Genomic DNA, 72,089 nt, shown 5'->3' with positions numbered 1-72,089 from the left:
AGAAAATGACCTAACCAGATTGGCCAATGGCAAGCCTGTGATGCATTTTCTTTATCGATGATTGATGTGGGAGGACTCATCCCACTGTAGGTGATGCCACTCTTGAGCAGTTGGTCCTGAGATGCTATAGGAAAGAAGGTTGAGCAAGACATTGAGAGCAAGCCAATAAGCAGCACTTCTCCATGGCCTCTGCATCAGTTCTTGCCTCCAGGCTCCTGCCTTGAGTTCTTACCCTGACTTCTCTGGATAATAGACTATGAACTGTAAGATGAAACACACCACTCCTAAGTTGCTTTTGGTCATGGTGTTTTATCACAGCAACAGAAATCAAAATGAGACAACACATATGAAAAGAATTTAAAAGGAGTTTCAATATAATCAGGGTAACATACCCCAAACTAAACATCTTAATCTACCAAGTAAAACCCCAAGCATCAGGAATGGGTTATACTTCATTCAGTTGTTGGTAAAAAAAGAAGTCCAATAGACTCCCCCCCCAAGGCTATTGCCAATGGTGATCATTACCCTCCACAACCTCACTGTAAGGCCCTATTACTGAAAAAAAAAACTAAAATATCAAATCTAGTAACTTCATTTCTACTGACTACCATGCCTAGTGCTATAAGGTACTCTGCAGACTATCAGATGAGAGAAGTAATCATCAGTCTCATCCAGCTACAAACCCTGTGACCCACAAGAACCACTGCAAGGCATACTGATGCAACAGTGCCACAAATTTTTATGTTATTCCATCTCTTTGGAGTTCCATTAAAGACGTGTGTGTGTGTGTGTGTGTGTGTGTGTGTGTGTGTGTGTGTGTATGGAGGGAGAGAGAGAAATGGATGGACAGATACATGGATAGATGGAGATAGATAAATAGATAGATGATAGATAGATAGATAGATAGATAGATAGATAGATAGATAGATAGATAGATAGATAGGAGAACATGATGCTTTGGGAGGTAAAGGGGGAGTATTAATGGGGGAAAAGACATGAAGTAACTTTCTGAAGATACTGGATGTTTTCTGTTTATACAGAAGTATGTCTTTTTCAAAATTCAGTGAAATAGTAGATTTAGCTATAGACAAACATTGCAGAGGAATGAAAAAAATCTATTAGGAAATTCTTATCAATGTTATCTATGCATTCTAAGGTATCTTAATTAGGGTTTATATTGCCATGATAAAACATCATGAGCAAAACAACTTGGGGAGGAAAGGTTTTATTTCAGCTTACAGTTCTACATTACAGTTCATTACTGAAGAAAGACACGGCAGGAACTCAAACAGGGCAGGAACCTAGAGGCAGGAGCTAATGCAAAGGTCATGGAAGAGTGTTGCTAACTGGCCTGCTCCTCATGCTTGCTGAGTCTGCTTTCTTATAGCACTCATAACCAACTGCCCAGAGATGGCCCCACCCAAAGTGAGCTGGACCCTCTCACATCAATCATTAATCCAGAAAATACACCACAAGCTTGCCCACAGGTCAATATGGTGAGGACATTTTTCTTAGGTGAGGGTCCTTCTTCTGAATAGACTCTAGCATGTGTCAAGTAGACATAAAACTGGCCTAAGAGGTGTTTAGGGAAATGTATAGTGCACTGTAATTGATGTGTAGATCAGATAATATCCCAGTATAGATGTTTGATAATACAAGTAGAAGGTGGTCCTGGACAGATGTATTGCAGACACAAATAGACCACAGATGCCAGCCCAGACTACTATAACCAGTAAAATTCCCAATCACCATAGATGGAAAAAACAAGATATTCCATGACAAAACCAGATTTAAACAATACCTATCCACAAATCCAGTCCTACAGAAAGTATTAAAAGAAAAAACTCCAACCAAAGGAAGTTAGCTGCACCCATAAAAACACAGGTAATAGATAATGTCACACCACCAAATCCCAAAGAAGGGAAACATACAAACACATCACCACCACCAACAACAACAATAAAACCAAAAAATAACAAGGACTAACAATCACTGATCATTAAGATCATTAATGTCTCTTAATATTAATGGTCTCACTTCACCTATAAAAACCAGGCTAACAGAACGGATATGGAAACAGGATCCAACTTTCTGCATATAAGAAACATAGCTCAACTTCAAAGACAGACATTACCTCAAAGTAAAGGTTGGGAAAAGATTTTCCAATCAAATGAACCTAAGAAACAAGCTGGTGTAGCTATCCTATACACTTCAAACTAAAATTAATCAAAAGAGATGGAGAAGGACATTTCATATTCATCACAGGAAAAATCCAATAAGATGAAGCCTCAATTCTGAACATTTATGCCCCAAATACAAGGGCACCCACATTTGCAAAAGAAACTAAAGCTAAAATCACACATCAAACCCCATACACTAATAATGGGAGACTTCAATACCCCACTCTCACCAACAGACAGGTCAGACAGACAGAAACTTCACAGAGAAGTAAGGGAACTAACAGATGTTATGACTCAAACAGACTTAACAGACATCTATAGGACAGACATTCCATCCAAACACAAAAGAACAAACCTTCTTCTTAGCAGCTCATGGAGCTTTCTCTAAAACTGACCACATTCTCAGTCACAAAGCAAATCTTAACAGATACAAAAAAAATGGTATAACCCCCTGTATCTTATCAGATCACTATGGTTTAAGATAGGATTCAACAACAAAAATTACAGAAAGCCTACAAACTCATGAAAACTGAACAATGCTCAACTGAATCACCATTGGGTGAAGGAATAAATAAAGAAAGAAATTAAAGACTTCCTAGAATTCAGTGAAAATGAAGGTACAACATACCCAAACTTATTGGACACTATGAAAGCAGTGCTAAGAGGAAAGTTCATAGCACTAAGTGCCCACATAAAGAATTTGGAGAAATGTCACACTAGTGACTTAACAGCACACCTGAAAGCTCTAGAACCTCTACCCCCAGGAGGGGTAGACAGTAAATAATCAAACTGAGGGCTGAAATCAATGAAATAGGAACAAAGAGAACAATACAAAGAATCAATGAAACGAAGAGTTGGTTCTTTGAGAAAATCAACAAGACAAACCCTTATCCAAACTAACTAAAAGGCAGAGAGATAGCATCCAAATTAACAAAATCAGAAATGAAAAGGGGGATGTAATAACAGACACTGAGGAAATCCAGAGGATCATTAGGTCATACTTCAAAAACCTTTACTCCACAAAATTGGAAAATCTAAAAGAAATGAACAATTTTCTGGATAGGTATCATATACCAAAAGTAGATCAAGACCAGATAAACAATTTAAATGGACCTATCACCCCTAAGGAAATAAAAGCAGTCATTAAATAATCTCCCAAACAACAACAAAAGCCTGGGGCCAGATGATTTCAGCACAGAATTCTACCGGAATTTCAAAGAAGAGCTAGTATTGATACTTCTCAACTTGTTCCACACAATAGAAACAGAAGGAACATTGCCAAGCTCTTTTTATGAGGCTACAGTTACCCTGATACCCAAACCACACAAAGATACAACAAAGAAAGAGAATTACAGACCAATCTCCCTCATGAATATTTGCTGTGGATAATGCTCTTGTACACTGTAAAGATTTGTCACTCAAGTTGGTTTAATAAAATGCTGATTGGCCAGCAGCCAGGCAGGAAATGTAGGTGGGATGACCAGACTAGGAGAACTCCAGGAAGAGGAAGGGTAGAGTCAGGAGTCACCAGTCAGACAAAGAAGAAACAAGATGAAAATGACACACTGAGAGAAGGTACCAAGCCACGTGGCTAAAGATAGATAAGAATTATAGGTTAATTTAAGTGTAAGAGGTTGTCAGTAAGAAGCCTGAGCTACCAGCAAGTATTTATAAATAATATTAAGCCTCTGAGTCAATTATTTGGGAAGTGGCTGCTGGGTATTTGGGAACAGGCAGGTGGGAGAGAAACTTCCACCTACAAACACTGTTGCAAAAATACTGGCAAACCAAATTTAAGAACATTTCAAATTAAATCATCCACCACGATCAAGTAGGCTTCATAGCAGATATACAGGGATGGTTCAACATATGAAAATCTGTCAATGTAATCCACCATATAAACAAAATGAAAGAAAAGAACCACATGATCATCTCATTAGAGGCTGAAAAAGCCTTTGACAAAATCCAACACCCCTTCATGATAAAGGTCTTGGAGAGATCAGGAATACAAAGAACGTACCTAAACATAAAAGCAATATACAGCAAGCTGACAGACAACATCAAATTAAATGGAGAGAAACTCAAAGCAATTCCACTAAAATCAGGAACAACACAAGGCTGTTCACTCTTTCCATATCTATTCAACATAGTACTCAAAGTTGTGGCTAGAGCAATAACACAGCAAAAGGAAGTCAAGTGAATAAAAATTGGAAAGGAAAAAATCAAATGTCCACTATTTATAGATGATATGATAGTATACATAAGAGACCCCCAAAACTCTATGAGGGAACTCTTACAGCTGATAAACACCTTCAGTAATGAGGCAGGATACAAGATTAACTCAAAAAATCAGTAGACCTCTAATATACAAATGATAAATGTGCAGAGAAAGAAAGCAGAGAAAAAAACACCCTTTACTATAGCCACAAATAATATAAAATATCTTGGGGTAGTGCTAACTAAGCAAGTGAAAGGCCTGTATGACAAGAACTTCAAGTCTTTGAAAAAAGAAATTGGAGAAGACAGAAAATGGAAAAATCTCCCATGCTCAAGGATAGGTAGGATTAACATTGTAAAAATGGCAATCTTACCAAAAGCAATCTGCAGATTCAATGCAATCCCCATCAAATTCACAGATCTCAAAAGAAAAATACTCAATTTTATATGGAAAAATAAAAAACTCAGGATAGCTAAAACAATCCTATACAATAAAGGAAATTCTAGAGGCATCACCAACCCTGACTTCAAGCTCTACTGTGGAGATGTAGTAATAAAAACAGCTTGATGTTAGCATAAAAACAGATATGTGGATAAGTGGAATTGAATCAAAGACCCTGACATAAATCTACACACCTATGAACACTTGAATTTTGACAAAGAAGCCAAAATTATACAATGAAAAAAAGGAAGAATCTTCAACAAATGGTGCTGTTCTAACTGGATGTCAGAATGTGGAACAACACAAATAGATCCATGTCAATCACCCTGCACAAAACTCAAGTCCAAGTGGATCAATGATGACCTCAACATAAAACTTGATACACTGAACCTGATAGAAGAGAAAGTGGAGAACAGCTTTGAATGTATTGGCAACTTCCTGAATATAACACCCATGGTACAGACACTGAGATCAACAATTAATAAATGGGACTCCTGAAACTGAAAAGATGTTGTAAGGCAAAGGACATGGTCAATAAGACAAAATGGCAGCCTACAGAATGGGAAAAGATCTTTACCAACCCCACATCTGACAGTGGGATGATTTCCCAAATATATAAAAACTCAAGAAACCAGACATAAAAATATCAAATAATCCAGTTTAAAAATGGGATACAGATATAAACAGAGAATTCTCAGTAGAAGAATCTCAAATGACTGAAAGACATTTAAGGAATTTCTCAACATCCTTAGTGTGGTGGTACTGTGTTCCACAAAATATTGTGCACCCTAATAAACTTATCTGGGGTCAAAGAACAGAACAGCCACTAGATACAGAGGCTAGAAAATGGTGGCACTCACCTTTAATCCTAGCATTCTGAGGCAGAAATCCATCTGGATCTCTGTGAGTTCAAGGCCACATTGGAAACAGCCAGGCATGGTGACACACTCTTTTAATCCCAGGAAGTGAGGGCAGAAAGCAGAAAGGTATATAAAGCATGAAAACCAGGAACTAGGCTGGTTAAGCATTCAGGCTTTTGAGAAGCAGTTCAGCTGAGATTCATTTGGATAAGGACTCAGAGGCTTCCAGTCTGAGGAAACAGGATCAGCTGAGGAACTGGTGAGGTGAGGTTGCTGTGGCTTGTTCTGCTTCTCTGATCTTCCAGCATTCACCCGAATGGCCTCAGGTTTGATTTTATTAATAAGTACCTTTAAGATTCATGCTACACCTTAGTCATCAGGGAAATGCAAATCAAAATGACTCTGAGATACCATCTTACACCTGACAGAATGGCTAAGATCAAAAACACTGATAACAGCTTATGTTGGAGAGGATGTGGCACAATGAGAACACTCCTCCACTGTTGGTGGGAATGCAAACTTGGACAGCCACTTTGGAAATCAGTATGGTGGCTTCTCATAAAATTGGGAATCAATCTTTCTCAAGACCCAGCAATACCACTCTTGGGCATATACACAAAGGATGCTCAATTGTAGCTAGAGTTTTCCTGCCTGGCCCACGGTCAGGGCAAATCTCTCTCACCCGCCAGTCCCACAGCCACTCAGACCCGATCAAGTAAACACAGAGACTTATATTAGTTACAAACTGTATGGCCGTGGCAGGCTTCTTGCTAACTGTTCTTATATCTTAAATTAATCCATTTCCATTAATCTATACCTTGCCACATGGCTCGTGGCTTACCGGGATCTTCCCATGCGGCTTGTCATGGTGGCGGCTGGCAGTGTCTCTATCTCAGCCTTCCACTTCCCAGAATTCTTCTCCTTGTCCCGCCTATACTTCCTGCCTAGCCAATGGCCAATCAGTGATTTATTTACTGACCAATCAGCAACACACTTGACATACAGACCATCCCACAGCACTTCCCCTTTTCTTTTCTTAAAAAGGAAGGTTTTAACCTTTACATATCTCCAAAGTCAGCTTGGTATATTTGGGAATTTGGGCGTAGTTTCTCTTACTACTTCCTGCTGGAGGGGGGCGCTGTATCTTATGGGGATACAAAGAAAATTTTAGAATTATGGAATAGTCCATGAGGGTATGTCATCTGAGCCAGTTGCCTTGAAACCATTCTGGATGTTGGATCATCAGGGCCATGGTGTCATCGGAGATCTTTCAGGGGGTCTTGGCTGGTCAAACCTGATGTATCTTAATCTTGAACAAATCCATAGCCTCTGGCTTTCTGTGGAAACAAAATCAGAGCCTCCTTTCCAAAGCAACATATCCTTACATCCAAATTTTGAAGTCAAGGTACCTTTAAAATATACATTTTGGCATAACTCAACAGCTTTTGTAATCAAATGTTTTTCTTCAATTACGAATATCAAAGAGAACATAATCCAGATTCTCTGTGTGGTAGCCATCTTTACGTGGCTTATTTTTTTATATTATCTTGAGCCTATTGCTTTAAACTGCAGCCTTTTAAGCCTGAAATGGCGCTGGCGCTATGGCTGCTGGCTCCGCCCACTTCAGCTTCCCAACATGGTGGCGGTACGTTTTCCACCAGTTCTGGGAGCCATCAACTCTCAGAAATAGTGGGTCTATGCTTCTATCAAAGCAGCGTGTAGCCCAGAAATCTCTCTCTCTTTTTTTTTGTACTAGCAAAGGCTAAATCCACCACACAGCTTAATGTGCCACTTGCAGAGGCCTCATTCCCGCCATACTGCAGGTCGAGCATGCACGCCAGGAACCCGTCATAGTAGCTCAAACACGCAGGCTGCCGCTAGCTTGAAAGAGACAACTAGGAGCTGTTTTTAGCTCCGTTTTAGAATCTTTTTACTCAGGTTTTAGGTGGAAACTCTTGCCAACACGTTGGACGCCATTTGTAGCTAGAGTTTTCCTGCCTGGCCCACGGTCAGGGCAAATCTCTCTCACCCGCCAGTCCCACAGCCACTCAGACCCGATCAAGTAAACACAGAGACTTATATTAGTTACAAACTGTATGGCCGTGGCAGGCTTCTTGCTAACTGTTCTTATATCTTAAATTAATCCATTTCCATTAATCTATACCTTGCCACATGGCTCGTGGCTTACCGGGATCTTCCCATGCAGCTTGTCATGGTGGCGGCTGGCAGTGTCTCTATCTCAGCCTTCCACTTCCCAGAATTCTTCTCCTTGTCCCGCCTATACTTCCTGCCTAGCCAATGGCCAATCAGTGATTTATTTACTGACCAATCAGCAACACACTTGACATACAGACCATCCCACAGCTCTCAATCATACCACAAAGACACTTGTTCAATCAACTATGTTCATAGCAGTGTTATTCATAATAGCCAGAACCTGGAAACAACCTAGATGCCCCTCAACCAAAGAATGGATAAAGAAAATATGGTTCATTTACACAACGGAGTACCACTCAGGGGTTTAAAAAATGACATCACAAAATTTGCAGGCAAATGGATGGAACTAGAAAAAAAAATCATCTTAACTGAGGTAACACAGACCCAGAAAGACAAAGATGACATGTATTCACTCATAAGTGGATACTAAATGAAAAGCAAAGGATAAACAGGCTACAATCCACAGCTTTAGAGAAACTACATAAGAAGGAGGACCCTAAGAGGGACACATTGATCACCCTGGGAAGAGGAAATAGATGAGATCTCCTGGGTAAATAGGGAGTGTGGAAGGGGGAGTAGAGGGGAGCGGATGAGATATGGAATCATGAGGGATCGGGATGATCAAGTTGGGGAGGGACAGAGAGAGAGAGAGAGAGCAACAAAAGAGACATCTTGATGGAGAGAGCTATTATGGGTTTAGTGAGAAACCCTGTTGCCAGGGAAAATCCCAGGAATCCACAAGGGTGAACTCAGCTAAGACTCCCAGCAATAGTGGAGAGGGTGCCTGAACTGACCTTCTCCTGTAATCAGGTTGTTGCCTACCCTATTTGTCATTGTAGAACCTTCATCCAGTAACTGATGGAAGCAGATACAGAGATCCACAGTCAAGCATTGGGTCTAGCTCCTGGAGTACTGTTGAAGAGAGGGAGGAGGAATTGTACAAGCCAGGAGTATCAAGATCATGACGGGGAAACCCACAGAGACAGCTGACCCAAGCTTGTGGAAGCTCACGGACTCTAGACAGACAGCTAGGAAGCCTGCATGTGACCAACATAGACCCTCTGCATGTGGGTGACAGTTGTGTAGCTTGGTCTGTTTGTGGGGTTCCTAGCAGTGGGACAGGCTGGCTTGTGGTCCTAGGGCATCTTCTTGACCCACAACAGTTAATGTTGTTATCTTGCTCTCACAACAGCCAAAGTAATCCTGCCTCTTACAATCACAATTCAAATTCAGTTCTGGTTCTTTATTCAGTGTTGCTTCAGTTGTTGGGTAGCAGACTTATTCTACAATTACTACTCCTATAGTACTTCCAATCTCATTTTACCCTTGTTAATCATAAGATTTTACCTCCCATAATTAATTAGGATATACTACAGTTTAGTCAAATAGAAGCAGCTCATAATATTGTTTTTAGTATTAATTTCGGTTATAGGGGTATAATTTCTGTAACTAAATGAAATGTACATTTTGTCAGTATCTCTCCACTCCAAAAATAACAGACACATGATTGGTAACAATGCACATCACCTCTTTCACAATCCTCCAGTGATCAGTCACTGTTCATGCTACTCTTACTTCTCACAAAGAAATAATCATAGTGTACTAAATATCAAACTTGCTCTTATTCATTTGTAACAGGTAGTAAATTTTAATATGTTGACATAAAATTTAGATGATAGAGAAAAATAACTCACTCCATTTATTAAGAGTGTTTTGTTATACTTCCAATTTATTAGCATTTTATGCACCTACACTAACATGAAAAGGGTCCATGGCTAATAATCTGCTATTTTATTAACAATCCTTTTGTTAAATTTCCTTGCTTAAGATTTCTGATGCACTTTTCCTGTACTTACTAGATACTTATAATCAAGAGGATATTAGAATGTTCATTGTTAGGCTAGAGAGAGAGTTCATCTGGCACAGTGCTTACCTGGCATGCACAGGGTTTGCATTTCATCCACAGCACCACAAAAAGGAGAATGTTCACTGGAAAATTCTTCCATCTTTTCTATAAATTTGAAAATTTTTAAAGTAAATCATAGAAAAAATCAAATAGCCATTATTATGTTTAACTTCCATAAAACTCAGAAGAAAAAATTAGTTTCTTCAATTAAAATTATAAAATAGTAACAGAGAGGAGGCTGAATTTTTTTTCTTTTTGAGACAGGATATAGCTCTGTAACCCAAGCTATCAGAATGAACTAGAGCTCATTATATGGTCCAGGCTGCCACCTACTTCATGGAAACACTCCTTCAACCTCCCAAATATTAGGATTACAGGTGTAAACCCCTAAACCCAGCTAAGGCTGACAATTTTGCCAACAGTAAACTAAGAGAAGGATATAAATAACCCCATGCCAACAAGTTCCAAAAATTATGGCCAATGGGATAAAAAAGGATCCTACTATTCTAGAGATGACTTTGAAAGGAGTTTGACCCTCTGTAACCATACAGAACTGGTACTAAGGGAAAGTACATTAACAGAAGCCTGAACATTCTTTCCATTTCCCATTATCTGGTAAAATCAGACAGAGATGATAAGAAAATAGCCCAGAGAAAAGTCAAGACAGAAGTCTTGAGAGTGGAACCATTAACTACAGCTTTCAAGAATTCTTCAGTCATAAGGATAAACAGGAAAAGGAAATTACAAAAAAAATACATACATATGTACGTACAAAAACACAAACACAAATATATATATGTATAAAACTGACCACAGATTTCTCCATGATTCAACAAGAATTGATCCTCATAATAGAGAACATTTATATAAACAACTTGAAGAAATCTAGCCAGACAAAACATGAAAAGAGAAGTCATAGTAAAAAAAAGAAAATGTAACAATATAGGAAGACAGAGCTATGTGTGCAAATCCAGGGGATGGGAGGGTAGAATCATGACATACAGTTTCATAGACATTACCCAAGTTGTTCTTTTGTTTGTTTGTTTTTTGGGGGTTTTTTTATTTTTTTATTGATTTTACATACCAATCACAGATCCCCCTCTTCCCTCCTCCCACCTCTCCAGGCTTCCCCCCGGGAGAAACCACCCCACATGCAGAGATCTACAGCTAAACACCAGTACAAGCTCCAGGAGTCCAGTCAAAGAGAGAGAAGAGGGATTCAATGAGCAAGGGGCATCAAGATCATGATGGGGAAACCTACAGAGACAACAAAACCAAACTAGTGGGAACTCATGAAATTTAGACCAACACCTGTGGAGCCTCCACGGGACTGGAGTAGGTCCTCTGCATAAGAGAGACAGTTGTGTAGCTTGATCTACTTAAGGGGCCCCCTGGCAGTAGGATCAGGATCCATCCCTGTTGTATGAGCTGGCTTTTGGAGCCTACTACCAGTGGTGGGACACCTTGCACAGCCTTGAGGCAGAGGAAGGTGCTTGGAACTGCCTTTACTTAATTTACCCAAGTTGTTCTTTACATGTAAAGGAAAATGTCTTCTTCATATACGTACACATTCAAGGAACTCTTAAGTCTCCCTGAAAATTTTACTTAGCAATATCACTAGCTAACTAGGAAAATAATCAAAATATTGAACTTGGAGATGAAGTTTTGACCAACTAACTTGTGACAAGCGTGTATGCTTTTCGAGAATTTAAACCAAGCAATTATGGGGACCAGGTTATGCAAAGTCAATTTAAATATTAATAGTTTTGATAAAATCAAAGTAATTAACAAGAACTATCTAAAGTTCCCTATGGTGCTGAAAACAAAGAAAATGATAATTTCCCAAGAGAGGTATAGCTAGATCATCTGGTAGGTCTATTTATAGCTTTCTGGAGAACCTCCACACTGATGTTCATGTGGCCTTACTAGTTTGCATTCCCACTATCAACAAATAAGTGGTAACATTCCTCATATCAACAGCATTTGTTGCCATTTCTTCTTAATTGTAGCCAATTTGACTGGGGTAAGATACTACAGAGACACTTACTTGCTCATCCACCTTCATTGCTATTCACAATATTCAGGAAGCGGAAACATCCTAGATGTCTGTCAATAGATGAATGGATAAGAAGTATGGTACATTAATGCAATGAAATATTACTCAACTATTATGAAAATTGAAGATTCACAGGTAAATGGATGGATCTGGAAATATCTGAATGAGGTAACAGACAAAAGAAAAGGCAAATGCCATGTTTTCTCTCATTTATAGATGCCAGCTTTGACACTTTAGATACGTGTATTTAATTTGAAATACCCACAGAGGTCAAGAAATTAGTAAGAGGCCATGTGATGGGGTGCTTTAAAGGGAAGAAAGAATATAGTAGTATAATGGAAACAGAGAATAATGAAACAATAGGAAGTGTTAAATAAGGTGGGCGATGGGAGGGCAGGGTATAGGAGGAGATATAGGGGAATATCTAACACTAAAGGCCTTCTGAAAAAGTCCTAAGCAACACAACTACTGCAGAAGCATTTTAAAATATAAGAATATAATATATAAAAAGATAAAATTGAGTTGTCATATAATGGGGCAAACATTCCCCCACTAGATACTGCAGGCAAACAAAAAGCCCAGTCTCAGGAATGGATAATTTCTTTTGGAGTTATTGTCCAATGGGGTCCCATAGACTACCAAATAGTACAGCCCATTGCCACTGTTCTTGGGTTAGCCCTCCAGAACTTGATGGATAAACCCTATTGCTGAAGACTCCACATAAACCACATACAGAACACAGAAAAATCAAGCTGGCTCTGACCTTCAAGCTTCGTCCTTAGTGGCTAACTTTCATAATGCTTGAAGGAACAAAGCATACTACCAAAAGAGAAAAATCATTCATCAAACTGATTTAGCTATAAATCCTGTAAGGTACAATAATGACCAGCCTGGCAAGATATATCCACTGGAGCAATAGTGTATAGTACAATTGTCATGGGAGTAACCAACAACTTTGTTTGGATTTCAATTTCACTCCACAAGATAGAACCCATACCCAGAATCATTGCTAGGATCAAGAACTTGTGGCTAGACAGATCAAAGTCCCTAACGAATAACTTAATTCTACTATTCTGCTAAAGGAACATAGCACTGAGCCAACTCCCAGTGGCTTGTTTTAATCTAAACTGTTATCAACTTCCATCAGAGAAATTCTTTATGCAGTAGATGATGATTAACACAGAGGCCCACAACCAGCCAAGATGCAAAGAATAAGAGACCAAGGATTGCTCAGCCTTAAAAGGAACATCAATGTCACAGCCTCTCCTCCCAAGATTCAGGGATTGTTGAGTGTAAGAGCCAGAGGTGCCAGGGGTAGATGAATATAAGAAAACAGATGAGGAGTGTTGGTAATTGATAGCTATCAGGAAATGTAGAGTTATTTTTCCTTAAAGATGTGAGCTCTAGTGGAAGACATGCCAGTGAATGTTCAGACACCCAAGAGAATATAACTAGCACTAATTGGACTGGAGAGGTTAAAAAAAAAAAGAGGACATAAACTTGAAAGGGTGGATATGGAATGGGAGGTGGATCTCAGAGGAGTTAGGGGAGCAGAGTATAAATATGATCAAAATAAAATGTATGAAATTCTTAAAGAATTAATAAAAATATGTACAATAATAATTGCATAATTATTTTGCTGAACTATGATGTCTTTTTTGCTACTAATTTCAGGTCAATTTCTGTGTATCATTTTAAATTTATAATGGCTCAGTATAATCTCATTTTTATCAAAATACTTAAAGCAACTACCTAGCCATCCAGTTACTGGTATGTTTTCAGAAAGGCATACATGAAAAGATATTCACCAGTGTTAATTGTTGTTTCTGGGTGAAGAACATTGAAGTGACTTCCTTTACTTTGCTTCTGTATTGCTTGATACTTTACAGTAACAAACTACCACTTAGTGAAAAAACTAATAATATCTCATATAAAGGAGCATAATACAGAGGAACAAATTTGTGAAAGCAATAACTTGTCAATATATAAATATAAAGAATGATGCTTGAATTCACATGTTAATGAAAAATCATTCTCAGTAATCCATAGGAAATGCTGAAGTCTAAAACTAAAGCATTAGTTATTTGGCCTGTGTAGCCATAATGCATGTGAGGAATTGAAGAAACTTGATTTCTTGAACACTATTTTATAGAATCAACCTCTGATGATTTGGGACAACTTCCCCCATCCAAGTTGGGGAAAATTGACTTGTTATTGTCATAAATGTTAAGTAGGTTGAGATAGTTGATCAGCATTTGAAATGTAGGCCTGCCTTCAGCTATCAGTCAAAATATCAAATGGATTGCAAAGTCCAAGACATCTTCTTTCCCTTTAAAATAGTATTTTGCATTCCTGCAAGAAAATGGACTTCAGTCTCCACACTACAAATTTCTAGTGACCAAGTAAAGATTTTTGCCTATGTATTTTTATTCATTCATCTGCTAAATAATTTCTGTGGAGTCATCTAACTATGGGTAAATCATGAGAATTCAGCTCAAGGCACAATTATGCCCAATTTCATTAAATTACTTCTGGCAAATGGTGCTGGAGTTTTACAATAGTTTTCAAACATCTAATAAGTAATTGCGTGTAATTGTACCATTGTCCTGATAGTGAAATGAAAGAGCAGGCTCTGTGGTGCAGTGAACCCTCCATTTATGCTGTACTGCAAAGCTTTCTGGCCAAGCAATACCTCCCAACTGTCATGCTGAGGAAATTGCAGGGTTACTGAAGTGTAGGCTTTTAACTTATGAAGATGGACCAAGAGGCAAAAAGGAACAAAATTCTCCAAGTAAGTCCTGGCAGCCAAATTCTATGTCTCTTTTTATGTGACAGAATAATGCCTGGCCAACAGGGAAGGACCTGCCATCTTCTTTAGAAGCTTAATTACTTAGCAATCTTAATGTGAATCTCCTAAATTGGTGCACTGTAAGAAGACTTGCTCACTATTTGATGTGACTGATAGACCACAAGATCACTTTGCCTTATTGCCCCTTCTGAGGAAATGGAACTGAAAGGAACTATAAGTCAAGCTTTAAGTTATGTACAAGACCATTTTCTTTCTTTCATTGACTATTTATTGGGCGCCTGCTCTGTGCCAGGCAATGGTCTCTAGGGCGATCACAACAGATAAGATAGACTGGTGATGCAGTGATATAACAAATAGGTTCCTGGAATACAACCTCTAAAAATTTTTGGATCTCTAAAATGATAAGTGTCTTCTGTATGATAATGAGATGCTTAGTGGCCGGAGAGCTAGATAGCTTCAGGAACAAGAAACACTACAGCACAGTTGGAAGTCTAGGACCTTCTGTTTGTTCTTGAGACCTCCAGGAAATGAATGTGGGCTGGGCTGAAGGTTTCATTGATCATCAATTAGCTTCATAAAACTCCAAAACATAATTTGGAGAGATTCAAGATTGTCACATGCATACAGATCCCTCCCTGAAGGTGGCACACTGAGAGAAGGCATAGAGGCTAAATGCCCTTCACCTAAATCTTGTCCTACGCATCTCTTCCTGTGGCTGTTGATCTATATACTTTTTTAACACAATAAACCAGCAAATGTATTTCCCTGGGTCCAATAACCCATCTTAACACATTAATCAAACACAATGAGCAGGTAGTAGGAACTACCACCTTATAAATTTTTTTATCAGACATACAGACAAAAAAAAATCTACTATCTGCAATTGGCCTCTGAAATAATGATAGAGTTATGGGACTGAGCCATTCACAATAGAGATCTAGTGCTATCTCAGGGTAGACTGCATCAAAATTGAATTACCTTATAGAAAATCCAGCTGGTGTTCCATGAAGAACTGCTTGGTATATGAGGAAAATTTCTGTACATAAATCAAAGCTCAAAGGTCAAGTGTTCTGTGTTAAGTGTTAACTGGCTCTGTGACAGAGAAGGGGGAAATGGTTTGCCCACAGAAACTTACTTTCATATAGGTTACACTTTAATAAAGGTAAATAAAAAATAAGTTTTGACATAATGTCAAGTTCTTTGTAGTAGTACGAAAAACACAGCGGGGTAAGGTGGCTCCAGAAGGAGTGTGGATGGAATAGAAGTGTTCAGAGACATTAACTGTATAATAGACACAAAAAGTAACTTATTTCAATCTCTTTAAAAACAAGCAAGTTTATATTAAAATGTATCCTCTATAATATACAACTGGAGTTTCTAATTATATGCCTTTCATATTCTTCCTATTCAAAGAGATCTTGTCTTCAAAATAGCATATTTTTTTGTTTACTAAATACCTTTTCTGGTACTGCACAGAAAAAATGATTGTGACCAGTCAATCTCTTAAGAATCAGTTTGGCCGGGCGGTGGTGGCGCACGCCTTTAATCCCAGCACTCGGGAGGCAGAGCCAGGCGGATCTCTGTGAGTTCGAGGCCAGCCTGGGCTACCAAGTGAGTTCCAGGAAAAGGCGCAAAGCTACACAGAGAAACCCTGTCTCGAAAAAAAAACAAAACAAAAAAAAAAATCAGTTTGGTGCCAGGCGGTGGTAGCTCACGCCTTTAATCCGAGCACTAGGGAGGCAGAGCCAGGCGGATCTCTGTGAGTTCGAGGCCAGCCTGGGCTACCAAGTGAGTTCCAGGAAAAAGGCGCAAAGCTACACAGAGAAACCCTGTCTCGAAAAAACCAAAAAAAAAAAAAAAAAGAGAATCAGTTTGGCAACTACAATTATGTCTTATTCAACTTGGTATCTGCTATAAATTAAACTTTGTATTTATTAGAAATATGTGCTATTTCAAGCCCCTTGCTTCAGAATATGACTTTATTGGGAAACAGAGTCTTTATGGTTATAATCAAGTTAAAATGAGGTCATTAAAAAGACTCTATACCATTATGACTGTTATGAATATATGAAAGAAAAATTGGGAGACAAAGACCTGTACATGGAGAGAAGAACCTGTGAAAACAAGATTGGAGTGATCTACCCACAAGCCAAGCAGTAAGTCACCCAGTCTGTGACACTTTGTTATGGAACTCCTAATAAATTAATATGTCATCATTGTAAGAGTTTAGGATCAACAGTGAATATTTGCAGAATAAATAAATGAAATGCCTTATAAGTAAAATTGTCCCTTTTAAAAATAAAAACTCACTAATAAATATATTTGACCTCCACATGTGGCAAGGATTTGGTTTGCCTTAAAAGCTTACATTGTACTATAACAAATAAATATTATGTCCCTGTTATATATCTCAACAACATCCCTTTAGTTTAGCCCATTAGAGGATGTATATAAATCTTTTGCCTTTTTGGAAGAGAAGATATCGAAATCAAAGAGAAATTAACTATTCATAGATGATGTCATAAGTCAGACCACAAAGGGAATCAAGTCTCTGATGCTGTCAGAAAACACGTCTTAAATAGCCTTTAAGAATAGTAGATCTTGCCGGGCGGTGGTGGTGCACGCCTTTAATCTCAGTACTCAGGAGACAGAGCCAGGCAGATCTCTGCGACTTTGAGGCCAGCTTGTTCTACAGAGCGAGATCCGGGACAGGTTCCAAAATTATGCAGAGAAACTCTGTCTCGAAAAAACAAACAAACAAGCAAACAAACAAATAGTGGATCTCAACCTGTGGATTGCAACCCCATTACTTTCAGACAATTATTTTTATTAATCTCTAAGTACTGGCTGGCTTTGTGTGTCAACTTGACACAAGCTAGAGCCATCAGAGTAAGGAGCCTCAGCTAAGGAAATGCTTCCTTGAGATCCAGCTGTAAGGCATTTTCTCATTTAGTGATCAATGAGGGAAGGCCCAGCCCCTAGTGGGTGGTGCCATCTCTGGGCTGTTGATCCTGGGTTCTATAAGAACATGGGTTGAGCAAGCCAGGGAAGCAATCCGGCAAGTAGCTCCCCTCTATGGCTTCTGCATCAGCTCCTGCTTCTGGGAGCCTGTCCTTTTTGAGTTCCTGTCCTGACTGCCTTCAATATGAACAGAAATATGGATGTGTAAGCCAAATTAAACCCTTTCCTCCCCAACTTGCTTTATGGTCATGGTGTTTGTCACAGCAATAGAAACCCCCGACTAATACTCTAGGATGCTGAATTCAGAAAAGACTGGCCAAATATTCAATGACCAATGCTTTTCATGGGCCAAGTAAAGCGGCATGGAACTCAGCTAGATACAATTGAGGTTCACATCTCTCCAGTCCAAGAAACAGAGTCTCCACACCCATGACTGTTCCATAAGTGAGTACACAGCATCTAGGGAGAGTACTACAACATCAGCACATAGTGAATATGATTTTTGAAAAGTCATAATGTGGCTAGAAATTGAAAGTAAGATTTGACCCAGAACATGCCTCATACTATTTCTTAGGAAAAGCTACTATAGACAGATTTCTTCATTATCAGTTTGTAGCATAATCAAGAAGGATTTTGCTTTTTGTTCAAATGATCTAAAAGTATTTCTTTCTCCATTTTAATGTGTCATAATATCTAAAGAGGGAGATTGGCATATGACAAGATTCAGGATATAGAATGCTCAGTTTTCGATGAGGAACATGAAGAGGTTTGAGCTAACACAAACACCAGAGATGCCATTCTTTAGCAAGTAGCAATGCAGGCACTTTACATTTAGATAAGAGTGTTGTGTTGAGACAAGAGAATCTCCTTAATGATCCAGGAAAAGACATTCTACATATAAAGGAAAATCTTAAGATTTCTTTGCATAATGTTCTGTGGATCCTGAGAGAAAATTACTTCCCAATTTGCACATGCACAGAAATACCTTCAATAAATATGTTTTAATGAATAATTTGCTGAAGAAATAGTATGATGATTAGGATGTCATCCACATGGGAGACAAAAAGAGCAAAAACAAGAAGAGTGAGAAGAGATAAGTAGTATTTATTTCTTAAGTGCTAAAAAATGATTTTTTAATTTACACATACTGCCTGTGGAACTTGAAAACCCCTTAAAAATTGCTCAGTGTTTTATTAATGCAGTTCATATAGTAATGACAATCCACATACCTTTTTCACCCAAGTTCTACAGGAATACTAAAGTCATGCTTTATCTTCAAGGTCAAATTTATTAGGCTAGATTAAAAGAAGTTTGAATAAACAAAGCCAGAAAGCAAATCTTTCACATAACATCAGTCAAACCCTACTGACTGTCAAGAAAGAACGATTAACCTGTTTTCCCTATTTGCACCAAGACCAAGAGTAGAGCTGTTCATCTATCACAAGAAAGCCTATTATCAGGATATGGCCAGCTACATAACAAATAGATTACAATTTACTAGATGGTCTTTTTTTAATATTGCATGTCCCAAATTGTATATTAATGCACATTCAGACCAAGAGATCATCCTTCTAGGAACGCCACATTGCCAAAAGAGGAAAGGCTATGTTCAAGGCTATTCATGCAGCATTATTTATAAAAGTAAAAGATTGATCAGACTGAAAACTTTCACAAGCAGGTTATTGCTTGAACAGTAAATTAGAATATATTTATATAAAGTGAAGAAACATGTGCATAGAATATTAATGTTTATCTAAGAAAGAAAACATTTTGTCATATAAGAAGTCAAGGAAGATGTCAAAGATGACAGAGATTATATCTAAACACTCAAGCACTAACTTAAATAAGCTTCTTTTGACCAAAGATAGAAAAGTTAGGAGATAAGTGAGAATAGGTCAAAATGCAAGAAATATGCTCAGACCCATGGATTCATAGTAGAAGTTTAGAAATAGTCACTGTTCATCATTGGAAGATTTTAGGAAAGCAACATGAGCTAATTTATATATCTGAAGTAAAAGAAAAACCCAGAGAAAAGTGTAAGAGAAGGTCTAAGTCTATCTCAGGACTTTTCTATAGCTTCCACAAAACACCATGGCCAAAGCAAATCATAAAAGAAAGCATTTAACTCGAGAGCTCATGGTTCTAGTGGGTTAGAGTCCATAACCATCATGGCAGGGAGCATTGCAACATGGTAAGCAGAGATGGTGATGGAGCAGTAACTGAGAGCTAACATCTTGAGACAATAACCACTAGGAAGAGAGAGAGCTAACTGTGAATGGCATCGGCTTTTGAAACTTCAAACCCCACTCCGAGTGATACACCACCTAATTTTTCCCAAACAAATGTAGCTGGAGTTTTCTCCAGTCCTGCCTGGCCTGCGGCCAGGACAAATCTCTCTCACCTGCCAGTCCCGCAGCTGCTCAGACTCAACTGAATAAACACACAGAGACTTATATTGCTTACAAACTGTATGGCTGTGGCAGGCTTCTTGTTATCTAGTTCTTATATCTTAAATTAACCCATGTGTATCAGTCTTTAAGTTGCCACATGGCTCGTGGCCTTCTGGTACCTTACATCTTGCTTATCATGGTGGCAGCTGGCAGCGTCTCTCTGACTCAGCCTTCCACTTCCCAGAATTTTCCTCTCTGCTAGTCCCGCCTATACTTCCTTCCTGGCTACTGGCCAATCAGTGTTTTACTTATCAATCAATCATCCACAGCAGACAAATGGTTCTACCAACTAAAGACCAAACAATCAAATTATGTGAGCTTATGAGGGGGCATTCTCATTCAAACCACCACAAAGGAAGAAAGTAATGAGAAGGATTAAACACAAACAAAAACTTTATGTTAATATACCTTGACTTACAGCTTTTACTTTGCATAATTAGTGTACATAATTTTAAAATGCTAAATCCAAGTAAGCCAGTCCCTTACTTGTTGAAAGTTGAAAGTAAAATGAAGCATTCACTTTGGTTCTTATCATATTTAACTTGTTTTAGTTTAGGTTGCCCTAGATAATTATATTTATGAATATAGCATATCATGACATTTCAATACATGCATAAATTAATACTGATCAAATCAGAACAATTATTATCTACCTTCCTTAATTTTTATGCTTAGAACCCTCAACCTCTTCTTTTCATTATATATACAATGAGTTATTGTAAACTATAGCCATACTGCATGCTGATATTATCACTGAGGTTGTATTCAAAACCCTCAGGCACCTACTTAAAATTTCAGTTGCCCAAAGATTGAAATATTGTGGCATCAATTAGAATGATTTCTGCTGTGGAATGGTCTGTATGTCAAGTGTGTTGCTGATTGGTCAGTAAATAAATCACTGATTGGCCATTGGCTAGGCAGGAAGTATAGGCGGGACAAGGAAAAGAATTCTGGGAAGTGGAAGGCTGAGGGAGGGACACTGCCAGCCGACATCAGGACAAGGAAGATGTAAGGTACCAGTAAGCCATGAGCCATGTGGCAAAGTAAAGATTAATAGAAATGGGCTAAATATAAGAGTAAGAGCTAGACAATAATAGGCCTGAGCTAATGGCCAAGCAGTTTAAATAATGTAAGAGTCTGTGTGTTTATTTTATAAGTGGGCTCTGAAACTGGTGGGACTTGGTGGTGGGAGCTGGAGAAAAGTTCTCCAGCAACAAATGGCGCCCAACGTGGGGCAAGAGTTTCCACCTAAAAACTTAGAAAAAAGATTCTAAAACGGACCTAAAAACAGCTTCCTAATTGTCTCTCTCAAATAAGCGGCAGCTGCCGGTTTGAGCTACTGGCGGGTTCCTAGTGTGCACTCTCGACCTGCAGTATGGTAGGAATGAGGCCTCTGCAAGTAACACATTAAGCTATGTGGTGGATTTAGCCTTTGCTAGTACAAAACAAAAAAAAAAAGAAGTTTCTGGGCTACACGCTGCTTGGATAAAAGCATAGACCCACGATAGCTCCCAGAGCTGGCGGTAAACGTAGCCATGTTGGGAAGCTGAGATGGGCGGAGCCAGCAGCCACAGCTGCTGCAGTTTAAGGCAAGAGATTCACAATAAGACAGATTCAGATGTAATAGTTTACAATGTATGTAAAAGATACGTAGGCTTGAAAGAGACAAAAAAAAGTGATATATAGAGTTATAGAAACAAATACATAGTTTTAAAAAATAAAGTCTTTAAAGAGACAGTAAAGGTAGTATAAAAAATAAGCCACGTAAAGATGACTACCACACAGAGAATCTGGATTATGTTCTCTTTGATATTTGTAACTGCAGAAAAACATTTGATTGTAAAAGCTGTTGAGTTATGCCAAAATGTATATTTTAAAGGTACCTTGACTTCAAAATTTGGATATAAGGATATGTTGCTTTGGAAAAGAGTCTCTGCTCTTGTTTCCACAGAAAGCCAGAGACTATGGATTTGTTCCAGATTAAGATACATCAGGTTTGACCAGCCAAGACCCCCTGAAAGGTCTCCAGTGACACCATGGCCCAGATGATTCAACATCCAGAATGGTTTCAAGTCAACTGGCTCAGATATACAGCCTCACGGACTACTCCATGATCCTAAAATTTTCTTTCTGTCTCCAGAAGATACAGCGCCCCCCTCCAGCAGGAAGTAGTAAGAGAAGCTACGCCCAAATTCCCAAATATACCAAGCTGGCTTTAGAGATGGAATTGGCTCACTCCCCCTCTAAACCCAGACATATTGCTCAAAAAAAAAAAATGGTTAAGAGATTCTTATGTCCCAAATCAGAAGAGCCCTCTGATGTGGGACAGAGAAAAAACAATATTTTTATTTAAATCAGGTTGATTATAAATACAATCTCTTTCTAAATAAAAAAAGGGGATAGTTTAGATATGATAGGATGAAAGGGTAGATTAATGAACCTACTTTTAAAGAGTAACAACTTGTTTAAAATGTTTTACATTGCTACAGATTTTAGTTTATTGATACAAGTTTAAACTTAATTTTGTTATACTGTATATATATTTCTATTCTTGTTTGAGGTATTATGTTTATGTAACTCATTTAAAATTGTAATGGATAATTAAAAAAATAGATTAATAGTTAGTCATCTATGATAATATTTGTAGCCATGTTAGTTAAGTCTTCTAGGTATACATAGATATATTTCAGATAGATAGGTAGTCTTCAAACACTTCAAAGACCTACAGAATATGGCATTTAAAATGTTTTAAAAATTTAGACTTTTTGGACAGTGAGACATGTCTGCTCCTGACGGCACCGGTTTACTTCAGAGAGGAGGATGGGCATCGAAGACACTCCATATGGAGTTTATCTTCACCTTGACAAAAATAGCCATTTGGGCAAGAAACTGTTCTTGCCTGGACTGTCTGATCAACTGGACATGCAGGACCCATAGAAAAGTGACCTCTGAACTTTGCTTGACAAAATGGTCCTTCAGGTTCCTGCTTTGCAGAGAAATCTGCCAGACATTCTACAAGACACAGAGAAAAGTAAATAAGAGACTCTAGGCCTGTGGGCTGAAGACAGATGCCCCAACTTTACAAGAGAACTTTGAATGACTGTCCAGGCTGCCAGCTGTCTCTGTCTACCCTACAAGACTCCTAAAAGTTGCTTATATCCTTCTCCATTTCTCAGGTAGTAATATATCCTTCTGAGGTCTTTGATGTGGTTAAAGACTGGATACTTACAATTTTCCTTAGTTATAATAAAAGATAAGTTAGATATAAAACCTTAAACTTACAAATATAAGATAGATAGGATCTCTTCTTTAATACTGTAACTGTAATTCTTGCTTGATAATTGTTTTGTTATATGTAATTTTACTATGTTAAAGTTAAAACCTTCCTTTTTAAGAAAAGAAAAGGGGAAGTGCTGTGGAATGGTCTGTATGTCAAGTGTGTTGCTGATTGGTCAGTAAATAAATCACTGATTGGCCATTGGCTAGGCAGGAAGTATAGGCGGGACAAGGAAAAGAATTCTGGGAAGTGGAAGGCTGAGGGAGGGACACTGCCAGCCGACATCAGGACAAGGAAGATGTAAGGTACCAGTAAGCCATGAGCCATGTGGCAAAGTAAAGATTAATAGAAATGGGCTAAATATAAGAGTAAGAGCTAGACAATAATAGGCCTGAGCTAATGGCCAAGCAGTTTAAATAATGTAAGAGTCTGTGTGTTTATTTTATAAGTGGGCTCTGAAACTGGTGGGACTTGGTGGTGGGAGCTGGAGAAAAGTTCTCCAGCAACAGATTTCAATGACTTAGAATTCATGAATATGTTAAAAATTCCTCAGTCATAGTATAAGCTAGAAATATCTAAAAATTAAAAAAAATGGGAAATGTTTAAATGCATAAAATATATATGGATCAATCATAGTATTTTTATCATTTATTACCATAAAATGAATACAAATATAGCACAAAATTTGAACATTATTAAAATGCATGCACACAAACACAAGCCATACATGTTGCCACATATAATTGAAATAAATGTAAAAATGTATACAAACATGGCAAATTAACTATAGTATATAATATACTAATGCAATAATTTCATACTCACTTCTATTCCTATTGAAGTGAATTGACATGCTCTGGTTCCCTGCTTTAAATTTTTTTTGTCATTCTTGCTTCTGTGTGAGCAGTTCATCTTTCTGAGTATCACAGGAAACAAGAGATCTTGCATTATTCCCATATATTTTTTTACCATACACAATACATATAACACAGAAAGTAAAAAAAATATCTGTTAATTGATCATGATGTTGACAAGGCTTCTGGGAAACAGGAGATTGTTTTTCTTAAACTGAAATTTATATGTGGAGATCAATCAGAAGAAGCAAAGAATGAACCCCAGAGAACTCTAAACATCCTCAGTGTTCATAGATGAACTACTTGCCACTATCCCTCCCCAGTCACCAGGGGTGCAACTATGAACATCAAGTAGGACATCTAGCTGTGACCTAGTACCATCAGTGTTAAAGATGCCAACTTTAGTGCCAGTGTTGAAGATGCCAACTTCAGGCCTCACATTTGTAGTACCTGTTGACAGGGACATAATTAACAATGGGAAAGGTACTAGGAAAAATAAATTGGTCCAATATAAGAAACAGAGATATTTTCATCAATAGATAGGCAACTAAGTAAGATTTATTTGTACCATTACTTTTCCATAAAAGAAGAATGGCTGTAAGAAATATTTTGCAGTGTGAGACAGGACAGTGTAGAGTTAAGTGCAGTTGCAGAGAAAAGGATATGGAGGTAGTAAATGTTACAGACCCTGGTGGATTTTCAATTCAAGACAGTAAAATTGCAACAGATAACAACCATTATAAATTCTATCCACCTCCTAGATGTCCTCCAGGCAATTATCAGCAGAATTACCAGAACAGTGAGAGTGAAAAGGGAGTAGGGACTGCATAGCATACCAAAGACCAGACCCAAAAGTTCCGTGCCTCTTACAGAATAAGGTCTCCCATCCTGCTATGTGTAGAGGCCCTTTGGGCATCCACCACAGTATCCCAACCCTCCTGTATAAGGAGCAGTGATGGAGGATACTGATATCTGGCATACAAAAGTATGAGGTAGGTGAGTGAGACAGAATATGCATTGATATTATAGACCACTGTTCTTCAAGGGTGCTTCTGGCTTATCGTAGATAGCTGAAAAGTGAAGAAATGAAAAATGTGAAGAAAATAAAAGACATCAGACCCAAGTTTTACAGTCACCTTGAACATGGGTACTATTGAAACTTCAATTACCAACACAGATACCTAGATATCCTCAAACCATAAAATAACCAAGGGACAAATGCAGCCAAACCAACAGTAGAAAAATTACAAACACACACACACACACACACACACACACACACACACACACACACACGAGGTTGAGCAGGACAAAAGTAAGCATCAGCCATAATCTAGCCTTAACAAGAAAAAGTGTCCATGAAATACATGCCTACAGATAGAATAAGAGAAACAGAAAGGATTATACATATTTACAAAGAATCTGGAAAATAAAAGAAATACAGTAAAAAGTTGAATAGGGAACACATAATTAAATGATAAAGGATTTATAAAGTTTCATAGAAAAAAATTGTTCAATACTTAAGTATTCCAAGAGTGATGCATTAATACAATGTCTGTGAATTCTTTGTAACCAGTAATGTGCTGAATGTTAGGAAAAAAAAAACACAATCCCCACCATATGGTGTGAGAGTAAAACAATGGGCAGGTAAATAGCCCCCATAATGTGAAACTACTCACTGTGCAAATTCATGTGTATACCAAACAATGGTAACTCAAAAGGCTCTTGTCTTTCACAGTCCCAGCAGGAATTGTTGTCATGAGCAGATTCACCATCTATGTTAGCAACTAACCAACACTCAAATAACTTGTATGGGAATCAGGGAGAAATGAAATCAAGGCTACCCGACTACAGTTCCTATGATAGGTTGAGAAGAAAAACAAGTAAATTATCAGGAGAATGGTGGAGATTTCAGCATTTCTGCTATGAAAGGCATTTCTGAGCTCCTGGCATGTATGCTTAGCAATATGGAATTAAAGCAAATTCCATTCATGTTTATAACAAGTGACCTTCCAAAGAGTAGATAAGGTTAGAAACCATGTAGACAAATGGAGAATGGTAAAGAGGAAGGTTACCTAAGCAATAGGCCAGATACCAAGAAGATGACTGAAATTCATTTCCAAAGTCAGTCCAGAAAATGCTCACTAATCAGTCTTCCAGGAGGATGGTGCCAATTGGCATGAATGTCAGAAGAGCCTGCCCATATCAATACAATCAGTGTTTGACAAGAGACATCAGATTTTGCCAGTGCCTAAGCAAACAAGCTGCAGAATTAATAAACATTATCTTAAGAAAATGCTAGCTGATTTTTTTAAGTGATGATAATTTTTGAAATCTGGCTTAAAATCACAGAGAATTTGCAGAGAATAAATGATGATCTGTTATTATTCTCATAAGAAAATAGATTTTTAAAGTTGCTTTGACCTTAGAGGAAAATGCCCTTTTACTTTAAAAATCTCATTCAGAAGTAATACCTTCAAGTGTTTTTTGAAGTATGTTTTCCAAAGAATACAAATTCAGCCAGAGCTTTCTTCCTGATAAGACCGTAGACACAACCTGAAGAACTAGAGAGATAAGAAAATATATTTGATTAACCTGAGAGCAAATCCTAAACTATCTCTGTAAATACAGAGCATACAACTTTTAAAGAGAAACTCATACACCTACAGAGGTTTTTAAAAAGCTGCCAAAGGAGGCGTAAGTGTGCATATTAAGAAGGGCTGAAAAAAAAAACAACATCCACCTGCAACTCTCCCAGGAAACTGCAACCTGATTTGAGAGCTAAAGTGTGTGGGAACATACATTGAAATACATAAGCATCCTTCTTAAAATACCTAGACTTTTCTTTTCTGTAATGCTATTAAATGAATGGATTCTGAAACATGATGAAATATCTAAAATTAGCACTATCTGTTTTACAACTAACTCATATGCAGCTTAGGCTAGAATTTTGTGGAGGGTCTGCTCTTGACCAGATGCTACCCATTGCTCACACCTGAAAAGGGCTTTAATGGCCCTTTCTTTTTGAACTATTACTATTACTATTCTTAGCATAATTCCCCTGGCCTTGCTGGGAAAGAAATAAAAGGCTGGGACCTAGAGGCCAGTGATTTCTCACCAGGAATAGACTGCAGGGTTGGAGAGAACAAGGTAATTATCTTTAGCAATGAAATTCTGTTTTGATAAGGCCATGGGGGAGGGGGCAATGTGACGGGATAAATAGGTCAATTCATTTATTTCAGTTTCCCTTATTCAGCAGCCTTTTGGCTCTTCTAACCCAGGAGAATAGAAGCCCTGACAACGCATGGGTCAGCAGAGCATATGCTGTTTAAATAGAATCTATCAATGCTTTGCAATATGGCTGGTCTTCAAAAACACGTGCCTTTCCTAAAAATATCAACAGTTCAGACTCATCCTCAGTTGCTCTGTGTCTCAGTGTCTGCTTTTAACCAGCTAACCACTTCTATTTCAGAGCTGCTCTACAAAACCTGCAATCCTTCATAAAATTGCACATTTCCCTGAGCTTCAAATACTTTTCCTAGCACCTGCCGAAGTTAGTGAATGAAGACTTTCAAAACTGCAAGTTTACTGTTGAGCTACGGCAATTGTCTGTATTATTACAAAGTTAGATAAACTCAGGAAGAGTACATCTCCCACAAACTAATTAATGTGCAGAGTAAGGCAGACTGACAGCCATTCCCTACTCATTAATTGGCTTTTTACTTGTAAACATTTGTATCTTTGTGAAAGTCTCAGATCATTCCATTTCTGATTACCAATCCCTTGTCTTGTATCAAGAGGTAGCACTGGATAATCTGCAATCTGCATTCCCCATCAGGAAGATTTTTCACAGTCTGTTCTCAAACTCCTCCTTCACATATCTACTCATAGTGTCTGAACCCCCAAAATCAGAAGTAATAAAACCACAAGTTCTATTATATTTATGATCTATGACAGGGAAGAGCTATGCCTGTATTACTAATCTATTGAAGTGTAATGTAAGAGGTTAAGTACAATAAAATAAAATGTCAAATGAAGAAGGAGATAGAATAAAAGTTATTGGTTTTTTGCTGTGGATATTGCTCTATATGCTGTGAATGTGTTGCTCTGATTGGTTAATAAATAAAATGCTGATTGGCCAGTAGCCAGACAGGAAGTACAGTATAGGTAGGATAAGCAGAGAGGAGAATTCTGGGAAGGGAAGGCTGAGTCAGAAGGAGCTGCCAGCCACCACCATGAGAAGCAAGATGTAAAGATACTGGTAAGCCACAAGCCATGTGGCAAGGTATCGATTTATAGAAATGGGTTAATTTAAGATGTAAGATCTAGCTAGCAAGAAGCCTGAGCCATTAGTCCATACAGTTTTAATTAATATAAGCCTCTGTGTGTTTATTTGGGTCCAAGCGGCTGCAGGACTGGCAGGTGAAAGAGATTTGTCCTGACCATGGGCCAGGTGGGACACAGAAAAACTTCAGCTACAAATGGCGCCCAACTTTTGTAAGGTAGCTTTAGAAAGGAGAACATGCTTAAATTATGTATTGGTTCATTTGAGTTGCTATAACAAAAATACTTTAGACTGTAATTTATATGCCACAAAACTCTTTGCTAATAGTTCTGGACAGTTCAGGTCAAGGTCCCAACACATTTGATATTTAGATAGGATCTGTTCCTCTTAGAGAGCATCTTTTCTCTATCCTCATTGCAAAGTGGATTAATGAGCTTTCTCATAAAGGCACTAATCCCATTCCCAAAGGCTCTACCTTCATGATCTAATCATATCCCCAAGTCCCTACCTGTGTTCCAATTTGCTCTCTGTTGCTGTAACAACACCATGATCAAAAGGAACCTGAAGAAGAAAAGATGTTATTTGGTTTACACTTCCAGGACACAATCCATCATTGAGGAGTTTCAGGGCAGGAGCTCAGACAGGAACTGAAGCAGAAACCATCGAAAAGTGATGATTACTGGCTTGCTTCCAGGCTCAAGTTTGGTTACCTTTCTTATACAGCCCAGGACCACTGGTTCAGGGACAGCACCACTCACAATGGGCTGACCCCTCCTACATTAATTAGCAATCACAAAAATGCCCCACAGAATTCCCAAGGGCAATCTGATTTAGACAACTCCTCAGTTGAGACTTCCTCACATAACCCTGGGCTGTGTCAAATTGACAGCTGAAGCTCATACCATCATGTTGGAGGTTTGGCTTCAACATAATGAATTTTGGAGGGATACAATCATTAAGCCACAGTGTACGACCACTGCCTCTCCCACATCCATGTTCTTCTCTCTTGAAAAATATGTTTATTGCATTTTAATATCATGCAGAGTCTTAACTCATTTCAGCATAAATGCAAGTTAAGAATCCAAAGTTTCATCTAAATATAATCTAAGATATGGTTGAGATTCAAGGTATTATTTATTCATAATGATGAATTACTGACACATAAGTTTTTCTCACTGTTATAAATTACCTAAGGGAAAGCTTTAAAAGAAAAAAGGTTTTACTTTCTCCTTGTTTCAGCTGTTTCATTCTAGACTGGCATATATGAGGCAGGCTATTATAGTGGTAGGCAAGGGTAACTGAAGAAGCTACTCACATAATAGTAGCTAGAAGGAGAGAAGGAGTGAGGGAGACAGGGAGAAGGAGTGAAAAGAGAGGGAGATAGGGAGAAGGAGTGAAAAAGAGAGGGAGGGAGGGAGGGAGGGAGGGAGGGAGGGAGGGAGGGAGGGTGAAGGGAGGGAGGGAGGGAGGGAGGATGAAGGGAGGGAGGGAGGGAGGGAAGGAGGGAAGGAAGGAGGGAGGGTGAAGGGAGGGAGGGGGACAAAAAACCTATCATACCTAAGAATATGTCACAAGTGACCCACTTGCTTAAAGTAAGCCTCACCTCTGAAAAGTCTCCATATTCTCCCAATAATGATATCATATTGTGAATCCATTACTGAATCAATCATCTGCTCATTAGTGACCTAATGACCTCTTAATGATTGTGCTCATCAACTGTGCCCAAGCCTTCAACTCATGAACATTTTGCAAACTGTAGCAACTCTCCAGTTGGAACCTGTGAACTCAGACAAGCTATGTGTTTCCAAAAATACATTGGCAGGACAAGCATAAGATGAACATCAGCTGTGTGAGACATTCCCTGGGAGACATGACACTAACGTCTATTCAACCCAAATAGGGAACCAACAACAGATCAAAGCAGTGTTTATATCAAAGTTCAACTTGAAAAGCCGATAACTTTTATTGGGGTTACTTATAGGAATGGGGGTGAAGGGTTACTTACAGAATCAGAAATGGCTCTGCATCATCAAAATCCCATCCCAGCAAGGGTGACAACTCATCAAAGCTGCAAACTTGGAGCTCTGCAGAACTTGCCAGCAACTTGACAAGCTGGAGAATCTCTTCTAGGAAGGTCAGCTCATTGACGACTCCTTACCCTGCAGTTCTTTACTGCTTCTACAACGTTGTGGAAGGGCAGCAGCATGCATTATGTTAGTTTCAGGAAATTCTTAGGTCTTATGGAACCTCCCTGCAAGATGGAACGTTTCAACTGGGACGAAATTGCTGTATCATACTCCACCTTTTCCACCCGCTCTTACATTCTTCCAACCCTCTTTTTCCACAATGTTCCCTGAATCTTGGAGGTGATAAAGATGTCCAACTATGGCTATAAATTGGGTTATTGTCCACAGCAATTGTCACTTGTTCTCAAGAGCTTTACCAATGGTTATGAGTCTCTTTGATACATCATTCATTACAAAATGAAGTTTCTTTCCATGAGTATTTGTTGCTGGCAACAACTGTGATCTATGGGTGTAAATGTAAATATTTAGAAGATAATTTGAGAGAAACATCACATTTGCTTAACAAAACAATAGCAATGGCATCCCCAATAGGGCCTATCTTCTCCTCCATCATGAATTTTTGTCCTGGCTTGCTTACGGTGCCAGACATAAACTCCCTCCTATAAATCAGGCCTTAAATTCAATCAGAAAGCTACTGTCTGTGTCCATGATATTTGGGCCACTAGTATGTACACCCTGCCTTGTATTTTGATACTGGAGTATGAAGGTTCCACAGCCAAACAGGACTTGGTGACAATTTTCCCCAAAAACCTGCAGAGTACCAGCTGTTACTATGAAAGCAAATCAAAGAATGAGGAGTCCTTAGCAAAAGTCTTTTACTCTCTGCTTCTAGACTGCAACCAACAGCTGTGGCAAGCTTTTATGGTTTGTGGGAACTCGGGATTTTCCCTGGCCAGCAGCTTGCAGGAAAATGGCCCACCCCTGACACTAGGTTTTTCCTTCAACTACCTCATTGCTTTTGAGAGTACCTTTTTGCATCCATGTGTGGTGCCTTCTGTACTTCAATCTTTTAGTTCCTGTTTTAACAACCTATTCTTTCAATGAACCCAGTTACAGAAGGATTCTAAGTTAAGAAGTACCATTGTACTTGGTTGTCTTCAGCCCAGTTCTACACATGAGTGTTTGTGAAATGACTACCCATATCATCACATAACTTTCCATGGAACTCATACATAACACTGATTTGAGTGAAACTCTCTATGGTAGCTTTACTTGTATGGGAATACTTGTAAGAGGCCTAGGGCAGTGTCCACAGAGGTGAGGGCATATTGGCATGGAAGGCCTAGACAGCAGGTGGGATATCAGACTATTTTACGAGAATGCCATTGGCTTTAGCTATTTTCTATCCAGTTTTGAATCCCCTGTTACGTGAACACAGTGAGCAGGCTCTAGTGGCAGCTGAGGGAAGATGGGCCATACATTTGTTTGTTTGTTTGTTTGTTTGTTTGTTTGTTTTTAAGGTACCTGCTTCCTGATTTCCAAAAAGACTCAATGGGCTATGGTCTGCTTCATGGAAAACTACCGGGGTGTTCTGCTTCTTGTTGAACTCTGTTATATATTTCCTTCCACATTTGTTTTTCCTACAGTTGCCAAATAAGCACCTGCCACTTTTTCTGTTGGGTCATCTACAAAGTGAAGCCTCTGAATATAGGCCAACTGTCAGTACAGATTGTCACGGTCCAAGGTCATGAGTTATTACTATCTATACTGCTCTTCACTCAGCCCAGTGGCTTTTTCCTTCTCCCTTCTCTAGCCACATGATGTCTTTGTTGAATTGTATTGGTACAGCTACCCACTCCTGTTTGATGCTCCTATTCATACCATCTACGTACCAGTCATCTACAGGTATGGGTTGTGTTCTTTGTAAAACATTGTCTGAGTTGTTGGCACAATTATTGGAGTAAACTGAGTGCCTTGAAGGAACACTGGCCCCAGGACAGCTTGCACAGCATTGGTAACAGGACATGCTGACACCACATCACGTTGCTGTAAGTATGCATGCCACCTTTGGAGGGTTTGATTCTGCACCACCCCAGAAGAGGCTTTACTAAAAGACCTTCAATTTATTCTTTAATTGAATAAGCTGATTTTACTCTTACTGAAGTGGGTCAAATGACAGATTCAACTTATCTTAATAATTTATATACAACTAACAATTGCTATTCTAGGGCTATGTACTAACTTTCTGGCCATATCTATAATTGAAACCTAAACCATAGGAAATTTTTACTTGGGTTGTTTTTTCCAGTCTCTAGTCTTTTAAACTTCTAGTGACTTCAGTTTCATTTTTCCATTGTCTGAGTAAATAGCATCATGTTTGGGCTACTCTACATTAATCTTACTATACACTCTTGGTGTTTTCTACAGAATGGGCTTTTTATATTCTTTGCAACATTTAGGTTGAGAATTTCCAGGCCTTCAAATTCTAAATCCCTTCTAGTCATAAGTTCTGATTTTTTTCATTCTTCCTTCTTGTAGGCAAAAGAAGCTATGCCAAAACTTCACATTTTCCAAGAGATTTTTTGACCAAATATTCTATTTCATCATTCACAAGCTCTAAGCAATAGTATAATTTGCCCAAGTTCTGTGTTATGTTGTTAAATGTATAGTTTTTATGCCTTTTTCCAACAACATGGTCCTTATTTCATAAAAGATACCATGACAATTGCCTTTACCATCCATATATCTACTATATATATACTATATATATATACTATATATATACATTGATATATATATAGTATATATATCAATGATCATGAACACTTATGCATTCTCTAAGAAGTTAGAGGCTTTCTTTACAACCCTCACCAGAATCATCTTATATAGTCTGCTCATGACAGTGTGGTTTTCTTCTTGCCTGCTTTCCTAGTCTCTTATAGTCTCTGTCTACTATATCATTTCAAAGCAACTTACCCATCTTAACTATTTGTTACAGTAGTATCCCAATTTTTGGCACCAGTGACTACCATTATCAGTTCAGATAGTAATAAGTGACAGAAATTTGTTGCACATAGTAGTTTTAGAAGTTGGAAAATCCAAGATCAAGATGGCAGAAGATTTGGTCATTTCAGTGACTACATGATACAAAAGACGAGAAAGAAGCAACCTTGTACTACATGTCATTAGAAGTTGTATCGCAGCAGGGATATAGCTGTTACAACTCATTAGTTGAGTACTTACCTATCATGTTCTGAGCCATAGATTCAATCCCCACTAATGCCAGAAAACATCAGCATAGACAGTATAGAAATTTCTCTTACAAACTAAGTTCTGGTAATTGCTAATTGAATTTCCCAAATCAGAAATTCATGGTGCAGATGTATTTAGTTTGCATCTCAAGGATCCCATTTCAGAAGCCCTCACTTCAGAAGAAGCTATATGCCTCCAGATTAAGTGCTCTAATCCTATCCTAAAGGGGTAGCCAGATAGAGTCATGATATAAGTCTTAAATATTCCCCACAGGCTTGTGTTTTGAATGCTTGGTCCCAAGATTATAGCAGTATTCTGAAGGCTGTGGAGCCTTTAAAAAGGAATAAACTGGCTAGAAGGTCACCGGAAGCCAGTCTTGGTTTCAGTCTAGTTCTTTCTCCTGGTTTATACCATGTGAACAAGCCACTACAACATGTTCCCACAGGCACAGACCCTTCTTCCATTCCTTCCTCAATTCAAAGGACTGGAATCCCTCCAAAATCAAGAGTCAAAATGAGCCTTTCTTAATTTAAATTGTTTTCATTGGTCATCTTGTCACAGTGCTGAGAAAAGTAACAAACCTGTGTTGGTTATAATATTCTCCTCCAGGCCTTCCTGAAGGATATTAGACAATTTTGCAATTCCAAAAGCTTTACACGTGGTAAATAGCACCTAAATTCAAAAAAAATGTACTTCTGAATCCATATGCTATCTCTAAATAAAGAATTCTGTCACCTGAGCTTGCTAACATGATAAGTGTGCCCTCATAGTATTAAAATCTTTGTTTCATAGAAACCCATTCATGTGAAGTGCTTTGCCTAAGTACATAGGGGCTCTAAAGAGATAGAAAGACTCACGTAAACAAATAGGTTGCACATGTATGTTTCAACCTGCTTGCTAATAGATGTTAGTTCATGTGCCACAATGTGATCTTAATACTTGCTTTCATAAAACACTGTCAGGGTTAAACGGGGGAGATATAGTGCTCTTATGCACCTGTAATTTCCAGAAGCTCTGGATAACAACCCCAAATACCTGACAGTTGCTTGACCAATCAATTAGCTCAGATCAGGTTCATAGATACATTAATTTGTTCATCCAAAGCATTTCATGTAAATTTTTGTGCACAATGCCATTATGGGTAGCAAAAACACAGAATATATGGATTCATCCTCCAGGAAATTGCAGTTTTCTATCATATGGGAAAAGGAAATATAATTACTGCATTTTAATATTTTCAAAGGCTTACTATTTTCAAGTTGACTCTGCATTGGCAATTGACCTCTATGTATGAAACAGCTATGAGCCACATTCATATACATGCATTTCATCAATCTCATTTTACAGCTGAAGAAACCAGAAAATGAAAAGTTATAAACACAGCTCAACAAAAATCTGATATTTCCCTAAAGCCTTCAGGTATTTATCAGTAAAAAATGATTGAAAGGTAGGTGGGAGGGCACACAGAAAACTGCAAGCAGCATGCAGGAGTTGAATGGCAGAATAGAGAAGTAATTCAAAGAGCAACATTTCTACCCAAATTGAACTTGAAATGCCTACTACATAACCAATCACAAACAACAACAAAAAACTTGTTCAAATGAATTGAGTCAATTCCTTGTAAAGGAAATCCACTCAAGTACAGAGTGCAAGGTGTAAACACTTGAGATGCCACAATAAATCAGTCTCCCAAGATCTTTGTGTGAGCATACACATCTGGCTTTCTTGTGGCTCATACTGAAACAAGAAATGGATTAGTGGATAATTATATTTGTAATTATACTCATGAAATTGAATATTGTAATTCAAAGAAGTTTTATTTTTTAGTATACCCATGCACTTTAATCCAATCTGTTTAATACAAAAGGAATACAGTGGTTTTCAATGATGAAGTCACAGACACAAATACTGGAGTTCACAAAAAAAATTAACAATGATATCTGGTGTTTATATTTTTCTGTTATACTATCCATGATATAGAGCACGTTATCATTAAGAACTATTCCTGAACCCATTCTGCCACCATTTAAAATAAAACTAGGAAACACAGTGGTATCCATGGTGCAGGGACAGTAAAGTTATAATTCTGCAGATCAATTGGAACTGTGAGGCAGGAGGTTGCCTGTTTCTGACATAGCCCTTCCTATCTTAATGAAAATCAAAACTAAGCAGCTCTGCCATGGTGGCCTCTATGCTCAGAAAAGTCTCACGATAATCTACTCGAACCCTTGCCATGTCTCAAAAAAAAAGTTATTTCCCCAACTTCACACACACACACACACACACACACACACACACACACACACACACACACACATTTTCTAGTTTCTGAGTTATACTTTTCAGTTACATAACTTCTGGTGCATGTAGTAAATAATTTTAGAGTACTGACTGGAAGTCAGTGTTTGTGGCTTGTAGGATAGCAGCACATCTTAATGGCTTATTGGTTGTTCTCCAAGACAGTGGTTTTCATAATATCCTAATTTTCAAGAATCCCTAGCAGTTAGAGAGTAACTATTGCCATATCCTTCCCTTGACTCCACTCTGCAGAACTGAAAAGGAATACAACTGTGTGTTGATAAAGAGTCAGACCCAAATGATAGCAGAGACATTCAGCTTTACCCTGCGTTTAGATATCCCTTGGGTATCTGTAGACCCAACTGAAGAGTCAGTGATCTTTAGGAAATACAGCCTAAGCCTCCATTACACACTGACATATTCAATATGTTTTAAAAGAAAACTGCCTATTGAAAAATCTTCAAATAACATAAAACTGAGGTTTTTGACATATGGCTTTTATTAACGGTGAACAGTAAGGCTGGGGTCAGGGGTAAAAGAATGGGACTGGCATAGTATAAAAGGCACATTGACACCCTCTCACTTAAAGAATCAAATAGACTAAAGAAGCCAGAGACAAAGCTTTAAGACAAAGTTAGAAAATACGAAAATCAAAAGTAAGGAGCAGCATGTATTGAACTGGCAGCTTATTCAAGAAGCAGATGGGAAGTTCCATTCTCAAATGATGAAATCAGAGATATATATCAGGAAGATAGCTTTCAACCTAATATTTCTGTCAATTGGAGGAAAAGCCTCCATATGGAACTTCTGTACTCACTGAATGGAGAATTGAATTAATATTTTTCATTCTGAGATTTTGTTTTACAGATAAGCAGCATGAAGTAGAATGAATACAGTCTCATAATGAAGTCCTGGTTCCCACAGAGTAGAAATTTTCAGCCTTATTGCACACTCTAGTCAACTAAGAAATTTTAAAGACATATGTCTAAGAATCACCACTAGCTATTCTGATTCACTGAGTGGTGCCTAGACATTTAAGTACTTTCATAAACTCTGAGTTTGATCCCTGGGATGGTGAACATGTCTATAATAAGGGAAGTGGGATTGTGAATTCCAGGCCAGCCTGGGCTACATAATGATTCTCCAAGAGAGTCTAATGATCACTAATTTGAATATTTCAATCCTAGAGTGATTCTGAAAGTGTGGTCCTTGTTCCAAAAGTATCAGTACCACTAGGAAATTGATTAGAAATGAAAATTATCCAACAACACTCCAGATTTCCTGATTAAGAAACTGGCAACCAGCGAACTTTTAATGATTCCTAGATGGTTTTGATGCAAGCTAAAGCCAGAAAAACACTGTAATATAATAATGATTGTGAGGCTTCAGGTTGCACAAGAATAACCATGAGATCTTATTAGCATGCAAATATGGTCTAGTAATTCTGAGGTGAAAACAAGAGAAATGCAGATAAATTCTCTAGACAACATATATTGGGAATCAAAGGAAAGCAATGCTTGGGACTCAGCTACCACAACTGCACAGTGCAAGAAGGCTTACAGTACCAATTTCATTGTGAAATGGCCCTTGGAATGTAAGTACAGAACTTTCTTGAATTCCCTTTTGTGATAACCCATGCTTAGAGTCCATCATCTCATTCAGAACAAACATCTCAGGAAGCTGGGCCATCTTAATTGCACATGTACAAGACTCTTGTAGAAATGTATGAGCTCATGAGCACATGCACATATGTACACATGCACACTCCAGTTTTCTGTGCTTTGAGGATGTTTTATTGACATATAGATGAGGGATAGTTTCAGAAGCTTATATTTTGCATAGCGTGATTGCACAGGCTTTAATACCAGCATGAGAGAATCAGGGACAGGCAGATCTCTGTGAGTTTGAGGCCAACCTGGTCTATATAGCAAGTTCCAGGCTAGTTGGGGCTACATGGTGAGACCTTGTCTCTAAAAGAAAAAGAGGAAGGGAGGGAAGGAGGAAGGGAGAGGAGGGGAGGGCAGGGGAGGGAAGGAAGAATGCAAAGAAGAAGGGAAGGGGAGAGAAGGGAAGAAGAAGGAAGGAAGGAAGGAAGGAAGGAAGGAAGGAAGGAAGGAAGGAAGGAAGGAAGGAAGGAAAAATGAAGGAATGAAGAAATGAAGGAAGACACTTCAGCCATCCACAATCACTATAAAATATTTAACTTCAAATTTTTGTAACAATTACTTTTTTGTTCACTGGAAAAATAACTGTCAAGAGAATCTTTGGCCCTATTGGACCCAGTGTAAATAAGATTTTGACCAGGTAGGTGTTTATTAACTGACCTGATGGGCCTCCTTTTCTAAGGAGACCCTAATGGTGTAACAAAAGCATGTATCTCTGGGTACCTATGTCAAATTGGAACTTATGCCCAATAGTCTTTGAACTATCTGTACTGAAATTCAAAATACAAAGAAGAAGAACACTCATCTGCTTTTGTTTGGAGAGGAGGAGTAGTGAAGAAATGGGAAGAAGCCAGCATTCAAAGGAAGAACTAGTGGCTTATTTCTCATTCAATAACAAGGGGAGTGTTTTCATGTTTCCCATACTTTACATTTAATGCTTTAGCAATATGTATGTGTGTGACTTTCCTTTAATCTATACCCTAAGAAAGAGTTAAAATACAATATGAACAGGATTAACTAGCCCAAATCCATGAAGCAACAAACTGAGATCCCAATATAACAAACAAATTTGTCTAAAGTCACTAATAAAATTACTAATGGAGCCAAGGCAAAAAAACATTGCACACTCTTAGTGCTTTCTGCTGTATTACATAAATGCCTGACATAGTTTCATTTTAGCAAATCACATAAGTACCTTGAAACCTGAAGAAATAGGCAAACAATCAGTAAATGTCGCTAACAATCAATTTTAGGTTATTCCTTTTAACTTAGACAAAAACTGGCCTTGGCAATCAGCCTTTAGAAGCTAGGAACACAACCTGTATGTAAGAAGAGCTGGGCTGGGGATGCCCAGAGGTAGAGCATTTTATTATCATGCACAAGGCCCAGGGTTCGAGTCACACCACTGTGAGGATAACAAAGAAAGAGTGCTGCTATGTATTTTGTCATCATTACAGCATTTATTCTCATGTACTGAAGTGCCATTATCTATGAGTATAATTAACTCCTAGACTTATCAGTGGTACTGCCAAATATTCATAGTGTAAATCTTGAAAATAGTGTTAAAAATAAGAAAACAATTACTGAGGAAGTATAGATAGTTTAAGAATTCTTCACATAAAACAGACTGGTTTCTATGTTGATAATACTAGTACTGACCTACAGATTCAGCACAGCAGCATTCCATGCAACTGGTCCAGTTCTGCTGTTTCCCATTTGCTACAATACCTAAATCTAAGCCATGTTTCACCCTGTTTTATTAAAGTATCTAATGTTTTTCTGGGACTGAAGCAACTTTTGCAAATAAAGTCAGCACATTTAATCATATACTTCCCAAAAATGCAAATTGAAATATTTTCCTATGCAATAATCCTCCCTCAACTGTAAATTGTTTTTATTTCTGGCATTCCATCAATAACCTAAACAGTGTTTTTCAGAGTGAACAAGATTCATTTAGGTCAAACAGGCTTCATTCTCACAAAGATAACTCAAATTAATATCTGAGTAGTTATTATTGGATAAGCAGAAAATCTCTCCCATTCCTCTTTCCACACAGTTTCTGCTTTCTCCTTAGGTCTTTGAGTTCCACTCTTTCCCCTGTGGGAGAAACTGAACCTGATTGGCAAGTTACAGTGGGAATTGTATTAAAACAACTTGGCCAGGATGCCAGTGACTGCTAACCTTGCAGATATTCTAGAATGATAAGCTATATAACTGCAACTATCAAATCTAAGAATAAGCGATTACTTGCAATCCACTCCTAGATCCCCACCCCCTTTAAACTGTTCTCTTGTGCACAAATAAATTAGGAAACCTTCACTTACTTGTACTCAAGGTGTTCATCTTTTTACTTTCAGTACTTGGAATTGAACCCAGGGCCTTATACAGTCTGGGGAAGTGCTCTACCACTTAGCTACATGTCTAACCTTTTTGTTTTGACTTTCTAATTTTTTTGTTTTATTTTTATTTAATTTTTTTCATTTTACATACCATCCCCTGTTCCCCCTCCCTCCCCTTCTCCTGCCCCACCTCCCCTGCATCCCACTCTCTATCTACTCCTTAGAGGGACTAAGGCCTCCTTTGGGTAGTCAACAAAGTCTGGCATACCAAGTTGAGGAAGGACCTAGCCCCTCCCCCCTACATCAAGGCTGAGCGAGGTATCTCTCCATAGGGGATGAGCTCCAAAAAGCCAGTTCATGTACCTGTTATAAGTACTGGTCGCATTGACAGGGGCCCCACAAACAGATCAAACCTTGCAACTGTCACCCACATGCAGAGGGCCTAGGTTGGTTCCATGCAGGCTCCCTAGCTGTCAGTCTAGAGTCCATGAGCTCCCACGAGCTCGGGTCAGCTGTCTCTGTGGTTTCCCCATCATGATCTTGACCCCCATATGATCCCTCCTCCCTCTCTTCAACTGCTCTCCAGGAGCTCAGCCCGGTGCTTGGCTGTGGATCACTGCATCTGCTTCCATCAATTACTGGATGTAGGTTCTGTGATGACAATTAGGGTAGTCACTAATCTGATTACAGCAGAAGGCCAGTTCAGACACACTCTCCACTGTTGCTAGGAGTCTTAGCTGGGGCCATCCTTGTGGAATCCTGGAAACTTCCCATTTTGAAATGAGACCTCACTAAGTCACCAGCCCAGACTATCCTTGAAATGGAAACCCCTTGCCTCAGTCTCCTGAGGAGCTGTGATTACAGGATGGGGTTACCAGGCCCAGCTGAAATATCCAGTTTATTACTTATAATAAAGCTGTTTTTATTACAAGTCAAAAGTAATTTCAGACCATGATCTATACACATACCCAGCTGAGGAATTGTGTCTCTGAGGAAATGTAATATGTAATCAAAAAGAAAACATTTTCTTAGAAATGTTTGTGTGCGGTGCACAATGTTCTTTTCTCAAACACATGCCTACGCTCTTCTCCCAAGGACATAGCTGCTTTGAAAAAAGAAAAAAATATCAACATGTAGGCTTAGCCAAAACATCCACACAGGCGTCGCTGTTTCCAAAATACAAGACAGAATAATTTGGCAAGGTAATAAACTCTGCTTTCTATAATGTTTTAAATGTATACATTTTTCCTATTTTTTTCCTAGAGGACATAACCAACAGATAAAATAACCATTCAGTTCAGTTGACTCTGCCTACCTGTCTGTAATCCACCAACTTCTACAGTTCCTTGCATGACAGCACATAGGAAAAGGAGAGTAAAAGATTGAATTCTGGATAGTCAATTGGGGCAGAAGTTCACAAATAATTATATAATATGCATCTTCATTCAGATTTCTTCTCATAAAATTTCTTTCTTGATAAAGTTCTACTCTTTTGGAGTAGAATTACTCAGAGGAGTTCTTCAGGACTATCTTATCTGAATGTTCTGAATAAGAGAACCTCTTTGACTTTGGCTCCAGCAGTGCTATGATAAATAAGTATAGCTCAAAATTTCTCTAAAGTCAGAAGTTCCCTGGCACTCACTGCTTGACTCTGAGACATACAGCTTTGTGGGTGCTATGACAGATGTCCAGCAGCAGAATCACTGGGTGCTAGCAGTACACTGGATAATAGGAAGGCTAGAAGGTACTTTTAGAGAAATGATGACTTCTAGCTCTGACTCTCACTGGTCTCTTGAACCTTGAACTTCACCTTCTTCAGCTATCAAACTTGACCTCCATACATAGACCTCAGGGCTATTATGAGCTCAGATGAGATGATCTGTGTAAACAGATTCTTCGTAAAGTCCCTTGTAAACTTTAAAGGGTCAGGAATATATATTATAATTACTGTATTATACTTACTGCTTTCACTCTTTTTAAGTTGTCTGGAATTCCCATATAAATATTAACAATATTTTATAAAAGATAGATGACAAACTTCCAAACTTTGGACTATATTATAATATATATATGCATGTGTGTGTGTCTGTCTGTCACATAATTTTGCATTGGTTATTTCATTTTAACTTCAGAGAGCTGTTCTAATAATAACTTTGACCCTCTGCTACACTTAAGGAATGACCTTTTAGGTTAAGATAGAGCTTGGTTAAGAGTCAGTACTAAATACATGCTGCCTCACAAAAGACTGAATGATTCTCAAAATGATGGGTCCCATTTGCAGAGCATGTGTGAGGTTGAGGAGTTTGTATATTCAACTGCATATTTGAACCACCATTACTCCACTCAGATAGAGTCTGTAAAACTTGTTGATGGCAAGAATTACTCACAATGTACGCTTAGTAAATCTGAAGATTATCAGTCCTTCTCCTAGAAAATCTGATTCATTAAATTTGAGTTATAGTCTAGGAACTTACACTTTTCACCGCCATCCTAAGTTATGGCTGCTGTGGACACACCTCTTTAGCTCACATTTTGAAAAGCACTGGGATAGGAGCAATTTTCATTCCAAAAGTAGGGGTACTTTGGGACCCTTTTCAATATTATCCCTTACAAAATTGAATCACTACACTGATTTATCGTCATTCTATGCATGGTTTAAAAGGAAATGCTTTTACAGTGAAATGCTACCTGACAAAAACACTGAAATTAACAAAGGCTAAGATGACTCCTATTGACTTCTGATACTCTCTTCCTTGGCCAAGTGGATTTATCCCCAATTCTGGTTTATCTCCATCGTGAACTACTCAAAAGATCTGGCCTGATTAACAACCATGAGAAAAGTCACACTTGAACTTAAATGAGAAAAAAACAATTTATTTGAACAATTCAGGTATGAAAAGGGGTCAAGAGATGAGAACTTCTAAGTGCAGCAAGCTGGGTAATAGAACAATTTACCAAAAAAAGTTCAATTGCTTCCTACAGAGAAGGTGGAACTGTTCAAGGGACCTATAACAGTGAGTCACAGACTGGCTAAATATAATTTCTGTTACAGGAGAAGGAAGTGTCTTTCTGAATGGTATGAAAAAACTCTCATGTTATTTAAAAGAGGAGTATGCTGTAGGTGTATGGCTCCAACAACTATTTGAAGCCGTAGAGAATAAAAGCATTATAGGGAAGTCTTTTAAAAGTTGGGTTTTACAGATAACCTCTCAAAAGTCTACATCCCCTTCCATGTTTATTGTTTTTACTAAACTCTCTCATACCTGGCAAGATCACTGAGATATCCTTAGACACATTATTAACAGAAGTTTTCTAAGATAGATAGACTCTATATCAGGGATGCAGCCAAATCAGATAGGAAAAGTCACAGCCCGCAGAAAAATTTTTAAGTTTCAGTTGGTACTACCGGTCTTATTCTTATCTATATAGATAGTACTAATTTCCAAAGAATTGGAGGTTGTAAATGGGTCATCTGACAGATAACAGCTGATAGGCCAGTTACTACAGAACAGCAAATCATGGTACAACCTAACATTTTAACTTGCTGACAACTCCTTATGTCTTTAGTGTGTGTTTGTGTGTGGTGTGTGTGTGTTACTATTTTCCCATAGTAAAAGCAACATGTAAGCCTTGGAATAAAAATATAAAACCATTCTAACAATTCATTAAAAAAATTTACCATGAGCAACTGGGTTGAAGTGACATAAGAAAGATGCACCCTATCTCAGGGACTGGAGTAAGAGAAGAGGTTGAGAGGCATCCTCTTGGGACCGATTTCCTCTTACTGGGTTGCCTTGTCCAACCTTGATATGAAGGTTTGTGCCTAGTCTTTTTGCAACTTGTTATGCCTTGTTCAGTTGATATCCCTGGGAAGCCTGCTCTTTTCTGAAGGGAAATGGAGGAGCAGTGGACTTTGGGGACTGGGAGGAGTGGAGGGAGGGGAGGCTGTAGTTGGGATGTATTGTATGAGAGAATAATAATAATAATAATAATAATAATAATAATAATAATAATAAGTATCATCTGACACTGCTCCATTCACTCTCCTAACCCATCAAGCCTTTCTGTCCCTAAAGATTTGCACCCATGAGGGCATTTGCAAGCGTCAGTTTAGGTTCAGAAAATTCCTCTGCACCCCCTACCATTACTTTACCAGCAGTAACAAACATTTGAATCTCCTATAGAGTCTGGGGAAAATATAGATTATGAATTATTAAGCCTGGGGTAGAACTTGTAGCTATGTGTCTCTAACTAGTTGCCAGGTGATGGTAACACTACTGACAAGTGGGACAAATTTTGAGAAAGTTTTATACCACTTGTCATCACCTTAACTTTACTTACCTAAGTATTCACTAAAGAGCCTCATTCCTGAAAGATCATTCCCATAAGTGAACTCACACATCCACCCATAACTTTAGTGGCATTTTCAGATAGTTTTCTCCATCTACTTGAGAAAACTTGAATACAATCTATACTCTCGTATATTCTAGCTGTGTCAATTTTTCCTCCTTTTTATGGCAGGCTTTTACTAAGTTCTCATCCATTGCAGACTTTGTCACCTCAAGTGAGGTGTGGTAGGGAAAGAGATGAGTCATTTTAAAAGTGTTATTAGAGAAATTTACCAAACATGACTGCCCGGTGCATAGCACTATAACTTCCCAAGTATTGAGCAAGAGATAAATATCTGCTGAAAAAAAATTTATCTGATCTTTACAGTATAGAGTTGGAGAAAATACTCAAAAGTCTGACAACATTAAGTGCTGGCAATAATAGAAAACGAAAGGAAAGAGTCTAAGTGGTAAACGTAGCAAGCAGAACATCATATGACACTGTTTTGTGAATCTGAATGTTCATGTGGACTGCGATCTAGTGATTCAACTTCAAAGTATATAGCCTAGAAAACTCTTTTAAAAAAAATCTTAAACTTGGCAAATAAGACCCTTCTCTAAGAAAGCTCAAAGGTTTGGCAAACTTGAAATAAATCAAATGTCCATCAACCACAAAATGCATGAGTTATTATATACAAAATAACTTTCTATAGCAGTAAAAATGTATTGGTACAGCTTAAACATTATAGATGCTTTTTACCAATATAATAATGGGTTATGTAAAAATACAGCTCTATAAAGATTGTACATACAGTATGATGTTATTTGAATGATCCTTACAAACAATATTGGATATTATTTAAGGATTACACAAAGATGTAGCATTACTATAACAAAATTTAAAAGTCCAGAATACAAATATGGAGAAGGGAAATTAAAAGTGAAAAGAAGCTGTTTCTGCAGACACTGATTGGCTGATTAAAATGTCATGGTGTGGAGATGTTGTAAAGTTGGAGGTTCAGGAGGTAATTACCTTATTGGAGCTAGTTCTAGCCCTCCATAACAGACATCACTTGCCTACTCCCATGTCAGAACTAACATCATATGAGTAATAGATAAAAGACTCTATTAACTAAGCAGTCCAGTAGCTTCCACCTATCCAAAAGTTAAGAATGTCATCAGCTACCATCCTGGACCTATAGAAAAGCTTCCCCCATATCACTGTAGCTGTCTCTCTGATGTGTCCACCAGTCTTTTAAATTTACCCAGATTTATGAATGTTTTGTTCTGTAGAACTACAAAATTTCATAAAATTGCTTCCATACTGAAACATAGAATTTGGGGTAACCGAAATCTGCATTTCCAGGTCATAGGCACTCAAAACGACTCCTGAATAAACTTTTAAGATGAGTGCTGTGGTTTTTGCATCAACAGGTTAATCTCTAGTTCCTGAATTAGAGAACTGACTTAGATATAGTCATTATTGATTTCCTATAATTAACTTGCAAGTTTCACACAATTTGATACATAATACATGAATTAAATTTGAACTAAAATACATGTACTTATGCATACTTATGCATATATTTGGTCATGTCATTCCTTTACTTGAAAGTTTTTTGCTCAATTCCTGATTTTCTCTCTGATTCCTACATGTGTGATATCTTTTCCCCATGTCAGGGAAGCACAAAAGCTCTGTAAGACAGGAAAACTGTTGGTTCTGCTCTAATGTTGAATACCTTCTGAAATGTGATGGTACTGTTTGAAATACTTTCCTCTTGGACAACCAGCTTCAAGGAAATTTCAACTGCAAATATTTTCCAATATTCTTCTTTCAATAAAATACATAAAAACACAGCCTCAGGAGAAACGAAACTATAGAAAAATATCAAAATGCACAAATGTAGGGGATGATAGAACAAGCATGTCCTTCAAAGCAAAATCTTACCAATTTGTGTGTGTCTGTCATTGTGTGTGTGTGCATTTGCATACAAATGTTCACACATACATGCATATGTGTATGCATGCATGTGCACGTGTGTGTATGTATCTGTATATGAGTATGATAGGGTTATGCTGTATAAGAAGTATGTAATCGTCTCACCTCCACCTCTCAGATTACAGATATGTGCTACATTCCCAGCTGAGCAAAAGCAAATTTTAAAAGCATTTTTCCAATCTTTAGGAAAATACCACATTCTTCACTTAATGAAGACAGTGGTGAACCCTGTATGTTGGTGCCTGCTACACTGGCACTTACAAGCAGTAATTTCCCTCCACACTAAGCAAGCAAATAACCAGTATGACAGCTTCAGAAAAGCTTAATGAGCTCAACTCCACCACCTATTTGGGTCAAGGGTTGCTGTGCTACTCCCTAGGCATGGTCATCTTTCATAATTATCATCCTGTCTGATTCATCTGTCAGGAGCATCATTGTTTACTCCCAAGGCAGCCCTGACCTCAGGAGAATTTTCAACTTTTATATTTTACCTTCTGTTTTCTGTAATTAAGGACTATTATACTATTATTGCACATGACAAATATAACCCAGCAGGTACCACGACACCACTTGGAGACAAACGTTTTTGAAGGATTTGTGTCATAAGAAAATACACTAATAAGTATAGCTGAACAGATGGGTCCCAATCACAGATTCAGAAAGGTTGAACATAGCAAGTAGTGAAGATTGATACCTACCTAAAGAGCAGCAATCTGGGCTCAGAGAACAGCAGGCCACCATAGATAGCTGGCATATTTATTGAAGCATTAAAAGAGTTTTGCAGTCCTCATAATTATTACACCATCCTCTGGTTACACAGACTAGTCTACAGTGAGTTTTCCAATACATTTAACTCTTAAATAGCATAAACTTTGAAGCAATACCTATGTTCACATAGACGCAATAAATTTACTGCCATGCCATTAAACATTGTTTGCACTTTAGAAATGTCAGTGATATTTGCAGTTCTAAACACAGTGCTTCATGCCATTTCAAAGGTGCACTTGGTATAGCCAAAAATATTCGTGTTTTAAAAGCCTCTCTCATAGAAATGGCTCAGGGTCAGAAGGTAGGAACGAAATCTCTGTTTCATCTTTAGTCTCTTCAAAAGCATCATTTAGAGCAATGTCAGGAAGAAAATAAGTCCAGGAAAACTTGTCTGCCTTGCAAAACAAAAGGAAACTTTAGATTAATTTCAATTCCCATTTATATTTTACAAAAGTTTTATTAACAAATTTGAACACACCAGTAAGAAATAACCTCTATTTGCTGTATTTTGCTAAACACCAAATATAACATTGACGTTTTGACTGATAGCAATAGGAAACTCATCTTCCCACTTGGAAATTAAAGATGCCACATTCTGTTTATGTAGGATGCATCCTTACTTTTTGAATCCTTGCCTTCCTCTTAAATCCTTTGAATGTTAAAAAGAAAAAACTCAAAAGAACTATGTGAAAATTAAAGCTGTTCATCCTCTCAAGAATCCAGTTTGGTTACCAAAGTTTATCCAAAGCTCATGGATTTAAGAAGTGTCTACTCACTGGACCCTACCTTCTCATTAGTGCTTCTTGTGTTTCAATAACCAAGACAATTTGAAAACTACTATATATACATCAAATTTTGAGCAGATAGTGTAAAATGTAGTATGAAGCCAAATATCCAGCACCATAAGAGCTCAGTCTACTAGCTAATATAAGCCAAAATGGTAAATGGAATATAGGCCAAAAGAGAAATCAAGGTTAATTTAGAAGTACATAAAAAAGAGAATTTTGTCTGGCATTGGGAGATCAGGAAAGACTCTCTCAGTGAAGGAGCGTTTCAGTGGAGAGCACCAGTAAAGCAAACACTGGCCTTGGTGCCAATAACTGTGCAAGCTGCTCTCAGGCTACAGCCGTGGTTCTCAGCCTTCCTAATGCTGTGACCCTTTAATACAGTTCCTCATGTTGTGTGACCCCCAACCAGAAAGTTATTTTTGTGGCTACTTCATAGCTGTAATTTTGCTACTGTTATGAATCATAATGTAAATATCTGATATTCAGGATATCTGATAGGCAACCCCTGTGGAAGAGTTACGACCTGCAGGTTGAGAACCTCTGGTGTCCTTCAGATTTGGTCTAGCTATTAAATCAAGGCCTTTTTAGAAGAAATGGTACCAGACATTCGTCTTTCCCCAGGTAAGATACTGTGACTATATATATATATAACATATATATTATGTATATGTACATATATATATGATATTCTTTTACTTTCCCATATGCCTTCCTCCATTTCTTCTGTGAGAATCAAACCAAATACAAAAAATGAGCCCAAAAGTTAGTTCTCATATTGGTACAGGGAAAGAAAGAAGTCAAAATACCCTTCCTGAGCTGAGAAGTTTGCTCAGTAGGCAGACTGCTTGCCTAGCATACAAAAGGCTTGATGCCCAGTACTGCATAAACTAAGCATGGTGGACCACACATGTAATCTCAGTGCTGGAGAAGTGAAGACAGGAAGATTGGGAGTTGAAGGTCACTCTACATAAAATGTTTGAAGACAGTCTGGACTACTTGAGACCCTGTTGTAAAATACAGAAACACACACACACACACACACACACACACACATACACACATACACTTTGCTTATAAACTCAAAAGACAGGAGTTCAAGTATAAGAATGAAAATTTCAGCAGTATACTGAACCAATCCTTTCTCCTTAATCCTTCTATACCATCAAAGAAAAATTCTAAACTCACAAGAATTAAAGGACAGCACAGAGAAGAAAGACAAAGATTTACCACTCTTCCTTCTTCGGTGAGTGGGGATTAAGGAAAGATGGTAGAGCACATTTTAGTGGGAAGTGCCATGCCAGTGTAAAAGGGTACAAATAATAGTGACAGGCAAATAAACAAGTTTTTTTTCTGCAGCTTCGAGGTTTCCATGGATACGCGACAGAACCTGGAAGTTAACATGTCCTATGGATATTATGAAATGACAAGCAATAAAAAACACACTGACAAGGACAGCACTACCCACCCAACCACCCCAAACTCCCTCTCTGGTACAATATAGTTTCATAGTGACCAGGTACCAAAGTACAAATTGTAACTCATGATTGAGATCATAGGAACAACTTGAAAAGAGGCACACAGAACCCAGACAGATGGTATTACTTTATGTGAAGAATGGTAGCTCAGATGAGGAAGCAAAGATTAATCTTCAATTCGTTCAGGTGGTAGAAATCAGTCTAAGGAAGTTAGCTACAATGTTGATGAACAGGGTGGTTTGAAGACCTTCATCTAATTCAATTAGATAATGAAGACAGAAGAATGATATAAGAGTGTAATTCAAAGGAACCAATACCAGATGAAGGATATTGAGCCTATTAGTTCTTGTTGCCATAGTGATCCCAAATGCCCAGCTTAAACAGCTGCACACAAACAGAATCTCCCTGGATTGCTGTTGCTTCTGTTTCTGCATCTTCCTCTCAAATCTCTGGCTCAGAAGTGATTTCAGTTCACCTGTACAAACAGTCATGCCTGGCCTGAGATGATACCCTATTCCCCTTGGAACTAAGTGTCTTTAGGGAGGTTTGTAACAAAACATAGAGATAATTGAAATGAATAAATCCCATGGTATCAATACCAATATGGGGAGTTGAGAATATGTATGTATACTTGGAATTCAATATGCTTGCGAGGTTTAAGACAATAATACATATATTAGAAAGATAGTTAAGCACAAGAAACAGATATTCCAATTTACAATATTTCACTAACTTGTAATTTTTCATTAAATGATGCAACATATTTTTGTTTCTGGCACTGAGGGCTAAGGAGGTCTCAGGGAAAAAGAGAGAGACAGATGGAGATATCTTCCCTTATTCATATCTTAAATTTATATATTTTATTTTATACTTATTTACCGTGTGTGTGTGTGTGTGTGTGTGTGTGTGTGTGTGTGTGTGTGTGTGTGCATGCCACTGCATGTACAGAGGTCAGAGGACAACTTGTGGGACTCCCTTCTCTCCTTCAACTACACGGGTTCCAGGGGTTAAATTCAGGTCATCAGGCTTGCCCTTTACCCACTGAGTCATCTCGGTTTTCAGATTTTAGTCCCCAGTGGAACAAGAATTCAGACAAAGTAGAGATCTGAGAAGATGTGTTTATTATAAAGCACACGTATGCACTCGAAGATGAATGCCCAGAGTGAGTTTTCGGGAGTTTAGACAGCACATCTTAATGGCAGACTAATGGATGGAAGAAGGATTGATGACTCATGTGCTAGATCCATCCAAGAATTCCCCCAAATAAGGCACAATCCTTTCCTGTTCTTAGGTGGGAGTATGTCATGACATTGGATATATAATGTGTAAAGCCAAAACCCAGTGGTAATTATATGTAAATGTCGTTATAAAGAAGCAAAGAACAGTTAGCAATCCTCCAGTGGTAATTTTAACCCAGAAAGTTTAGGCAATGTTATGCTTTTTTCCTCTTTGAACCATAAGGCAACTCTGAGGTAGCTGTGGCCCTTAGCTGCATGTGACCTCTTTCACTGTGTTATGTGGCCTGCCTCATGCTGACTACATTTCTTTCAGGATGTATCTTAGCTACTTTTCTATTGCTGTGAAGAGACACCACAACAAAGACAAGAAAGAGATTATTGGGGAGCTGCTAACTGTTTCAGAGGGTGAATCCATGACCATCATAGAAGGGAGCATGGCAGCAGGCAGGTACTGAAACAGTAGCTAAGCATTTACAAGCACAAGGCAGAGAGAAAATGCTCACTGGGAAAGATATGGGCTTTTGAAACCTCAAAGTCCCCCCAGTGACACCTCTCCTCCAAGGCCGTACCTCCTAATCCTTCTGAAATGATTCTATCAACCACAGACCAAGTATTCAAATACATGAGCCTATTAGGGGGCATTCTCATTCATACCACTACAGCAAGTGTACTGCAGTACTTAAAACAACGTGAGGTTCTTTATATTTACATCTTTAAGTTGTTAAACTTAGGAAGTTGTTCAAGCAATTAATGAGGTTTTGCTAGCTGCCATCCAAGTTTGCCTGGTCAGGTACTTGGAATGCTTAAAGTGAAAATCAAATAGATTTTAAAATGTACTTTGGAAGGCTAAAGAGAACTGAAGAATCTAAGTTTACAAATGGGAATTCACTTAATTAGACAAAATTTAGTCTGTTCAGCTTGATTGATCTAAAATAAATCAAAGGTTGCCTTACAAGGGATTGACAAAATATAGTAGATTTATGTAATAGACTTCCATTTTTAAATTGAATTTAAACACGAGAAGAAAACTATTTTTAACTTGTAATTAAAACTAGGTAAATAGTCTCTCCTACACAAAAATGAGACTCCTCAGCCATCAAATAAGTTTGTGTCCCAATCTCAGGAAGTTTGGTACATCTCACGTTTCTAAGAACCAGACTAAAAGTGGCAGAAACTGGAGGCTTACTACTCACCATGTTGTTCTCAATTCTGTGTCCTCTGCATACCCCTTAATGTAGATAGTAAACAATCTGAAACATCACTTTCTCTGCTTTACTGACAACTGGGGGCCAGTGACTCTGCTCTGGCCAAGGAGACCTAACTAGAAGTTGTTGAGATCTACTGCTTTATGAAATAGCCATACACAAGAGGAGAGCTATAGATGGAGTTCTGCCGCCATGTTTCTACCTCAGAAAACATTGTGTTAGGTGTATAGTAGGCATTTGTGATCAAGAGGTATGAAACACAAAAACGGGCTTGGGGGTGGGGACGTGGGCAGAGTAGAAAGCAAATGTTTGTGCCATTCAATTTCCAGATCAACCACAAGACCATTCATGTCTCGGTTTTCTATTATTTTTTAATTTATTTATTTTACATCCCAACTGCAGCATCCCTTTCCTCCTCCTGTCCCACTCCTTCCTCCTCCTCCCCTTCACCCCTCCCAGTCCAGTCCTCCTCTGTAATTGCTCAGAAAGGAGCAGACCTCCCATAGGCTTCAGCAAAGCATGGCATATCGTTTCCATAAGACCAAGCACCTCCCCATGTATTCAGGCTGGGCAAGGCAATCCACTATGAGGAATAGGTTTCTAAGAGCCACTCAAAGCACCTGGGACAGCCCCTGTTCCCATTGCTGGGAGTCCCACAAATAGAGCAAGCTACACAACTGCCATATATATGTGGAGGGCCTAGGTGAGTCCCATGCAGGCTCCCTGGTTATCTGTTGAGCTCTGTGAGTTCCCATGAGCCAGGCTAGTAGTTTCTGTGGATTTTCCTGTGATATTCCTGCCCACCTGCCCTGTTTCTTACAATCCCTCCTCCTTCTCCTCTGTAACATGAATTGCTAATAGGTCTTTTAATAAAAATCCTGGTACCAGATATTGGAGTAAATGCTGAAAGATCAGAGAGACAAAAGAACAAGTCACTGCCACATCTTACCTCTAGGACCCCTCCAGGCTGAAAAAGCCTCTAGTTCCTGACTCCTCATGCCTTATATACCTTCCTCTGCCCAGCCATCAATTCCTGGAATTAAAGGCATCTGTGCTTCCCAAGGAAGGGCATGAGATCTCTTTCAGGTTTTGCTGTTTGTTTTGCTGTTGTTGTTGTTGTTGTTGTTGTTGTTGTTGTTGTTGTTGCTGTTGTTTGAGACAGGGTTTCTTTGTGTATCAGCTCTGGCTGTCCTGGAACTCATTATGTAGACCAGGCTGGCCTTGAACTCATAGAGATCTGCCTGCCCCTGCGTCCTGAGTGCTGTGATTAAAGGCATGTACCACCACCACCCCACTTTTTTCTCTCTTTATACCGTCTTGGTCCCCAACTTATAGCATGATGCCACCCACCTTCAGGACCAACCCTTTTAGTCAATCCTGTCTGGAAATTCCCCCACAGAAACACCCAGAAGTGTGTTTCACTTACGTCAACAGAATTTCTCAGCTCAATCATGCTAACAGTCAAGATCATCCAGTTCCTTGAGATAGGTAGACGAAGTATTGACTTCTCTAGCCTAAAGATAAAGAAATCAACCAATCAGAACAGGAATTTCAACTAGACAGAGGTCAGTTTTCCAAGACTATCAAAAATCTGAAAACTCCCCCAAAAATTCAAGTCATATTCTAAAAATGCAAATCACAGAGGTACTCTTTCCAATCTTTTACATCACTCAAATTATGAAGGTTTTACCTTTCTGTGTACCAGTCTTTGGTATGATTGTTAGATACACAAAGAAAAGATTAAGCATAGTCTTTTCTTGTGATAAAACTGAACCCATTTAACTTCCCTGCATACAGTCTGTGGTACATCCTTGAGGCAAGGAAAAAAACATAAGGAATAGGAAATATATTTCAGGTGGGGTGACATGCATGGAGACTCAACGTAACTAAGTTCAGTTTATCAATATAGAGAAGCTGGATGCCTGCGAACTGAGCCAGTAAGTCTTTATTGTTTTTAGGTTTGGATAAAGGCAAAGCGCCTGGCTTAATCATCCTCACTGATACCATCAACAGAGAGTGTATTGATTTTGTTTTGGCTTTACAAGTAAATTGTACAGTCCTTTTATCTAAAACTACTGAGTAAGCATAATGGAATGGAAACTGTTTTACATTTGGATTCTTTTCATTCATTAAGTTTGATGAGAGCACATTGCATTTTGGATTCTGCTAGAATTCATTGAAAAATGAGTCAATAATAAAGCTGATAGAGTAGTGAATGGGTGCATATCATCAAACAAATGGAGGAATGGTTATTTCCAATGGCTGTAAGTACTTTGCATAATCTGAGAGGGATTATTTCACATTTTAATCACCATTTTAACTCTGACCAAATGTGTGTTTCTATCCAGACATCACTTCTGTCCTCTGCTGCCCATCCTTTGCAGGGCTTCACTCTAGTCCACCTATTCCTATCTTCTCAATTAACTGATGATGTGCTTTCTCTTTAGCAGGAAAGAGGACTGCTTTGCCTTCAACTGCCCAGCCTCATAAGCATGCCAGCTAATTTTCAGCTAAGTCAACAACCCTATGAGGTGACTGCCATTATCTGTGTGCTCTCAGAAGGAACATGTGCCCTCTGGGAAAAGAGAAAGCTTTATCATAAACAGCCCCTTTAAACTGTCTTGCAATGGTTTTCTTTATAATGATTTATTTTCAGATCAGTCCTTAACATTTTAAGTATATGTAAAAACACAGCAATTTTATCTTTTACTTAATTACTGATAGACAGAAATACACAAATATATTTCATGTATATTTTTAAACCTCTACAAAGATATTGAACCATCAACTAAGTTTCTACTTATACTACTGGATGTCTTATATCTTTCTTAATTATAACTAATTCATTCATTTGCTCAAAATGTTTGTTAATAACTTACTATGTTCTGGGCACTGTTGTTAATGAGACAAACAAGTTCCCAGTAAAAAACACAAAATCCATATTTTGTGAAATCTAGTAAAGAAATTTTTTTTTAATTTTTATTTTGCAATACAATTAAGTTCTACATACAGGCACAGATTCCCTTGTTCTCCCCCCTCCCGCCCCCCTCACCTTCCCCCCAGCCCGCCCCCCATTCCAATCTCCTCCAGGGCAAAGCCTTCCCCACAGACTGAGATCAACCTGGTGGACTCAGTCCAGGTAGGTCCAGTCCCCTCCTCCCAGGCCGAGCCAAGCGACCCTGCATAGGCCCCAGGTTTCAAACAGCCGACTCATGCAATGAGCACAGGACCCAGTGCCACTGCCTGGATGCCTCCCAAACAGATCAGGCCAATCAACTGTCTCACCCACTGAGAGGGCCTGATCCAGTTGGTGACCCCTCAGCCATTGGTTCATATTTCATGTGTTTCCATAAATTTTTAATTAAAAAATTATCATAATGGTGTACTAGAAACCAGAGGCCTTGAACCAAACCAATGACTCATTACATCGAATATTTGCAAGTAATGCTGAGGGACCAAAGGGTGTACTGTGCGACACACTGCAGCTCCCAATGCCACCAAAATGAATGAAGACGTGTTGGAGAGGCAGGAAAGATGGAGCAATAAAGTGTTTTGTTTTGGTTTGGTTTTAATTTTTTAAATTTTCTTTTAGAAGGGTGCTGCAAGGGTTAAGGGTGTATTTGGAGGGACTGGGAAATGAGAAGAACTGGGGTACATAATGTGAAATTCCCAAAGAATCAATAAAGAAATGATTTTTTAAATTATCATAAATGACTAAGCCCCATTTGTCTGTGTTACCTTGGTATAATTTAAAATCATCCATTTCTACTTGGAAAACTGTCCTAGTTGATACAAAAAGTTCATGGTTCCCTAATAAATAACTAAACCATAGATGTGTTAAACAATGAAGAGTGCTGTGGGAAATAAAGAAAATAATACATCAAAGTAAGGTATTCCCAGATGTGGGGAAGGATGGTTGTCACATTAAGAACAGTCCACCAAAAGCTTTATTGAAAGGGTTGCAGGTGGACAGACACTTGAGGGAAATGTGGGTGTTAGTGACACAGATCTCTACATGATGTCTGTTACTGACAGAGGCCAGGGCAAGCAAAAATATCTGAGGTAAGATCTTGCCTAGTTCACCAAGGCACTGGTAAGGCTGAATCAGAAGAAGCAAGAGTGTCAACAAAGGCAGGCACATCACAGGGAGACTTGCAGGCAACACGAAAGTTGACTTTGGAGTATAGCAGTAATTCCACTGTAATCTGACTTATTTCTATCTCTGTGGCTTCACCATTCACATTGGAGTTCTAGGGCTGCATAGCAAGGGTGGGACAGGAAAAATGGGTAGCAGTGAGGCTAGTAAAAATACAGCTACAATATGGCTATATTTTGTACAGACAACGTTTGATTGGATATTGACAGTGCTAAATACACAGGAGAGGTATTTAAAATTCCGACTCTATAAACTAAGAAACTAGAATTCAGAGAGGTTGTGGCTTGCCTGAGTTTATGCAACTCACTGAATAGGAGAAATAAGACAGACCCTACTATCCCATTAGCCTAGTACTTTCTCTCTGCTACACAATCCATTTTCAAATATACCAGACTATACAATAAATATGAGTTGTCCCCATATCATATTCTGAAGAGTCTTCCCTACAAAACAAAGGTCCAAAGGCCTTTAACTTAGCATTTTGGTTCAGGATATACACTCAAGATTATGCCCACTCTCAAATGTAGCAGTTTTGAGGCCCAGTGAGACGGCATAGCACGTAAAAGTTCTTTGTGCAGAACTGAAAGCTGCCCTCTGATACCCCTAAGTGCTTCTGGCACTCCTCTGTACCTAGCACAGTCTCACTCCTACTCTGTCTGTTGAATAGCTACTCTTTTTTCACATCTGAGCCCAAATGATCACTTTCCTAAGAAACCACTCCTGCTCTCAGACTAGGTCAATTCTCCCTTGTATAAGCTCTATGAGCAGTGTACTTTTCCATCATAGCTCTTACCGCACTTTGGAATTATTTATTTATTAGGGTGATTAATTATTCAAGCTCTGTCTCCTCTACTGGAATTTAAGCTTTCTGAGTTAACTGCTGTTTATGCATATAACACCAACACAGGGTAAGTACTTAATAAATATTTACTAAATGGATACAAAAAAAATGTATGCAAGTTCAGGAGGCTCAAAACATAAACTACCTGCATGTTTATAAGAACCAAAAAACTGAGTTTTGACAAAAAAAAGAATCCATTTTCAGGGGGAAAAAAATCAATGGTGAAGATATGAATCTGGGATATGGTTCTCAAATGCACAATAAGGAAAGACCGAATACGAGGCAAAAGTATTGTAGTCAGGTGAATAAGTTATTTCAAAATATTGTTCAATGGACACAACACAATTTCCTCTGAAATTATTTTTCCCATTGATACTTTTTTTCCCACTGAAAGAATTCACCACTAGGGCTTGCACCTCTGTGTAACTTCTTATAAATAAGTATGTGGCCCTTGACTCCAACTCTGAAAACTGTTCCAATTTCATTGTGACGCTTCAGAGTGAATATAACAACTAACTAGATATCTCTGCCCATGACAGAAAACAAACTCCCTTAAGAATCAATCCTTGAGTCATGGGCCTTCTGTATGATACCTTCTACCCTTCAATATGAAAGGACATGAAGAACTACATCGTGCACTTGACATTTATATGTGCAATTGACATTTAAGTATACTTGACATTTAAGATTAGGTTTTAGACCTTGGTAGTAAATTGATTTAAAAATTAGAGAAACGATAGAGAGAACATTTTTTTCTAAATAAAGAAAGAAAATTACTACAATTAAACTTGATAATCTAATGTTTTCTTTCTTTAACAGCAAGAGAACAGAACCTATTATTTGCTGGAGTCTGCTCTCTACTTCTGGCAATGATGAAATCAACTTATCCAACTTTTCTTGTTTAGGTAATTTTTGGCTCTTTTTTAAAGACTTAAAAATAAACATTGAATTATTCATACCAATATATACAACTAAATTTGTGCAAAAGCATCCTATCTCAATTGAGCTCCCCAAGAGTCCTAATCTGTGACAGATACTGGTTTTATTCTTGTCTCACACGGATTCCTATGGCATGGTGGCACAATGACAAATAGCAAAGAGACAAAATATCTTCAGAACACAAGGATTTTTCAGAATGCAGAGAAGAAAATGACTTGGGCAGCTGAGTTCCCACTTTACCAGACTGGGTGACTAACCTTCTTAGCGCTCTAATTTTTACGAGTTGCTAGCGAAATTGAACAAGTCAACTGAAAATGTTTCTTGCCTCTTAGATGACAAGTCAACACACTTGCCCACAGGCCAAATCTGGCCCTCCAGCTGTTTTTGTCAATTAAAGTTATTGGAAAACTGCCAAATGTCTCTAGCTGCTTTTGTGGTAAATAGCAGAGTTGAGTATTATAAAATGGAGACTATCCAACAAAGTCTAAAATATTTACTGTCTTGCCCTTTACAAACAAAATGTTCACTCACTCCTCCCTTAGAGTATGGATGCCTGACAACTGAAAAAATACAGACACATTGAAATAATAAATTGTATCTACAAATATGATACAATAACTTCTTTGTGCTAATATTCCAGGGAAAAAGCCTTTGAACTTTGAGCAAAAGATATTTTTTAAAAGAGGGTTTCATTGCTGTTTTTAATACTTCTTTTAAAATTACATACATTTATACAATGTGTTTTGTATGGATCTATCCACCACTACCTTCCTCCAGCTCTTCCAAATAGCCACCACATCTGTCTCCAGGATTCATGTCCTCCTTTATTTTAGTTTTTTATATGAATAACCCCCTAAATCCAATCAGTGCTGCCCATGTGTCATGAATATGAGTATGTGGCCATCCACTGGAGCATGAACAGCCTTTCAGCAGTCACATCCTCAAAACAGAGTGACTCTCTCTCTCTGTCCACAGCCATCAAATGCTCATAGCGCCACTGATAAGTGTGGGGCCTAGGACCAGTCCTGGCAGTTAAATTCTCACTGTATACTTAGATCTTAGACTGGTGACTCTCTTGCCTTAGACTTCCAAGGGCTGAGATTACGGAAGTGGCATCATGCCAAAACTAAAAACTGATTTTTACTTTTAACTCAAATATTAATAAAATTTTACAAGATTACCCTCATTCCAACCTAAAATGTATTCAATATTGAGCAGAAATCACTAAGCATAATTTAATGATGTGGTAAAACAGAATAAGCCTAGGCTTTAGAGTCTAATCAGACTTAACAGTTTTGTTAATTACATTAACAAATGACCCAGTGGGCATTTAGATAAGGACTTATGTGCTCCAAAGACTGCTGCCTTTTTTTTTTTCGTATTCCTCTCTTTTGAGCAATTGCTGTCCCCAAGAACTTTACAGCCCTAAGTCTTCCTTGCTAACAGAAAAAATGAGGTCACATCCTCCATTTGGTGGCAATTTGCTCACCTAACCTGCTGACCTTTCTCTGTGTTCTTCAAGCTTACAAGCACTGTTTTATTCTAGATCAAACTTCCTAGCTCTTAATAAAAGCCAATCAACATAGAAAGAAGAAGGATTTCCCATGCCCTGAGCTATAAGAAGCCAGAAACAGAAGTTGCAGGGGAAATTAAAAGGAACTAAATAGTCATTATACACTGACAGCAGAATTTTTACCAATTTACTTAACTGTCACTGGTAATGACTCTCTTCACAAGCACAAAGTATCTAGAGTGTGGCTGCACACTGGAGGAATTGGAAGGGTCCAGAGATAGAGCTTTGCCTCATTGCGCTTTTGCAAACAATGATAAATGAGATTTTTCACATCAGCCCCAAAAGAGGGATCCCTTATTCCTCCATTTCCTGAAGTAGTTTTAATTAATGGCAGCCTTATAAAGACTTGGATTTTTCTCTCCTGCTTAACTTCCTCAGCTTAGTTTGGGATGGGAGGAAGTAGAGCAAACTGTGGTAATGGTACATCTCTGCTGGTTTGAATATTTAGAGGATGTTTGTTTTTTATGCTTTCTGTGGAAAACTCATGAAATTTAGGATATGCAAACAATTTCCTGTCTTCCTCTTAGAAAGAAAGAAAGGCCAGGCGGTGGTGGCACACACCTTTAATCCCAGCACTGGGGAGGCAGAGGCAGGCGGATCTCTGTGAGTTCGAGGCCAGCCTGGTCTACAAAGTGAGTTCCAGGACAGGCACCCAAACTACACAGAGAAACCCTGTCTCAAAAAACCAAAAAAAAAAAAAGAGAGAAAAGGAAAAAAAAAGAAAGAAAGAAGGAAGGAAGGAAGGAAAGAAGGAAGGAAGGAAGGAAGGAAGGAAGGAAGGAAGGAAGGAAAGAAAGAAAAGAAAAGAAAGAAAAGCATTTCTATGCAGAAAGATATAGACCAATGGGTTCCATAGCTACTGAGATTATATTCAACACCCAAACTAGAACAGAGCACGCTCTGCTTCAGCGACTGGACTAGGAAGCATTTGTAAACCCCCACAGCACTCTTCCCCAAACAAAAAATGCCACTTTCCTACTTACTTCAGTGGACACCCCAAGAGTTATGTGGAGTAGGCAACATTGTCTGAATTTTGAAACCCTACAAGAAACCATCCTGCCATGACTCTGAAACATGGAACTGAAAACCTAGCAATGCAACCAATCTGGCAGATGTGAGACCAAAATGAGACCAAAACGCCTCCATCTTAGAAATAAGGCCTAAGCTTTCTCCATTTTAGGTATAGGCCTTGAGTTACTGGAACAGGCCTCGAGTTACTGGAACCAGTCAACCCAGATTCCCAAAATTAGAGAGTGCAAGTACAGAGTCACAAGGTATTCATTCAGTGGTTAATGTGTGACCATGGAATGTTCCAATCCTGGTCTCCATGGTGATTCTTTAACCACAGAATGTTCCCACCTGAGGGCAGCCAACGAGAAATGATGACGGGCAACCACCCCCTTAGATGTATGATTAAGCCATGTTTTCTAGAAAGTCCCTAGAAGCAAGCCAATCAGAATTATACCCATAATAGCACCCCTAACTGATGTAACCTTGTGGGTTTTGCCTTTAAAAACTGAGCTTGCATTCCAGTAAACTCATCTTTGGTGGTCTCTCTGAGGGTTGCAATCTGGGTACAACAGCAGGCACAGAGGTATTCTAAAGAGACACTTGGGACCCTCGGTTTGGCTATTAGACTACTGACAAAATGGAGCTCAAGTAACTGTAATTCTCCCAGAAATCTCATCTGAGAGAAGAGAAAGCCTAAAGCCTGAGCCAGTCTGTTCCAGGTCACTTTGTATTGTTGTGATAAACACCATGACCAAAAACAACTTAGGGAAAAGAGAGTTGATTTTGCTTACAAGTTCTGATCACAGTCCATCATGAAGGCAAGTTAGGCCAAGAATTCAAGGCAGGGACCTGGAGGCAGAAACTCAAGCAGAGGCCATGGAAGAAGAAAGCTGCTTACTGGCTTGTTTACATGGCTCACTCTGTTTTTAATACAACCCAGGACAACCTGCTCAGGGATGGCACTGTCCACAATGGGCTGGGTCCTACCACATCAATAATAATCAAGAAAATGTTCCCAGAGACTTGCTTAGAAACCAGTCTGAGAGAGGCCGTTTCAAACTTGAGGTTCGCTTGTCCCAGTTAGTTTGTATTAAGTTGGGGAAAAACAAAAACAAAAACAAAAAAAACAAACAAACAATCAAACAAACAAACAAACAAAAAAAAAACACGAGCCAGCACAGGGTAAGAAGAACAACTTTTCTCATTGAAAAGATTACCAAGCTGTCAGATTTCTTTTCTGAAGTCAATGATGGATCAATGAAGGGCAAGATCATACCTTTACCTGGACTATTTAGATACGCATAACTCTGACCCTCCACTTAAACTTTGGTCTCACATCAGGACCCTAATGATGGCCTTGGGGAGAAAGGTCACTGAATCTCTTTGTCCCCCTTTCCAATGTGGCTTATTAAATAAAATCTTGTCTTTCTGCCTTTCATTATTAATTTGACTGTTTTAATAGGATTATTGAGGATGAACAAACAGACTTGGCTTGCTATGACCCAAGCTGTGACCCCAAATCTGATAAGGACTACGCCCTCATATGCCACACAGTGTCTCCCATAGATGATTGGCTGCTGCTCATATCCTGTGCACTAGATGATTTATTTATACAGGAGCCATCATCATGGTGCTGTCTAGAAGTTAAGACTAAAAAAGACTGACTATACAGTTTCTCTTATTGACAGCATGTGCAGTGGCCGTCTTTAGACAACTGGCTTCTAGAATAACACATCCAAATTATATGACTTGAGGAGGTAATAGTCAAAGTACCATCTCTATGAAAACTGCCCCTTTGGAAGGTGGCTATGCAGTTTGTACAGCCATACTCTGGCAAGCAAAATAATAAGCCCCAAAATGTTCATATACTCATCTTTGGAAATGAGAATATTATATTGGCAGGTGGAAATCTGGCTGTTAATACACTGACCTTGAGATGAATAAATTAATTTCAATTAACTATTATGTTTAATTCTATAGACGTCAACCTTGACCATGATATTCAGATATCATGACAAGAAAATATTCTGCATGTTTCTGTAAGGGCATTTTTGAATGAGATTAACAATTATATTATTGAACTGAGTAAAGCAGGTTGCCCTCCGTAATATGAGTGGGCCTCATTGACCCAGTTGAACTCTTCAGCAGGACAGAGCCTGACTTCTTCCAAAGAATTCTCTAGCAGATGGCTTGTGAACTTAAACCTCAAATGTCTACCCTGCCTGTGCACCCTTCCAATTTCTAATGTAACTGCTTCTGTAAATCCATGTGAGTCAATTCCATAAATCTCCCTCTCTTTCTCCCTGCCTCTCATTCTTCCCTGTCTCAGCAGCATGGCAGGCACACACACATCCATATAATTAATATATATACATATATATGTATATGTATGTATGTATGTATATATATATATATATTCTTTCTAGAAATGACCTTAGAAAAATAATACTGTAAGTAGCAGTCCTTCTCTGAGTTTGAAACACCTAGTTCTTGCTAGTCTCTGCTACCCACCAACAGACCTGTGATAATTTGAAATTCTAAATACTAAAAGGCTTTGAAACTTATTTGGCAGGAAAACCTGACTTGACCTGAACAAATATGAAGCTATTTATAGTATTTGTTTATCTCACTAAGTATGAATATTCATATACTTCAGGGCATAAATATTAATAGATTTGCTTATAAGCTGTTACCACCAACCTTGTTCCCACTGATATTATATAATATATGATATATTTAGCATATTTCATTCCAAAACTCACAAACCTGAATTTTGAAATATGTCTACATGAAAAGGGTCCAGATAAAAACTTTAGATGATTCCCTGGGTAATTTACCGCACTTCTGTAAGTGTGTTTCCTCATGTATATGTACTAGGTATTTGACAATTATAAAAAGGTTTAGCTATTAACTACTTTCTTTTTTTTCCAACATTCCTTTTCCTTTGGCCTATATTTCATCCTTCATACAATCAATTCATTCTACAACTATTTGACTGCTCATGACATATTAAGGACCTAGCTCCCTTTCTTCTCCTCCAGGGCTTATACTGAAACAAGGCTCTCATAATTAACTATAAAATCCCTGGCCCAAAGTGTCTGCAAAGGACTTTCTCTAAAGCCAGAAAACAAACGGAACTGAAGAGCATTGCTGGTGAAGGGATCAGACTGAGGAGAGGAAATTACTCACTGAGAAAAGACAAGCAGCAAGTAGATATTAAAAATCCTGCATATACATAGTGTGGAGCTGAGAACAAATAAGCACAAATCCATGGCCCTTGATTCTAGATGAGTTTACTGTGTTCTTTACATTGCCTATAGTGAGCCACTGCTTAGTGGTTTTAAAATATTGCTTCTTTGAGTTGAAATTCATCCAAAAAAAAAAAAAAGAAATTGTAGGAGAGACTGGGGAAAATTCAAAACACTTACAAATTCTTTTCCTTTTCTGTAGTTTTCTTTTTCAGAGAGCATTCGATATTGCTAAAGCTATAGATTCTTTCTCTCAGACTTAAAAAGAAAATGTTTATCTTTCAGTTTCTACAAAAACATTCACTATTCTTGGACCAAAATGTAGTTTTAGAAGCCTTTTTTTTTCTTTTTTTAACCTTGAGCACAACTGTAAAACCTCAGAAGTTCCTTTTCTTTGAGGAATATTTTCCCCATCTTTACATATGCAGATCACATTCCTTTGAGATGCTGATCTTTTCCCATGATGCACTCTGCTGACAGAAAGACAATCTTACCACACAGAAACGCCAGTTGAGTTGACAAGCAAATTTCATCAGTATGCAGTGTTTACACAGTCCAGTTTAGCAACAGCCGCTCACACAGTCTGCTGTCCTAGATCAGAATTCTAATTAAGCCTTCAAGCTTCTCAGTTCAGACGAATTCTTATCCTGAGGTCCTAGACTCCTTGCTGTAGAAATCTGAAGCTTTGTTTGTCTGGAAAGAAAACAGAATATATTCTACTTCCAGTGCAGCCTGCAATGCTGTTTGTACACATCCTGGTGCACTGTTGGCAAAGTGAAGGTGATTCTATTTAGTACATTTAGAGTTTTCTCATCATTGAATACTAGATTTAGTCATTACGAAGGAATATTGAACTGTATTTCTTTGGAATTCTCTATCCTTCAATGGACACACTAAATATGTGAATTTTCTGAACCAAAACTGCTATTCTAAATTTCAAAGAAAAAATAAGCACCTAAGCGAATACAATTTGAAGTGCTGAGTAACCTTTGTTTACATTTGCAGAACCCAACACTTCTGGTGGGCTTCCTGAACATGTGATATCATTCCTTATTTTTCAGTCCTGCACATCAACTAATGTAGTATATATAAACTGCTATAAGGTTTGTGTACTAGTCAGGCTTCTCTAAAGGAACAGAAGAGATAAATTGAACACACTTTTAAAAGAGGGGTTATTGGTTTACAGGATGCAGTCTGGGTAGTCCAAAAATGGCTGTCTCACACTGGAGAGGCAAAGAATTCAGTATTGCTAAATCCATAAGTGTGGATGTCTCAGCAGTCCCAATGTGGCATGAAAGCCTAGAATATTGCTGGAGAACTCCTGGTTTTTAGTCTCTCTTGCAGTGCTGTTGAAGTTGAGTGGAATATTGGTGAAAGAATGCCTCAACAACAGGGGAGATAAACTTGCAAGAGAAAGTCAGGAGAAGCAGGAGAAGTAATGCTTCCTTCTCGCGGGTCCTTTATCTGAGCTGTCATCAGAAGGCACTGCTAACCTGGAGGTGAGTCTTCCTAGGGTCCCAGTGGCTTGAGTTTCAGTTTATTCCACATGCAGTCAAGTTGACAACTAAGATTAGCCATTGTAGTCTGACTCCAACAAATATAATATTCATGTAAAGCATGAGAGGTTACAATTAACTGCCATGTTTTAGCCTGAAGAAAACAATACACACACAGACCCTGGATTATGAAGGCCCCAGTAGGTATGCCATCTTCCTGCCCATTATTCTCTGTACCAGTTTTCTATCTCTGTAAAAGCACTTTGGTATCACTGAGTTCCCTAAAATGATGGTCTTTGTGTGAGAGAACACTAATTTTCCACATCTTGTCAGGATGCTGGCACTTGAATAAACCTGATTTCCTTCACACCCAATTTTGTCTCCTGAAATGTCTTTTGAGCAGTGAGCCGACTGACTTGGCTCTAGTACAGTAATAGCCATTGAGCACAAGTTACAACTATCTATATACCATATAACAAAAAAAAAAAAGAAAGAAAGAGAAAAAGAAAAAAATGAAGGAAGAAAGAAGGAAAGAAAGAAAGGAAAAAAAAGAACTATTAGTAAATTTAGAGCAAATAGTATCTGAATCCAAATATAATTTCAACCTATTAAAACTTCTGAAGAGACAGAATGAAAGCCAAGTGCCAATCCCATTACTTTGAGATTCTTAGCTCTTCAATCAGTTTCACTGATTCTGTCACAAAGACACAAATGAAGCTTATAAAGTACCAATTACTATAAAGTGGACTCTTTAAAGTCAAAGTTTCCTTCACTCTCAGTTCAGACTACATATAATCAGCGTTATCACCTAGAATGTTTTATTTCACATTAAAAAATGGTTGCTGAGATTTATTTATATAATTTTCTGCTAAAAGTAATTATTATCCCTTCATGGATACCTTTCAGTTTTCCTTGCATTTGCCCTCCTTCAGTTCCATGTGGATACACATATAAAAAGTTAAACTCTAATATCCACATAGTAGAAAAAACACTTCATTTGTGGTTTTGTGCTTGGGTTAACTCAGTACATTTTCTTCCAGTTCCATCAATTTACCTACACATTTCATAATTTTATTTTTCTTTACAGTTTACTAAATTTCCCATATACTCCACATTTTCATTCTCTGTTCATCATCTAAGTTGATTCCATCTTCTAGCTACTGTACATAGAGCAGTAATAACCATGGATAAGCAAGTAACTCAGCACTTGGCTATAGAATGGGGAATATTCCCAAGAGTGGTATAGCTGGGTCATATGGAAGCCTTATTTTTAGCAGATTGAAAAACCTCCATTCTGATTTCCCCAGTGGCTACATCAGTTTACACTCCCACAAGCAGTGAGATTTTTTCCCCACATACTCTCTAGCATTTATTGTCCTTTGTTTTATGCATAATAGCCATTTTGATAGTGATGAGACAAAAACTCAGAGGATTTTATCATTTCCTGATTCCAAAACAATGGAAAATGCTTTTTAATATGTTAGTTGACCATTTATACTTCCTCTTTTGAGAATTCTTTGTTCAGCTCTTCAGCTCATTTATTTTAAAATATTTTTGAGATTGTATCATTTACCCCTTCCCTTTCCTACCACCAAACCCTCTCATCTACCCCTTGCTCTTTTTCAATTTACAGCCTCTTTTTCTTTAATTGATATTACATAAATATATGCATATATTCATATACATGTATACATATATATATATATATATTCCTAAATACATAAATGTAACCTCTTCAGTCCATATAATGCTGCTTGTGTGCATATGATTACTGGGTTGTTTATTTCTAAGTGTTTACTTTTTTACCTTTTTATATACTCTAGATAGTAATCCTTAATTTGGTATAGAGTTGGCAAAGATTTTCTCTCCTCCTATAGGCAGTTGCCTCTTCATTTGATTAAGTCTCCTTTCTTGTGCAGAAGTTGTTTAATTTCTTGAGGTCCCATTTGCTAATAATTATCCTAAACAACTTAAGTCATACTCCAAAAGTCCTTCCTTATGCCTGCACCTTTAAGTGTTTTCTCTACTTTTTCTCCTGGCACATTCAGAGTTTCAGGTTTTTGTTGAGTTATTGATCTATTGACAGCTGATTGTTTTACAAGGTGAAAGGCAAAGATCTAGTTCCATTCTTCTACGTGTAGATATCCATATTTGCCAGCACTATTTACTAAGAAGTCCCATCCCCAGTGAGTGTACACTTATTTATTTTCATGTGTTGAACTATCCCTGCATTGAAGTGATGTGAAGTAGAGACAGTAAAATTCACCTGGCAGCTCTGTAAAGGATGAGTTAGATCTGGAAGAAACTAGAGAAGGCAGAATATCAAGAAATAGAATGATACACAAGAGAAAATTAAAATGAAAATGAAACAGCAAGTCTATCTTATTAATAACCAAAAAAATACAAACTGGAGTAAGAGTGAGATCATTTTCCCTTCCAGACTGGCAATGATAAAAGTCTGGTGGAACTTTGGTAAAGAGCACTTGTTTTTGCAGAGGACCATCAATAACCCCAGTTCCAGGGGGTCCAACAGGTATGCACAGGGTGTTTGCACATGAACGTCTAGTAGTTTTTAGTGTTGGGAAGAATTTCAGGAAAACTATTTGAAAGTATTTCTTATGTTAAAATGAACACATCTTTTTTCTCAGAAATTTCACCCATATAAATAATATCATTTGTGGATAAAGAAGGTGACTGGTAGAATATCTTCTTTAGTAGAGTTAAAATAACAGAACATCAACAAGCAATCTAAATTTAAGCAATCTAAATGTCAATCAGTAAAAACAGGCAAAACAACAGGATACATAATTACATTGTAAGTAATAAACAGCAACTTTATATTTTTCATATCATTCATGTTAAAAATACACCAAACATGCACAATGGTCTAGAACTGAAACTACCACTCAATGTGTATTGTTTACTAAGCTGTAACTATGTTCATGGTATATGATTTTATGAAAACAGCATGTCATGGTGAGCTATGTATATATAGTATTATCCAATGTGTGTGTTAGAAAACCTGTATGTGTGCATAGCAAACTGTGGTGATACTTTATTTGTGCTGAAACGTGATATTTTATTTGTACATTAATAAATAAAGATTGCCCGGAGATCAGAGGTCATAGCGAGCCATAAACAGAAGTCAGGTAGTAGTAGCACATGTCCTTAATCCTATCACATGGCAGGCAGAGTCTCTGTGTGGTCAAGGACACAGCCAAGCATGGTGACACATGCCTTTAATCCTAGTACCAACCATAGAGACCTGGAGGTCTATATAGACACGCAGTGACTAGGAAGTCAAGTGGCTGGGCTTAAAGCCAAAGAGAAGGTAGAACAGGAAGACAATAAAAGCACATGCTAGACAGGAAGAAGCCAAAGAGAAGGTAGAACAGGTAGACAATAAAAGCACAGGTTAGACAGGAAGAAGCTCTCTTTTGGGAAGCTACAGCATGGTGGTAAGCTAAGGTTAGTCAGTGGCTTTTCACTATTTCTCTGATCTCTTTGGCTATTAACCCTGTATTTGGTTCTGTGTTTCTTACTTAATAAGACTGTTTAGAAATTCGTCTACAGCAAAACTTTAATCTCAGCACTAGAGAGGTGAATCCCTGAGTTTGAGACCAGCCTGGTCTACATAGTGAATTCCAGGACAGCCAGAGCTATAGAGAGAGACCCTGTCTCACAAAAACCAGTGGTCTATGAGGACATATACCATGAATCTAGGTAGATGCTAGTGATTAGCTCTGTGCAAGATAGTCAGGTGTGGTAAAGATGGGTTTCGTGGGACTTGATAACAGGATACATTAAGTGATTCTTTTTGCACTAGTTATATTGTTAATGAATATATACACATTTGTAAAAAAATATGCTTATTTTGAAAAATATGTAGCAAAAAGAATAGTCTGCACTTTGGCTTCAACTTGTGGACATTCCTCAGAAGTCATCTCAAATCCAGTCAGCTGACATCATTATGTTAAGGAGTTGTTTCACCCTCCTCAGGATAAAGCCCATCAAGGCAGACACAGTCTCTGAAATATGCACACTTCAAGAGAAGGTTCAGTTAGATCCAATGATATTTAATAATCAGATATCCTCTTCTCACACTTAAAAACACATGTGCTGCAATGATTTGCTCAGAGCTCTAAAAATTCCTGTGCAAAATCACTATGGTGTAAGGTGGCTTCCTTAGCATCGTAATGCTCTGAATGACTAGATAAACTGCAAATCGGTGTGTTCTCATTTAAGTACATCCCTAGGCAATGTCTTGCTACAGCTCACACTGTAGATCAAAATGTGCATTGCTTACACAGATAGCTACGGTACAGAGTTGGGTTTCCTTCCAGCAACTGTTATTTATACCTATTCTTTCTAAATAAAGAACCTGCATGTTTCCTATAGGCACACAATTCTTCCAAACAGAGCATACTACTATTGGAGCTATCCATATTTGGGGCATTCAGTGTCTCCTAGGGACAACTGTAAGGCTGTATGTTCTGTGTGAGGATGGGTTTTTAGCAGCACTGTTGGTTCTGCTTGTTTAATGATATGGCACACTTTTAAACAATACAGTTCTAGGGAATTGCTATAAACAAGTGAAAGCTACAATAAATAGAGTCTTGACTTTTTACCAAGGACACCTAAGTGGTTTCCATCAAAATCCTTCCTAGAATTTTGCTTTTGTTGTTTGCTTAAATTATCTTAAGTCACGAAATTAAGCTACTTGTTCTCATTTGATTACAAGACATTTACTCATTCAATCATTTAGTGCTTTCTTCATTCACTTTACTCATATTTTCTTAGTGTCATTTACTTAATCTGCTGCAATCCTTGGAACTGTACTAGATATAGAAATGCAGAATTCTCTGTGGCTTACATTTCTGGTGGTAAATGCTGTGAGAGTGAATAAAAATCATGTGTCTTTGTTGCTACCAGAGATAATGGCATCTGACTGCCTTAGTTTGATTAACTATTTTATCTTCTTTGTCATACAAGCCTGCAATAGAAACATAATGCTGAGATTCAAGCACTGAGTTAAGTGCTGGTGGCCATGTCAGGGGAGCAGCTGGTGGCAATTGAAGTTCAAGGTGTCAGCACACCAGGAGAAAACTCCCTGATGGGTAAATCTCGAATAGGCAAGGCCCAGAGACCCCAGACCCCAGAATGTCTTTTGCTTCTGTTGTGCCTTTACATGTTTGCTGCTGCCATCCTTCTCTGGTATCTGAAATGGTGTGAATGGGGACCCACTGAATATAATATAGTGTGTTTATCTCATGGAAATGTCCCATTCTACTGGGCATTCTTACCTGTGGATTATTATGAAGATGATTCTTTCCTAAACTGTATTGTCTGATAATAATAATAATGTTAGTTTAAATAGAGTTTTGATGATTAAAAAAATATAAACAAGGAAGTGACACACAGCTAGAACACATGAATTTCTATTGAGGAGCCATATAGACTGTCGCTTAGGTTAATGATTAAGAAAAATAATTGAGTCCCAGTGCTATGTGATGTCATTCGTATACTGTGAATATGTGTTGTTCTGATTGGTTGATAAATAAAATGCTAATTGGCCAGTAACCAGGCAGGAAGTATAGGTGGGATAACCAGACAAGGAGAATTATGGGAAGAGGAAGGGCTGAGTCAGGAGTCACCAGGCAGACAAGATGTGAAGGCAGAACTGAGAAAAGTTACCAGGCCATGTGGCTACACATAAATAAGAATTATGGGTTAATTTAAGTATAAGAGCTAGTCAGTAATAAGTGTGAGCTGACGGCCATACAGTTCATAAATATAAGCCTCTGTGTGTTTACTTGGATCCAAGCAGCTGCAGGACTGGTGGGTGAGAGAGATTTGTCCTGACCGTGGGCCAGGCGGGACACAGAAAACTTCTGACTATATCCCAGTTAGCCCAGCTAGCTTAAATTCTTTTAATCTTAATGTTGGAAGATGTGTTCACAAGTTTCAGAGTACATAATAGCTGAAATAAATCTTTGAAAATAACTTAGAGCTAGAGTAAAATGTTTTCATCAAACTCAAGAAGATAATCTAAAGTTTGGCCGGGCGGTGGTGGCTCACGCCTTTAATCCCAGCACTGGGGAGGCAGAGCCAGGCGGATCTCTGTGAGTTTGAGGCCAGCCTGGTCTCCACAGCGAGTTCCAGGAAGGCGCAAAGCTACACAGAGAAACCCTGTCTTGAAAAAAACAACAACAAAAAAAAAACTAAAGTTTTAGAAAGGCACATGCTTGAATGTGGAACTCATTAAGGTAAGAGACCATTGATTGATGTACCTTTCTTGCTCAGATTAGTAGATAACCAAAGGTGATGATTAATTCTTTATACCCATTTCTGCCCTCAGTCTCCTGATATAAAAAACTATTGATGAGTTGGTATATACCCTAAAGACTAAAAGTACAGCTGACTGATTGTTTTTATGTGCAAAATATTACCTTTTAAGATTACCTTTCAAGATAAATAATGAAGTGATTGATTCTTATTTGTAACTGCAATATACAGCCTGCTACAAAAGAGTTGTCTGAAAAAAAAATACTTTCTGTTTGCTCATGTTCTGTTAATCGGTAACAAGTTACTTAGATGTAAATGTATGTGGGTTCTTGGGATGGTTTTGTTTTTAAATCATGTAGGGGAGATGAAAAACATGTTTTTACCTGTATTCATTATAATCATTCACTTGAAAAACAGAATGTAACCACATTGTAATGTCTATATTGCCTGAAAGATTTTATTGGAGCATGTAAGCTATAGAAGAAAGTATACAGCATGAAGAACAGTAAACAAAGAAACCATCAAGAGAGTGTGTAAGTGTCTTTTTCCTTAACCCCATCAGATAGAAAAGTCTAGTATGTGCTGATTCTGTGGATTTCCCTTTGAGCCCTATGCTGATGTTTCAGTCTCTTTTACGTGTTGAAT

The sequence above is a fragment of the Peromyscus eremicus genome, chromosome X, assembly GCF_949786415.1.
Source record: "Peromyscus eremicus chromosome X, PerEre_H2_v1, whole genome shotgun sequence".
NCBI lineage: Eukaryota > Metazoa > Chordata > Mammalia > Rodentia > Cricetidae > Peromyscus > Peromyscus eremicus.
This window is presented reverse-complemented; position numbering follows the sequence as displayed.